Genomic DNA, 72,089 nt, shown 5'->3' with positions numbered 1-72,089 from the left:
CGGTCATTAGTGGCACACCGATGGGCATGGTATGGAAACCATGGGATAGAGCATGAAGTGTGGAGTCACGCAATCACGCACACAACCCTCATCATGCAGCTGCAGACAATTAAACATAGTGCATCGTGCATCGTCAGCTGACATGCACTCATTGACGCCGCCATGGCGGTGCACTGCTTCCTCTGTTGACGTCTGGCCATACGCGACCCGCGTTCAACATTCCAATTGTCTGCACGTGCTAGACACCGGGACGGATGCATCATTTGCAACAAAGTTGTAAGAGTGGCGCCACCATGGCGGGGCACGTATTCGGCGGGGGAGGTGGAGGCCAATACAGCCATAAGCTGATGTCCATGCACATGCCAGTTCATGACCCCCTTACAGTGACATTGCATCAGGCAGCCTACACCGGCCGGCCCAGCTCTACCCACTACCGCCGTGCCAGGCCCAGCCCTTGACCGCCGTTGTGGCCGTGCCAACTACCGCCGCTTCAGGCCCCCTCCACTACCGCCGTGCCAGACCTAGCCCTTGACCGCCGTTGCGGCCGTGCCAACTACCGCCGCTTCAGGCCCCCTCCACTACCGCCGTGCCAGACCTAGCCCTTGACCGCCGTTGCGGCCGTGCCAACTACCGCCGCTTCAGGCCCCCTCCACTACCGCCGTGCCAGACCTAGCCCCATGACCGCCGTGCCAGGGCCGCCAGGGCACGGCGGTAGTGGAGGGGGCCTGAAGCGGCGGTAGTTGGCACGGCCGCAACGGCGGTCAAGGGCTAGGTCTGGCACGGCGGTAGTGGAGGGGGCCTGAAGCGGCGGTAGTTGGCACGGCCGCAACGGCGGTCAAGGGCTAGGTCTGGCACGGTGGTAGTGGAGGGGGCCTGAAGCGGGGGTAGTTGGCACGGCCGCAACGGCGGTCAAGGGCTAGGTCTGGCACGGCGGTAGTGGAGGGGGCCTGAAGCGGCGGTAGTTGGCACGGCCGCAACGGCGGTCAAGGGCTAGGTCTGGCACGGCGGTAGTGGAGGGGGCCTGAAGCGGCGGTAGTTGGCACGGCCGCAACGGCGGTCAAGGGCTAGGTCTGGCACGGCGGTAGTGGAGGGGGCCTGAAGCGGCGGTAGTTGGTACGGCCGCAACGGCGGTCAAGGGCTGGGCCTGGCACGGCGGTAGTGGAGGGGGCCTGAAGCGGCGGTAGTTGGCACGGCCGCAACGGCGGTTAAGGGCTGGGCCTGGCACGGCGGTAGTGGGTAGAGCTGGGCCGGCCGGTGTAGGCTGCCTGATGCAATGTCATTTTAAGGGGGTCATGAACTGGCATGTGCATGGACATCAGCTTATGGCTGTATTGGCCTCCACCTCCCCCGCCGAATACGTGCCCCGCCATGGTGGCGCCACTCTTACAACTTTGTTGCAAATGATGCATCCGTCCCGGTCTCTAGCACGTGCAGTTGCCGGTGTGTGAGCGTGACGGTCTGTGCAAGTGCAGCCAATGGGAGGTGTGGACATGGGCCACGGTTGGCCAATTGCAAGTACCGTATGGTGTTCACCGCAACACCAGGGCCAATCATTGGCCCAATTCCAAACACGCTCTCACGGCGGACCAATGGCTGGCGCCGTATGCCACTGACATGGCCACTGGGCCCTATATATGTGTGATGTGCAAAAGCAAACTTTCTACGATGACCACCGACTGCTGCCTGTGACCATCACCTCCACCTGCTGCTGCGGAGCTGACCACCGACTGCTGCCTGTGACCATCACCTCCACCTGCTGCTGCGGAGCTGACCACCGACTGCTGCCTGTGACCATCACCTCCACCTGCTGCTGCGGAGCTGACCACCGACTGCTGCCTGTGACCATCACCTCCACCTGCTGCTGCGGAGCTGACCACCGACTGCCGCTCTAGTGCCATACTCCATGACCTTGCCATGTCGAGAGTCAAAGAGGTCCGGTCTCGTCCCTTCACCGCCGCGGAGCTGGATGTCCTCGTGGACGCTGTGCTCCGCAACTACGGACGCCTGTACGGCGCACCCGGACAGGCGGTAAGTGCAGTGGGGGATAAGTTGTAGTGCATGAGGTGTCATATGGCACCTGGGCTCTGGAAACTTGGCGGTGTGATGTGTGACCAACTAAAGAATCGATATGTGCATGGCTGCTGAGAGTAATGTGTTGCTCCTATCTGTGTGACTGGCCAACTGTCCACTGACTTCCACCCTTTTGTCTCCCATCATGGTAGGTAAAGCTGCACCTTCGCAAGGACGTGTGGAGGAGCATTGCACGTGAAGTACGAGCAGCGGGGGTGTCCAATAGACGACATACACACTGCCACAAACGCTGGGACGACATTTCCAGACTGAGCAAGAATGTAGTGGAAGTGACACTAGGGCTGATTCCACGGACCGCACGTCTGGCCCGACGCTCAATGACCCCTCTCATGCACCGTATCATAGCTGTGACGCATCCTGACCTGTCCGAGCGGTTGCGTGTGGATGAACAGCAACGTGGCGGCAAGCTTACTGTCAGTGTATGTTGCTTGTGAGTGCAATGCATGTATGGTTGCCCACACACATTAGGGTCTTCCGTCTATCGTGAGTCTATTTCCAATGGCATGTTGGTGACATTGCCACAGTTAACTTTGCACTTGCACATGCGGAATGTTGAGACGCCACCTGCTAAGCTGTTCAGTTGTCATGCACATGCTGTAGTGCTCCGTCACCCCTTGGCAACACTTGTGTGCTGATGTAGTTCCTCATGCCCAGTGTGCATGCTGTACATGTATTACGGCCAACGCCACAGAATTCCTGTGAGGATGACTGCTTGGGGTGGGCTGTGTGCAGGTTGGTGGATCGATGGACAGTGTCATCAGTGGCTTTAGGGATTCCGCAGCAGTACTGTACGTGTGTGTGCCCATTACTTACACCCATTTCCTGTGCTTTTCAGCTTTGGCAGAGGGCACTCAGCCACAGACGGCGGAGATTACAGAAGGCAATGCATCCGGATCAGACGTCGCGCACACGCAGACTGACACCGAAGGGGCCAGCGGCGGAGAGGGGGACAGGACCGTCCCGGAGGACTCGCATGTGGAGACAACATCGTCATCATCTTCCGACAGTGTTGGTGAGTCAGCACTGTTGTCACAGACTGGGAGTGGGCAACCAACACCTTCGGTCGGGACACAGCACACAGGGCCCACCCTGCCGGCAACTGCACCATGTACTGTTCGTGCACGCAGGAGTAGGGGGAGCAGAGTGGCGTTCGGTGTCGGCACCGCTGCCCCAGCCTCGGTGACCCAAAATTCTCTTTGTGCAGAGGCTGTTGATCTGCTGCGACAGCTGTGTGTGGGCCAGACCAATATGATTAATGAATTCCAAGACCACGATAGGAAGTTGGGGCAGGTGGTGGCATTCATGGAAGATATGCATGGTGATCTGGCTGGTGTACACAGGACACTGCAGTCATTGTCTAACAGTGTGTCGTCTGCCATTGCACAGTCGCATGGACTGGGTGGTACTTCTGTTCCACCATCTACAACTCTGGATGTGTCAGGGGGGAGTGAATTTTCTGATCTGGACTCTAATACAGGTTATTGCACTAGAAGCAGCGTCAGCCAGCACGTCAAGGCACGTAGGCCTCAGACCCCATCCCCTAGGTCAGGTAACTCTGTTCACAAGGACAACGTCAGATATAGTGGAGTACACACACGTGAGGCAAAAGAGGGGTTGGGTGTAATGGCTACACATGCTGCACAGCCATCCCACACACAAGGTACTACCAGGCCAAGACTCACTCCCGCTTCCATTGACACTACCCTGTACGAGGACAGTGAGAAGACGAATACATCTCTTGAGGGCTCGCATACTCCCAGTGCCAGGGAAACTAGGAAGGAAGGTGCCACTCCCAAGGGCAGGGAAAGCAGGAAGGAAGTAGGCACTCCCAAGGGCAGGGAGACTACGAAGGAAGGTGCCACTCCCAAGGGCAGGGACAGCAGGAAGGATGTAGGCACTCCCAAGGGCAGGGAAAGCAGGAAGGATGTAGGCACTCCCAAGGGCAGGGAAAGCAGGAAGGATGTAGGCACTCCCAAGGCCAGGGACAGCAGGAAGGATGTAGGCACTCCCAAGGGCAGGGAGACTACGAAGGAAGGTGCCACTCCCAAGGGCAGGGACAGCAGGAAGGATGTAGGCACTCCCAAGGGCAGGGACAGCAGGAAGGATGTAGGCACTCCCAAGGGCAGGGAAAGCAGGAAGGATGTAGGCACTCCCAAGGCCAGGGAGACTACGAAGGAAGGAGCCACTCCCAAGGGCAGGGACCAGAATAGTCACAAGACAAACGCACCTAAGAGGAGCACGGACAGTCCCAGGGGCAGGGACACACACGGGCAGAAGGGGTGTCCAGCTGATATGTACACCACAGACGACAAGTCTGCTGCCTGGAAGAGGGCACCATCCAGGGAACAGGGCAAGTCCGCAGAGTACAGTACTCCTACGGAAATGGAACATCCAAGGCCCAAGGACTCGCCCATGAACAGTGGCGCTGTCAGGGACAGGCATACATCACCCATAGTTGCTCTGAGACAGCTGTTTTCTGGCAAACGGAATACAGAAGACTCAGCAGTGGAGTCACCCCTTACATCCACTCCCATCATGGCCTGTCAGGGACGGATGCAGGTGGACCCTGTCGTGGCATCCCCCATGACACATGTTGCAGAGGCCACAAGGCAGCCACACAGCAAACGACAAGCAGGCTCCAGCACGTCCCCAGAGACCATTCCCCCCCCAGCACATGCACCTCCCATGGTGGGTGAAATTGCTTCTCAGTCCGGTCGACTTGTGAGTCCTGTCCTGTCCAGGGTGCAGGCACATGTCCAAAAGAAGCGTAGACACACAGCATTGACACATGCCCAATCCGATATCGGCCAATTGCAACTATCCCCCGCCCCCAGAGCCACCCTGCCTCCTGGACCATACAGCCCTGTGGCTCATCATTTCAGTGGTCACAGTGGCGCTGGTGCAGTTGACTCGCATGTGTCTGTTAGTGGCAGGGTATCCGTCGAGACATATCCTGTATCAGGTGCTGGCAGTGTATCTGGGTCTATGGGCCATGTGTCAGTAACTCGGGCTGTGTCGGTGTGTCACACTCCTGTATCAGGTGCTGGGAGTGTATTTGGGTCTATGGGCCATGTGTCAGTAACTCGGGCTGTGTCGGTGTGTCACACTCCTGTATCAGGTGCTGGGAGTGTATCTGGGTCTATGGGCCATGTGTCAGTAACTCGGGCTGTGTCGGTGTGTCACACTCCTGTATCAGGTGCTGGCAGTGTATCTGGGTCTGTGGCTCACGTGTCAGTCACTACATCTGTGGCTGTGTGTCACACTCCGGTTTCTGGTGCTGCCAGTGTGTCCGATGCGGGTACTTCACGCAATCCACCTGATAGTGTGCTGTAAGTTGCTGTACTGTGCCCTCTGATGTACCTGCTCTGGTGTCCACACTGCCCTGTTGCTATCCTCATACTGATGTGCTGCATCTGATGTACCTGCTCTGGTGTCCACACTGCCCTGTTGCTGCCCTGTTGCTGTTCTGATACTGATGTACTGCATCTGATGTACCTGCTCTGGTGTCCACACTGCCCTGTTGCTGCCCTGTTGCTGTTCTGATACTGATGTACTGCATCTGATGTACCTGCTCTGGTGTCCACACTGCCCTGTTGCTGTTCTGATACTGCAGTCTGCCCTCTCATGTACTGCCTCTGATGTACCTGCTCTGGTGTCCACACTGCCCTGTTGCTGTTCCGATACTGATGTACTGCCTCTGATGTACCTGCTCTGGTGTCCACACTGCCCTGTTGCTGTTCTGATACTGATGTACTGCATCTGATGTACCTGCTCTGGTGTCCACACTGCCCTGTTGCTGTTCTGATACTGATGTACTGCATCTGATGTACCTGCTCTGGTGTCCACACTGCCCTGTTGCTATCCTGATACTGATGTACTGCATCTGATGTACCTGCTCTGGTGTCCACACTGCCCTGTTGCTATCCTCATACTGATGTATGCCCTCTGATGTACCTGCTCTGGTGTCCACACTGCCCTGTTGCTGCCCTGTTGCTGTTCTGATACTGATGTACTGCCTCTGATGTACCTGCTCTGGTGTCCACACTGCCCTGTTGCTTTTCTGATACTGATGTACTGCCTCTGATGTACCTGCTCTGGTGTCCACACTGCCCTGTTGCTGTTCTGATACTGCATTGTGCCCTCTCATGTGCTGCCTGTGATGGACGTTTTCAGTGCAATGGACTGTTGGTGCCCTTAGCCCCTCTCATGTACTGCCTCTGATGGACGTTTTCAGTGCAATGGACTGTTGGAGCACTTGGCCCCTCTCATGTACTGCCTCTGATGTACCTGCTCTGGTGTCCACACTGCCCTGTTGCTATCCTCATACTGATGTATGCCCTCTGATGTACCTGCTCTGGTGTCCACACTGCCCTGTTGCTGCCCTGTTGCTGTTCTGATACTGATGTACTGCATCTGATGTACCTGCTCTGGTGTCCACACTGCCCTGTTGCTGCCCTGTTGCTATCCTCATACTGATGTACTGCATCTGATGTACCTGCTCTGGTGTCCACTATGGGCATGCTCCATCCTAGACTGTGACTTTGCTCCGAATCTGCGTAAATAAAATTGCGATTCATGTGTCGTGCTTTGTCAGAGTCATTCTTGCGTGTGTGATGCTGGTGTGGATTGGTATTTTCTTGGAGGCGGTGGGTTCTGCTCAGGACCCAAGTCCTGCAACAAGAAGTGGGGTGACGCTGAAATCACGACAGGAAGTGACGACACAAAAGGTGGCTTCCACTCAGTTGCAGTTTATAGTTATCATGCTCCCTGTTAAATTAGTGGGGGGACGCCGTCCACCCGCGTGGTACCCCGACTTGAGCCCTGGTTGTGCTACGTGTCACTCTCCCCTACCTGGGTCACGGCCCTTGGAGGCGTTGCCTGCATTTTGGGACATGTCACTCCCTCCTCCCTACGTCACCGCCCTGGCCGGTACTCCTCTCCAGACAGCGAATGCTTAGGTGCCTACCTGCGTCGTCGTCGATGGTGGGCCAAGACGAGGGCGTACTGGATCGCGTAGAGTATCGGGTAAGCCTGTAGTGCAGGGTCCATGTCGGCGTGCGGCTCGTGGTGGGTATGGTCGCTGTGGAGCATCCGCCGTGTTCAGGCAGGTTGTTTATCCGCCGCGCTTTTATGTGTGTTTTCCGCCATCTTGATTTGGAGGACGGTCCTAGTCGTCAGTCCGTACGGCGGAGTCTCTGGTACGGTTACGTCCGCCGCGTAGTTGGGTGTGGTGGTGCGGCGGACCTTGTTCTACCGCCGCGGACGGATTTTGCCACGTATTTCGTATCCTGATTTGGCGGACGGAGTGTCCGCGACGGGCGCACGGAAAATAGGCCTGTTCCGCATACTCAGGGTATGCGGAGGCACTTCCGTCCGCCATCCTAATGACCCCCTTAATGCCCTAAATGCGATTTGGTGGCAGCAGATCTCATCCATATGATTTACTCATGTCCTATGCTTGCAAAGTATTGGCAAGAGATAGAAAATACTTTACGGCATAAACAACTGATTCATACTACACTCACAGCACCCATGGTATTACTCTCTTTACATACGATGGGGAACAATAATACAAGCTAGCTAAACATAGCTTTGTCCTGTGCTAGACTGGTGGTAGCTAGAGCTTGGATTTCACGAAACCCACCCTGCATGATAGAGTGGTTAAATCTATTACACAAAATATATACTATGGAAAAAGCCCTTGCTAAGGGCAGAAGTCGAAAGTCTGTAGCTAAAATGGAAAAGATATGGATTAATTTTGTATAACTTTTAAGGATACAAACTGTACCTCTTGTCTTTCTAAAATTACAACTTTTGAGGATCAAAGGTAGAATGTTATTCTTTTTTGTTTTTTTTACATAAATTTGGGCCAATGCTTTAGTATTTGTTGTACATTTGGAATTTATGACATATCCCTGCTATCACTCAAAAGTGTACGTTGAAGAATATGTATTGTATATCCCTTTTTTTTCTGACTTGCTTGCCAAATAAAAAAAAAACAGGAATCTCGCTCCGGAAGCGTACGCATGCCAGCGGAGACCCGAGTCTTGGCATCCAAGTCGTTTTTTCCTTTCTTTCTGATCTGACCATCCAGGTGGTGCCAGTCCTCGACTGAGATCTCTTCTGTTGGCTTGCAGTGCAGTGGCCGTTTGTGGTACAAAAGGGGGTGGTGATGGACGGAGTATCTGAATCAATCAAACACTCACACCCAGTCAAAAGATCTGGGTTTAATCCATCACCATTCTTTAGCCCACTCAGCTACCCCAGTTCAGACATGGCTATATTCAAATCAGTCTGACCCTGTGCCTCATGGGAACAGTCCAGCCCGAACTGCCAAGCCATGTCTTCCCTGGACTGGAAACAAGCTTCTGAGGACCTGTTTCTGGCATTCCAGCCATCTTCAGCCCGGCTTGCTTGAATCCAGTGGCAAAGTGAGCAAGGGACTGACGTCTGAGCATACCCTGCCACACTTATGGCAGCCAAAAGCGGTACAAAAGGGGGTGGTGATGGACGGAGCATTTGAATCAATCAAACACTCACACCCAGTCAAAAGATCTGGGTTTAATCCATCACCGTTCTTTAGCCCACTCAGCCATCCCAGTTCAGACATGGCTATATGCAAATCAGTCTGACCCTGTGCCTCATGGGAACAGTCCAGCCTGAACTGCCAAGCCATGTCTTCCCTGGACCGGAAACAAGCTTCCGAGGACCGGTTTCTGGCATTCCAGCCGTGTTCAGCCCGGTTTGCTTGAATCCAGTGGCAAAGTGAACAAGGGACTCACGTCTGAGCATAACCTGCCACACTTATGGCGGCCAAAAGCGGTAAAAAAGGGGGTGGTGATGGACGGAGCATCTGAATCAATCAAACACTCACACCCAGTCAAAAGATCTGGGTTTAATCCATCACCGTTCTTTAGTCCATTCAGCCACCCCAGTTCAGACATGGCTATATGCAAATCAGTCTGACCCTGTGCCTCATGGGAACAGTCCAGCCCGAACTGCCAAGACATGTCTTCCCTGGACTGGATACAAGCTTCCGAGGACCGGTTTCTGGAATTCCAGCCGTCTTCAGCCCGGCTTGCTTGAATCCAGTGGCAAAGTGAGCAAGGGACTCACGTCTGAGCATACCCTGCCACACTTATGGCGGCCAAAAGCGGTACAAAAGGGGGTAGTAATGGACGGAGCATCTGAATCAATCAAACACTCACACCCAGTCAAAAGATCTGGATTTAATCCATCACTATTCTTTAGCCCTCTCAGCCACCCCAGTTCAGACATGGCTATATGCAAATCAGTCTGACCCTGTGCCTCATGGGAACAGCCCAGCCCGAACTGCCAAGCCATGTCTTCCCTGGACCGGAAACAAGCTTCAGAGGACCGGTTTCCGGCATTCCAGCCATCTTCAGGCCGGCTTGCTTGAATCCAGTGGCAAAGTGAGCAAGGGACTCACGTCTGAGCATACCCTGCCACACTTATGGCAGCCAAAAGCGGTACAAAAGGGGGTGGTGATGGACGGAGCATCTGAATCAATCAAACACTCACACCCAGTCAAAAGATCTGGGTTTAATCCATCACCGTTCTTTAGCCCACTCAGCCACCCCAGTTAAGACATGGCTATATGCAAATCAGTCTGACCCTGTGCCTCATGGGAACAGTCCAGCCCCAACTGCCAAGACATGTCTTCCCTGGACCGGAAACAAGCTTCGAGGACCGGTTCTGGAATTCCAGCCATCTTCAGCCCGGCTTGCTTGAATCCAGTGGCAAAGTGAGCAAGGGACTCACGTCTGAGCATACCCTGCCACACTTTTAGCGGCCAAAAGCGGTACAAAAGGGGGTGGTGATGGACGGAGCATCTGAATCAATCATACACTCACACCCAGTCAAAAGATCTGAGTTTAATCCATCACCGTTCTTTAGCCCACTCAGCCACCCCAGTTCAGACATGGCTATATGCAAATCAGTCTGACCCTGTGCCTCATGGGAACAGTCCAGCCCAAACTGCCAAGCCATGTCTTCCCTGGACCGGAAACAAGCTTCCGAGGACTGGTTTCTGGCATTCCAGCCGTCTTCAGGCCGGCTTGCTTGAATCCAGTGGCAAAGTGAGCAAGGGACTCACGTCTGAGCATACCCTGCCACACAGTGGCCATTTGGTCGAATTTAGAACTTGGTAGTTGGAGACTGGACACCCTGTGAGTGGTAAGAACCGTTATACGGTACTTGCTGTGGGTTTTGGAAGCATGTGAGTGGCAACGCAGTTTTAGGATACGCTTGCTGTGGCAATTTTGGAAGGACTAGTCCTGATGTGTGTTTGTATGTGTATGTGTATGTGAAATATATGTGTTGCAATACATAAAGGCAGGTAAGGAGATTTTTCTCCATGGTACGATTTTGATTTGAACAGCACAACGTATTACAGATACTTTGAGTGCTACTTTGATTATAATATTGCATATTCTGCACTATTTTTGGCATCCTTTTTTTAGCGCACTTCGTAGAATGTGCTGCTTTTGTGGGAATAACCGGTTAAAACTTGAGGAGTTGCAACCGGCTCCCCCAGAGGGGACGCCTCATCAAGAAATGTACGTAAAATATGGTCTTTCTTCTATAATGTACAGCACGTTGTGGAGGAAATACACGCAAAAGGATCCTGAGTTGTGTTGGCCGAAGTATGGGTCATTTGATATGCGAAAAATTGAGTATGTGCAACAGTGTATGCGAATGTGGGTGAAAGAAGTACGTGAGCGTGAGAAACGTGAGCAAGCACTGATTGAGAAAGAGCAACGGAAGAATTGTGTATGAAAAAGCGCAAGAATTGAGGAAAAAGGAGGCGAAGGAGTTGGAGGAGTGACAGGAAAAAGAGCGTAGATTACAGATATCTAGCCAATATGCTGCTCGACAACCTCTTTATCCTGTCCTTAATAAACCGCAAGATGATTTTTCTTTGTTAGATCGCCCTCCGCCTCTGTATATCGTTCCGTCCGCCCCATCCGGCGACGATTTGGATTCTGATGCTGATCAAGCGAAACCGAGTACCCGCTCCATGATTTCAGTCGACCGGGCGGCTGAACTTAGGAACCTGGCTCGGAAGTCACTTAAGGATACGGTTACTGTTTTAGAGATTTTAGAAGCTCTTAAGGGGTGGCATGATAAAGAGCAGGCTATTTTACTGAGTATTTTGCAGATGAAGTCGTTGGACTGTTTCAAAAAGTGTCTAATGTTCTTGAACCTGATGATTCTAAGCAATTACGTAGATGTTCTTTCCCTGCTTCCCAGGTAACTGATATCATCAGGCGACTTGTTAAACGCCGAACCGATGCGCTTCGGCTACGAGAGGAGCAACGGAAAGCTAAAACAGATGACCGAACGGGATTGATCGACGGGAAACAATCATCTATTTTCGAAACAGATAAGACCGCAATAGTGCATGCAAAGCCTATGCGTGAGGCCGCGCCTTTATATGTTCCTCCTAAAGGAGAAGGTACCAGTGATAATAAATATTCCGTAGATGCAAAAGGGTATTTTATTTATAATTGGGTGTATACTCCCTGGAATAGAGCAGATGTTATGGCACTTAAAGCTGCATTGCCTGACCCGCGTAAAAACCCTGCTGCCTTTTATGAAGAAGTTGAGGGAGCCATAAATTCCTGTACCATGACGCTGGCTGATATCGATTTATTTTTCGGGCTCATATTGCTGCCCGATATGTGGCGCTCCGTGCGTAAAGTCGATGACCGCGCAGCATATGGGGCGGTATGGAAAGAGATAGAGGGGGAAGATGCGGATAGGGAACCAGTGCAAAAACCATGTCAATTGATTTTAAATCTCCCCGGTGCAATATTAGCTAAATTAAAAACAATTATTACCCCTAAAAAGATTGATTGGACTGTTTTAGCATCCTGCAAACAAAAAACAGATGAATCGGTTTCAGATTTCTTCACACGTTTTGAGGAGGCCTTTCATGATTTTAGTGGCAAGTCGCTAACGGACGATACGGGCCGTCACTTATTTGTAGACAAGTATGTTACAAACTTATTACCAGGAGTGGCTAACCGCATGAAAGCCAGCGAAAGCTCTTGGACAACCTCTTCTCCGGCATCCGTCCTGACAAAGGCTCAATATTACGAGCGTCAGGAACTTGAAGCGAAGGGCAATGAGGAAAAGAAATCTAAAGAATTAAAAACAAAAGTCATGTTATCTCAGGCCTATGGTCCACCTTTTTGAGGTAATGATAGAGGCAGACGAGGATTTTCTAACTCCTCCTCTACTCGTTACTCTTTGACTATTGATCAATGCGTGTATTGTAAGAAATTTGGTCACTGTGCAGATGAGTGCCCATTGTTGCGCTCACAGCGCTATGTCCGTGGCCGTGGATCCATGAGGAACCACTCAGGGAACTCAGGTTTTATAGGCGCTATGAATGATCGCGCTAGGTTCGATTCTAATGTGCGTGTACAAAATGGGTCTAATGCTTTTGATAGGCGTAACCAATATCAAATGTCTGATTATGCGCAGCCTGAGTTGCATGATTCTGCTTTTGCATAGGATTGCTTAGGATGGGGTAAGGAATCAGTTGAAGTTCCAGTAGATCAGAGGGGTCCTTATGTTACAGCACATGTTTTGGGTTCTACTGATCAGTTTCTGGTTGATACAGGAGCTACTCGTAGTGCTTTGTCTAAACAATTGGTTCCAAGGGCTCCCCTGTCCGGCTTAACAATTACATCGATAGAGTTCGATGGAACTCCTTCACTTAGCCCATTGTCACAACCACTTGTGTTTCATGTTGATAAGTTTACTGCCCCATGCCCGTTTTTGCTTTCTCCGAACACGCCAGATAATATTGTGGGTCTTGACATGCTCAAGTATTTCAGAGCCACAATACGATGTTCCCCTGAAGGAGTGCGTGTGATTTTGAATGACAGTCCCCCAATAAAGGACAGAGTTTGCATTGTTCAAGAAGATACTGCCTTAGCTTCTCTAACTAATACCCTGTGGGCCACTTCAGATACGGATGTGGGTCAGATGGTTATTCCATTCCACCAGTGCACATTCATGTAAAGGAGGGAGCTGTGTTGCCACGCCTGCCTCAATATCGAATTTCACAGGAGGGTGAGGAAGCACTTACACAAATTGTTCAAGATCTTATTCAAGTTAGGGCTGTTGAGGAAGTGCCATTTAACATTTGTAACAGTCCGATTCTCCCAATTTTGAAGGAAGACACTGATACCCGGATCTATTGATTCATCATTGATTTACGGGAGGTAAATAAGATAGTGGTACCGCAATATCCTGTGGTTTCTGACATCACGACACTTCTTACTTTAGTTCCACCTACTGCAACTCTGTCATAGACTTGAAGAACGCTTTCTTTTCGATCCCTATTCATCCTGATAGCCGATATTTGTTCGGTTTCCCTTTGAATAATCGATTGTATCGATTTTGTAGATTTCCTCAAGGTTATACTGAGCGTCCCAGTATTTACATCCAAGCTTTATGGTGTGGCGCTCATTCAGTACGTTGATGATATTCTGTTAGCAGCCGATACCCCCGAACAATGTGAGAAATGCACGCTGTCTTTGCTTTCTTTCCTTGCTTCACACCATCACAAAGTCTCCAGAAAGAAACTGCAACATTGTAGACCAAAGGTAACCTACTTAGGTCACCTTTTGTCTAAGGAGGGGCGTGCGCTCACATCAGATCGCATTCAAGCAATTTTAGATACACCAGTACCTTCTGCACAGAAAGGGGTTCGAGCATTTTTGGGTCTTACTTCTTTTTGTAGGCAATAGATATTAGGATTTTTACACATCGCTTAACCTTTGCTAGCACTATTGACAAAATATACTCCAGTACCCCTCCCCTGGACAGACGAATGTGAGAATGCTTTCCAACAGTTACGACAAGCCCTTTGTTCAGCACCAGTGTTAGGTACTCCAGATTACACGAAGCTTTTTACATTGTATGTACACGAAAGGGATGGATGTGCATTGTCAGTTTTAGTACAGACACACGGCAATAAGCAACGCCCTTGTGCATATTTTTCAGCAGTACTTGACCCTGTTGCTTGAGCGTTGCCTGGATGTTTTCGCTCTGTTGCAGCAATACTGTGTCAATACGCAAGAGTGAAGGGATAGTCTTATCACATAAACTTTTGGTGTTGGTACCCCATGCTGTTGATGCCCTTCTGAATCAGACAATGACGCAGCATTTAACTAGTGCTCGTTTGACAGGATAGGAGCTGACGCTGTTAGCTCCTCACATTACACTGAGGAGATGTGCAACACTAAACCCGGCCACGTTGTTGTCATTTCCAACGGCTCAGCCTGAGCCGCAAGAAATACATGATTGTATTTTTCTGACTGAGGAACAGACAAAGGGTCGTATTAATTTGACGGATACGCCCCTTCCAGATGTGGATGGAGAATTGTGGGTGGATGGATCTTGTCTGAAGTTACCGGATGGTATAACTTCAGCTGCATATGCAATCACTACGCTTCACACGATAGTGGAGACAACTTGCATACCATAGAAGTCAGCTCAAGCAGCAGAACTGATAGCTTTGACACGAGCGTGTGAGCTTAGTAAAGGATTGTGTGTGCACATTTATACAGATAGCCCCTATGCTTTTGGAGTGGCACATGATTTTGGCCTGCTCTGAAAGGAAAGAGGCTTTCTGACATCACACGGGATGCAGATAATGCACGGTGAACTAGTGCATAATCTTTTGACTGCATTAACATACCCAAAGAAGATAGCTATAGTGAAGTGTAGTGCGCATAAGAAAGTGACTGACAAGCTGGGACAAGGAAATGCTTTTGTAGATCGAGTGGCACGTGAAACTGTGATGCAGCCTGACACTACTTCCATGTATGTAGTGAAGTCACAAGCTGAGCGGTGGCATGATGCTAGGAAAGAAGTAGTAGAGATACAGAGGACCGCTTCTGACAAAGAATGAGAGCAATGGTCCATAGATGGAGAGTTGGATGATGAAGGTTGTTGGAGAAACAAGCAGATGGACAGATGGAAGTTGCCTATAGCTTTTGTGCAACCTATGGTTCAGATGGCACATGGGCTAGCACATGTTGGAGCTTCAGCAATAGTGAAATTGCTCACACAAGTTTGGGAGCATCCAGAGATTGCTAGCACTGCTAGGAGAGTAGTACAGTCCTGTATGATTTGCTTACAATTTAATCCTGGAAAAGGAACACGAACTCCAGCAGGAGGGTTTGTTACACCGACTGCACCATTTGTAGTTTTGTAGATGGATTATATTCAGCTTGAACGCTGCAATAATTTGAAGTATGTCTTGGTGGTGGTATGTGCCTTCAGTAAATGGATTGAGGCGTACCCCACAAAAGACAACACTGCAATTACTACAGCAAAGGTGCTTTTGAAGGAATTTTTCCCACAATATGGAGTTTGTAGATTTTTGTGGAGTGATAACGGACCTCATTTTGTAGGGGACATTATAAAGTATGTCCTGAAAGGATTGGGGATTAAACAAAAGTTTCATGCAGTATTCTACCCACAATCAGCAGGTCTGATGGAAAGATACAAGGCAACACTGAAACTGAAATTAGCTAAAATACAGGCTTCTACTTCTCTGACTTGGCCAGATGCGTTACCACTGGCATTGTTGTCAATCAGATCGGTACCTCATTCTCAGACGGGCCTTACACCTTATGAGGTTCTTTTTGGCCGTCCCATAAATATCTGGAGAATTCCTAAACCAAGTTCTGTGTATGATGTACGTTGTGTCTTAATGAATGACTATTTGACACAATTAACCAATAACGTGGTTTCTATTCATCAACAGGTTCGAGAAGCACTTCCCGACAGATCCACAGGAGAAGGCCACAACCTCCGACCTGGTGATTTAGTTCTTCTGAAATCCTTTGAGAGGTCGAGCAGTTTGGAACCGAGGTGGCGTGGACCGGAGCAGGTGCTACCTGCTACAAGAACTGCGGTTTGTGTCACAAATCGGAAGAACTGGGTTCATGGGACCCATTGTCGCCGAGTACTTCCGACTTTGGTTGAGCCTGCTCTATTGACCAACCACCGAGATGTTCTGACTGCGGAAAGAGGTTGTGCTGTGACGCCTGACGGATCTGAGGAGTTTAAATAATCAACAGAGACCACCTGAAACAAATATACAATACATATTCCGATGTTGTTGGAATACACTCAGTGTGTTAAAATACCCCTCACACACCAAAAGGGCCCTTGGTGTCATGCTTCATCATCGGGGTCTTCCCGCCCCCGCTGCGGGACGGGGCAGTGCTGCGACAAGCGGCTACGCCGGAGCACCTTTTAATTGTGAGTACTATGTGAGTGATGATGGAGTGAGTGTCAGTGAGGTCAGGAGTGATAGACAGTGAAATTAAAAGATACCTGGCCTGGTGTTTAGAAAAAATTATTTAATAGGCACTGGCTGGTATCGTTAAAAGGGTGAGGCGGAGGGCAAGATCGGGTTACTAGTCTTGCTCTCCTGTGTGGGTCAACATGTTTCGGGCGGCATGCCCCTTCGTCAGGACCGGGTTGTATAGATCCCCCTGTCACTCACTAATGCGCTCCCACAGATAGAGAGTGTTGTGTTTGATCAATGTGTATAAATAATTTAAATACACGTGAAAAAAGCTCGATCAGTAATACTGATGATGTAAGCTTATTCAATGAGGAGACAGTGCCCCATGAGCCAAGCTGGGCGAAGGGTATAGAGGGTCCAATCAACCCCCACACCTCAGTGCTTCCTCCTTCGTCAGTGGCTTCCGTGGTTCTTCCCGGACCAGACAGTCCCTGGAGCAACCGGATATAATTTGAGGCTGAGAGAGAAATCTGCAGCATTGTGAAAGTTGTCGGAGCATTCCCTGGGTCAGTGAAACGGAGAGCCGATGTGGCAAGGGGGGGATCAGCCCTGCATTAATTAGTGACACCCGTCTTGGCCCGTGGTGAAGAAATCAACGGCTACCCAAGGGGTAAGAGCTCTGACAACTACTTTAGTTTCAGGAAGATTTGTTTTGTACTGAGACTGAGAATGTAGAAGAAGAAGAAGATTTTTTGTGTTGTAGGGTTTGTTGTTGCCTTGATGATTGTGGCAGCAATAACATGGTCTGTTGAGGAAACGACTCCTGCTCGTGAGTTGTTTGTTGTTACTACGCCTGCACCAGAGGAGCATTATTTCTTTACGCTCCCATATCAAGAATTGAAACATCGACAATCTTATTTGAATAATACATTTGTTCAAATGTTGCATCACACCCACATCGCTACTAATGGGACAAATTGTTGGATTTGTGGGATGATGCCTGCACTCCAAAAGAAAGGTGGTACACCATTTATACCTCTCCCTTTTTCGCATAATGGCTCTTGTCGAGCCTGGTACACTTTGCTCTTTGCGACTAGGAAGCCTACACTGGGCATACTGTTTTTCCGGTTGAACAAAGAATTGCCATCAGGACAAAGATGGGTATCCTCAAGCGAATGGAACTATATGGGAGTGGGAAGAATATCGACCGGACAATGTTTCAACACCATATATCTTCACCAATACTAGAGACTCATTTGAGGCTGAACGTTTTGTTATTTCTGTTACCCAAACACAAGCAGAACTTTGTGTACAGAGTATTGGGCATATCCCTGTGGGGATAAGTGAATGTATTACTGTGTTAAATATAGATGGTTTAAATAATAGTACTTTTTTAGCTTCGCATAATACTTATTTTGTATGTGGAAATCAAGGATATTATCGATTGCCAGCCGGTTGGACTGGTATTTATTGTGTGTCTTTTCTGTTGCCCCCTGTGTTCTTAGCTCCTCCAATGTACCATCAAAATCTTAAACTGTTAAATAATATTACTGTAAACAGATATAAAAGGACATTGACTACAGATGATGTTGATCAGACTGACACTAGCCTACAGCAGTATGTAGATTTCAATTTAGGATTGTTCTTTTTCGTAGGTGCTGCATTAAATAGCAGGAAAATACGACGATTGACTAGAGTAGTGGAGGCTGTTACTGTTCAAACAGCTGCAGCCTTAGGAAACATTACTGATGAGCTACAAATTGCTAGAATTGTAGTTTTGCAGAACTGAATGGTTCTGGACATAATGTTAGCAGATAGAGGTGGTGCATGCTGTGCCATTGGTAGTAGCTGTTGCATGTTTATTCCTGACCATACCCCACCAGTGTATAAAGCGATTAATAAACTTCATAAAATCGCTGCAGACATCCACACAGAAAATGGTACATGGACTTTTACAGGATGGCTTTGGACTTTGATCTCTGCTTGGGGCTGGAAAGTATTAACAGTCCTATGTATAATTATTGTGATAATCTTTTCCTGTTGTGTCTGTATTCAATGTAGCCCAATGATTTGCTCTATGTGTGTCAATGCTTGTATACCAATGAAAGTAATATTACGGAAGTCAATATGCAGAATGATCTGAAAAAGGAAATAGCTAGTATGATGGCCATTGATATAAGAGATGAATATCTGGCCTTTCCTAGGAAATCGAATGTCTTCAGCTAATGCTGAAAGGGTCATCTGTTGTAAATCAACGGGGATAGGGTTAAGCATTAGCAGAAGACATGCTTTGTTTAACCATTATCGTAACAAATGTGCCGACTCCATCTTGAATTTGTAGCGGACATTTTGTGTGCCATACATTGCCATGTGCTCGCCATGCGCTTGGTCCTACCTCCTTGTTCATCGCGCCTGGAGTCTGCCCGGCAACCGGCTATTTTTTGTAGTCTCCGCTTACAACATGTCCAAACATGCGCAGTAGGATCAGTGACCGTTACTTAATTTGTTCCAGACAGGAATGTAATCGGAGACTGTTAACTCCGCCCACCTATCGATTGTGCCTTCTAAAACGTCCTTGTATGATCATAAATCTGCTCTTGTCTTTTGTACCGCCTTTTCTTGGGCTCCCTCATTGTGTATAAAAGGTGCCATGTGCTTCAGTTCGGTGTGCTACTCAATACAATACCGAAGGGTGTTGTGTGGGCTGTAGTACCCCCTTTAAAGGTTTAATAAACTTTGTTTTTGTATTTCCAGTTTCATTGCCAACCTGTGCAGAGAAGGGCGAACCCTTGCACTAAGTAGACCTGGCTGAAGTTTACTTACAACAGTGTGTGTGTCGTCAGTTGGAGACACCCAGAGCCTACACCTGGCTTGCAATGGACCTCTATACGTCCTTACGCTGGTGGACTTTGAGCTGCAGGAGAAAAGAGGAGGAAATTCAAGTGACTCTGGGTTATGTACCACTGTGACTCAGTACAGAAGCATGCACACACTCAGCACAGCTATTCAGATATGTTTAGCAGAGACAATACAGCATGACATGTAGTACATAAACATGGGATAATCATACCAAAATGCATGCCGGTATGAGGATGGACACAGTACCTGCCCATCTCATACACATGCAGAATGCCAGCACAGAAAGCAATGTGAAGGAGACCCACATCTGCTATCCAGTTTGTGAGTGAGCGAGACATTCATTACATTGGAAATGATGTGTCGGGCAGACTCACTGTGTACAATACTGCACACTCCTCAATGTCCTTGCCCCTGTAAATGGCTCACTGTGTCATGAAGGTCACATTTAGGGACATGATCTTACAATCTCAAACCCTTCAAACAAGATCTGTCTTGTGCAATCCACAGGCCTGAGATAGCTCTTTGATGGATAGGGTAGCAGACAACCCATAAGTCTCACTCTGCCCATTTAGTGATGGGTCCTTGTCAAATTGTGCAGTGACTGTGCAGGCCAGGGTGCTCCTAGTGAGGTTCAACGTGGGACATCAGAAATGGCCTATGCAGGTACGATATGAGAGGGCAAACAGTGCCTAAACATGAGTGTCAGAACTCATAATGAAAGCAATGGAAGGGTGATGTTACCTCAGTACAGCAATCTGATGTGTCATATGTGAATTATTCACCAGGAGTGTCACCCTCAGGCATTTCACTCTTTTGTATAATGCTTACATATCCATGGTGGCAATAGAGAGTCAAACACACTTCCATCAGTAAACTCTGGACGCAAAGTCTGTCTCATTTAACAAATGAGCCTGTGAAAAAGCCTCATGGACTCAAAGATCCATTAGCACTGACAAAGTCTGTCTTGACTCCCACTTTCCATACTTGCAGTGTCACTGTAAGGCTGCAAAAAGACTGCATGTCAATGCCATCCTGAAATGCAGACCAGGGAATGTGTGAAATAGACTACAAACCCCATTTTCCTGAGGTCAGCATGCTAGGCAGTGTATCACATAAACACACACTCTTAGGCATATACTGCAGCAGATCAACTTCATGTGTGCACTCCCTGCATGCTCACTACCACTACGAAGCACTTACCATGACATCTGGAGCACCATATACCCTCCCATACTATTTGAGCACCTCATCCACCAGGACCTCCAGCTCCTCTGTGGTGAAGGGACAGGCCCTGATGTTCCCAGTTCCTGCTATCACTGGGTCCAGGAGACAGGAGCAGCAGCAGTTGAGAGGTGTGGTGCAGCGGCCAGGGCAGCTGACTGCGGAGCACAGGGTTCAAGGTTCGACCCCCGGCTCCGGTGGCAGCTCAGCCCAGCACCATGTGACTCTGGGCAATAGTTCACTTAATTTCCATGACAGCCCCAAGTGCCTTGAGACCCATAAGGGTGACTAGTTTGTGCTTTACAAATACGGATTTATACTTATTTAGAGTTGGTGGTGAGAAGTGTCAGGCAGCAGTGTCTGGGTCCAGGAGACAGGAGCAGCAGCAGTTGATGGTGTGAAGTGTCAGGCAGCAGTGTCTGGGTCCAGGAGACAGGAGCAGTAGCATTTGGTGGTGAAGAGTGTCAGGCAGCAGTGTCTGGGTCCAGGAGACAGGAGCAGTAGCATTTGGTGGTGAAGAGTGTCAGGCAGCAGTGTCTGGAAGCAGAGGAAATGTCAAGCTCTCTCTCTCTCACATATATAGTCCCCTGGGGTAGTTTCAGTGTTTCTAAGCTGCTGTAATTGGAGTTCCAGGTCAGTTTTTTTCAAATGCATCCAATGACCGGCCCAGCGGTACCGGAGCACGCCTACTGGGATTTTCAAAATTGCATCAGGCTACCGTGATTGCGGTTCCCATAGGCTGAAGGGCTTGGGCATTGGCGGTGACACAGCGCAGGGGCCAGGCGGTCACTACCACGATATGGCTGCTATCCATTGGTGCCAAGGACTTCCCTTTAGCTGGAATGGCATGGGCATTGGTGGTGACACACCACAGGGGCCAGGTGGTCTCTACCACGATATGGCTGCTATCCATTGGTGCCAATGACCGTGATTTGTGTGGTGGAGTACGTTAACAGCACCTATGGACACATCATGCTGTGTCAATGGCCAGTTCTCAACAGTGTACAGTAGACACGAGATTAATGCCACAAGATAGTGCACACAATGCCATTGTAACATTTATCCCACTGCTGACTATACATGCCATGTCAGGGCACATGATTGCAAACATTGGCATGCACTCCCTCACGTGTCACTTGTGATATTGTTGTGGATGTACACAGATCAGTGTTGGGATGGACTCTCTAATATGTACACATGTCAATGTGTGATCTGGCTAAGCAACACACAGTGATGAATTTCTGACTACACAATGTGCATATTTCACTGTGTAGTTTGCTTTGCTCATGTACATACTTGATCTTAATGCACAGACTGCTCATTGTGTTGTTGATGTGTGCCCTGTTCGACATACACAAGAACGTGTGGCAGGTGCAGCAGCTAGGTAGGAGCCAGCAGTGTTTGCTGGTTCACACATATGCTGTATGAACTACTCTCAGGGCTGGTTACACAAGATGTGAACATTTACCTTTGGGCATTCACATAGTGAGATTTTGTTTTAGAGGTACTCACTGTGTGAAAAGTGTACAAGTGTACAACTAGTGTAGCTGAAGGTGTCTCTACATGTAAGTTCCGCTGAAAGCGGAACTGTGATGCAAGTCATTGTTGGCATTGAGTCAGTCAAAATGTAAGATGTTGGACACATCTCATTGTGGATTGCAATGACATGAGTCCCCTTTCATCTCACCTAGGAGGCAACCAAATGTGCATCATCCCTTCACAGTGCTAGCGGACATGGAGGATGAGGACGTAATACGGAAATTCCGTCTGGATCGACCCACCACACAAGACCTATGTGCTCTGTTGGAGCCCCACCTGTGACCTCGCAGAACAAGACTGCTTTCACACCAACGTCTAAGGTGATGGCGACCCTGCATTTTTTTGCTACTGGATCATTCTGGTACACAGTGTCCAGCGCAGGTGGGATGTCGCAACCTATTTTCAGTATGGTGCTACGTGATGTCCTATCTGCTATGATGACCTACAAGGACGGATACACCCATTTCCCCAGGAGGCATCAATTGGCGACTGTGATATGTGCTTTTTATGCCCTTGGGTACATCCCTAATGTTGTTGGTGCCCTTGACTGCACACATGTTGGCCTGGTACCACCACAGGCATGTGAGCACATCTACAGGAATAGGAACCATTTCCATTTCATCAATGTGCAAGTGGTGTGCCAAATTTCCTGGCTCTGCTCATGACTCGCACATCCTGGTAACAGCATTGTCCCACAGCTGATGGCAAATCTGCTTCAGGAGCATGCATGGATTGTGGGTTAGTATGCAGAGTCAAGTAGCCTGTCGTATGTGTGACATTCTGTCCTCTACCAAAGTTATACCACAAAATCGGTATGTGTATCTCACACCTAGGTGACTCTGCATATCTCAACAGGCCTTGGTTGCTGAGCCCACTGCGGAATCCCAAGACCCCGGGTGAAGTCCGCTACAATGATGCCTATGGATACGTTGTGTGGTGGAGCGTACTTTTGGTCTCCTAAAGTCACGATTTCGCTGCCTGGACAAGACCAGAGCTGCACTGATGTACTCACCCAAAAAGGTGTGTCATTTGTAGTTGCATGCTGCATGCTCCACAACCTGGCCTTGCGCAAGGAGATCCCCCTCCTCCTGGACGCTGGTGTGCAGCAGAGGGCCCGCCTGCAAATCCACACATGTCTAGTGATGAGGATAGTGGGGAGTAGGAAGGTGTTGACCGGCGTCAACAGCTCATCAAACGCTACTTCCCTCAAAGGTGAGTGAAATCATACAACGGTGCCATTGACTGCTGATGCTGTTGTTGGTGAAAAGGCCTAGGTGAGCTTTGTGACTGCTGCCTGTTGTTGCCTCTGTGCTTGCTGCTAATGTTTCTGGGACAGGATAGTTATGCACAGATACATTATGTTTCTGTCGGTGTGGATAAGGACAGTCAACAAAGTCAATGCAATAGTGAAGAGGGGTGCCATCATGGCTGGCTCCTTGACTTGCATTTGGGTGGTGCGCTGCCACGGGCTCCTCCCTGGGATTTCTTTGGACGTCCCCTTGATCATTTGGTAGGGGGGCCTCTGCTGCAGGCTCATTGGGGTCTGTGGACTCCCCCCTCTCTGTGCCCGCAGGGGAAGTGGAGGATCCGTCATCCTGCAGGCCACTGGCGGGAGGTCGAGCTGGTGTTTGGGCCACAGGCTTGTCTCTCAGAACCACACAAGCAGTCACCAGGGGTCCACGATTTGGCCCATGCGGGTCTCCTAGGACCTTAGCAGCAGGCGCAGCTCACAGGAATCTTCTAGAGCCTGGCCCGTGTGTCCCTGGGCTCGTTCAAATGCCCCAATGACTCTGGCGATGTTGACCAGGGCTTCGGTCCCAGTGTCCGGTTGTGTTTGACTCCCAGTTGCCCTCCCTCCTGCCCTGCTGTCACGGACCTGTGGCGGCACGACTCCACGCAACCGTTTACTCTCCCTGCCCTCCTCAGTTGGTGGGGTGGGGTGGTCATCCTCCAAGGTAGGGAGAGTGTTTCAGGCAGCACTGGTGGTAATTGTGGTGGTGATGGTGGTGGGGGCCGCACAGGTTGTTATAGCAGGGGTCAGTGTAATTGTTGTTGCTGACTTGGTGGCGGGGGACAGTGGGCTCCTGGGATCTGTTGCGCCCTGGCATGCCTGATGGGCCGGCTTCTTGCTCCGCATCCTCAAAATCCAGGGAGTCATCATCAGAGAGTCCATGTTCCGGGAGTGGAGACTGGCTCTGCAGGTTGGTGTCATCATCTTCTGCTGTCAGTTCTTGGTCACGTGTGGGACAGAGGGGACACGGTCATTGAAGCGCACCCCTCAAGCTTGGTTTTAGCTGTATCTTATTTACAGGTTATACATCACACAGTTTGTTAGTTATCACATTGTATGTCTTCACAGTGCTGTGCAGCATGACATGATGTGGAGGTACATATATTACTTATCCATGGTGTGACATGTTAATAGATACCATGCGCCACGTGCAGATTTTGTGATACGAGGACATGTTGTCATCTAACAACTAACGGCACAACAACTTTATTTGAAGCATCTTCTTTGATTACTCTGCCTGGCAGACGTTACATCTGAGAATGAACTAGCCTTTGTTATCTTATGCATACCTTTGTCATGTTATGTGCATTTTTTATGTGTACTACATACCATGCTTGCTTTGTTTTCATATGGTCCTTAAAGCTCTGCCCCCTTGGCACTTCTACATAGCATTCAGGAGAAGTGTGGCTCACTGGTTAGAGGAGGCAGATCTGGAAGCAGAGGTCAGCCCGGGACCAGGGTTCAATTCCCGGCTCGGTGGGGTCTTGAGTCCTAAAATGTCCACGGACTCAACAATTCTCGCTCTGGTGCCTACTCGATTCACGGGTTCACACTCTACGACTCTGGGCAATAGCTTGCTTAATCTCCACAATGGCCCGTCGCGGCGGGATGCCTGGCTTTCACCTTGTGGATACCCTGCCGGTGTTATCTCACAGAGGAATACCAGGACGGGTTCCCTAAGCAAGCGCTTGGAGACCGGTTGGTGATTTGCGCTATATAAATTCCTGTACATTTACATTTACATTTACATTCAGTGCTGTGCATGATTGTGCCCTGAATTTCTTCTACATGTGATTTGGTGAGTCACACTTTGATTGCTGTGACAGTTACATATGCTTAGCTGTCTGCACACTATAAGAAGCTATTGGATCTGTGTCAATTTTGGTGGGATGTGAGGGCTGGTGTTGTCATATGGCCCATGCTTTCTCAGAGGAATGGTGAGGTGCATGCACTGTCTACATACCTGTTCTAGTGTCAGATTTGGTTGGAATTTCTGACACATCTCTCTGGGTGTGTGATGGAGTGCTACATCCTGTTCAGGGTTGGGACAAGGGAGCCTAGTGGGAGTTGTAGTGCAGGCCTCCCACCCACAAACACCCCTCCCTGTGAAGATGCTAACTACCTATACGTTTGGTTGTTGTAATACAATGGCTGCCACATGCTTCTGGGTGGAGGAAGTGCTACATCCTGCTCAGGGATGGTACAAGGGGGCCTGCTAGGAGTTGTAGTGCAGGCCTCCCACCCACAAACACCCCTCCCTGGGAAGATGGCTACATACCTGTTAGGTGAAGGTGAACAATGCAATGACTGCCAAATGCTTCTGGGTGAGGGGAGTGCTACATCCGTGCTCAGGGGTGGTACAGGAGGGCCTGGTGGGAGTTGTAGTACAGGCCTCCCACCCACCCCTCCCTGGGAAGACGGCTACCAACCTGTAAGTTTGGTTGGTGTAATACAATGGCTGCCACATGCTTCTGGTTGGGGGGAGTGCTACATTCTCCTCAGGGGTGAGACAGGGGGACCTAGTGGAAGTTGTAATGCTGGCCGCCTGTACACATGCAACCCCGGTAATATTGCTGGCTGTCTTTGGGGTGATTCAGATGGAATGAATGTTACATATGTGAGACATGTGTTGGGTGTGTGGTGCAGATGAATGGAATTGGGCCTAGGAGGTGTAGCTTTGTAGTTGTGCAAGTCAGTACATAGCTGTGTAATGGTAGACATTTGTTTGTACTTACCAGCCTCCACTCCCCCGGGTACTCCTGGTTGACTCTCTGGATGCAGTTTGGCAAGCACCTTCTCCTCCCATGCAGTGAATGTTCTCGGTGGGATGGGAGGGCCACTGCCAGTCATCTGATGGTTCTCGTAGTTCTTGCGTTTCATCAGCCCCTTCAGGTCATGTCACTGCTTCATGAATCCCTTCTTAGTGCATGGGGTGGTCCCTACTGCATTGACCTTGTCGACTATCCTTCTCTACATTTGTGCTCTGGTGGCTAATGGTGTCTGTTGGACCAGGTGACCAAACATTTGTGGTTCTACTCTGATTATGTCAACTGCCATGATTGACATCTCACTGTCAGAGAATTTGGGCATTTTCTTTTTTGCCATGGTGTATGATGTGCAAATGGTTTGAGGTGCATTCGTGAGGGCGGTAGGGGTGGTGCGTGTGTTGTTGTGTTGGTGAAATGTGTGAAGTTTTGCCTATCCAATGTCCTGCCCTGTTTAGTTCCCTCAGGGCTGGAGTAGTGCAAAGGATTTTGGTCAGGGAAGGTGCTGGTTTTATACTTAGCTATGTGGGTGTGTCAAAATGGAGTATTGCTGTCAGGTGTGTTGTCCTGGAATTTGTATTTTTTAAGTTGCTATGGGGGTGTGTTATTGGGGTGTGTTTTTGGGGGCGAGCTAGTTTGATGTGTGCACTTGGTGGCCTTGTGTGTGTTTTTTTTTGTTGACCGCAATATTTGTCACGGAGCGTCAGGGGTGGTGGGTATGCAACAGCCCTTCCGCCAGCTCTCCCATTCATCTCTGTTTGCGATTGCGGCAGTCGGAAACAGCGGATCGTCCCGATATCACCTCAATGGAATCCTAATTTTGTGTGCAGTCATTCCGCTGGCCTAGTGGCCGTTTTGTGTGTTTCTGCTGCGAATCCCACCGCAGATGGATGTTCACATGCTCCGCCCACTACCAGCGGTCTTTGGTGGCATCGTTCAGCCACGGTCGGAATTTTTCTGCCGCTGATCCTAATTGGACCGCCGGTTTTGCCACGGTTCCAGCGGACGGTTAATTTCCCCTACCATAGCGGTCGGGATGGTTTTCCTACCACCATCCTAATAGACCCCTAAATCGGCTCTTTGTGCTGTCTCTGAGCAATTCTGTGGCATCTTGGATAAAGCCAGTTTATCGGTACTGGTTCTACTTGACATAAGTGCCGCTTTTGACACTGTCTGTCACAAAATATTCCTCCAGTGCCTGCAATTGATTGGGGTTGGTGGCACTTCTTTTACCTGGTTTTCCTCCCTCCTTGCCGACCACTCTTTTCAGGTGGTGACTCCGCCTTTTAGCTCTAACTGGCACTGTTCATACCATGGTCCTAACTGAGCCCCATGCTGGTTAACATCTACATTTAGCCACTGGCTCAGGTTGTGAAAAAGCGCTGGGTTTCGCATTGGTGTCTTATGATGACAACATCCAGCTTGTTTTCTCTTTTTCCGGCACTCCTTCATCAGATCTTGTAAACTTTCAAAAAGGTATGAAGGCTGTTGCAGAATGGATGGTGGCTAATTGCTTGCAGTTGAATCCTAGCAAGTTGGAAATTCTTTTCATAGGCAGGGACATCCATGCCTGGGGAGACCACTGGTGGACCACTTTCCTTCGGACTCCTCCCAGTCCCAAGTCGGTGGTTAAGAATCTAAGGGCCAGATGTAGGTCGCCAATTACCGGTCGGTATCGGACGAATTCGGTCGTTACCGACCGGTAATTGGTTTTTGAGATGTAGGGGCCTGTATTTTACAGAATCAGTAAATTTACCGATTCGGTAAATTTACCGATTCTGTAAAATACCGAATCGGAAATTTTACAGATTCGGAAAATCAAGATGTAGGTGGCACTCCACAGAGTGCCACAGGCCCTTAAGAGTCGGCATTTTACCACTCAATCCTATTGGGTGGTAAAATACCGAATCCAGGTGTGCATGCACATCTGTGCATGCACACCTGTGCCATGTGACACACAGACATGCCCTTAGGGCATGTATGTGTGCCACATGGCACACAAGCCTGCACTTGGGGTGCTAGAGGGTGTCAAAGTGACACCCTCAGCACCCTCGCTGGATTCGGTATTTACCGATTCGGTAACTACCGAATCGGTATTTCCCATTGATTCCTATGGACTCCAAAGCCCATAGGAATCAATGGGGAATACCGATTCGGTATTTACCGAATCGGTAAATACCGAATGTTACAGAATCGGTAATTTAAAATAAAAAATTACCTACATCTCCCTCCTTCTAATTTACCGATTCATAAATACCGAATCGGTATGATTCGGTATTTATGAGTCGGTAAATTAGATTTACCTACATCTTGCCCTAGGTGTTTGGGTCAATAATGCCCTAACCTTTGAACCACAGTTGAAAACGGTGGCAGGCACCTGTTTCAGGCTGCTACATGGGCTCAAATCCATTCTGGGTTTCTACATTCGTCAAGTCATCATCTAGGCTAGTATCTTCTCCTGGCTGGACTGTAATAACATTTTTTTCCTGGGAGTAAATGTAGCTGCAAGGTTGTTGTTTTCCCTTCCTAAATACCGCTCAGCATCGGAATGCCATTTACAACTTACACTGGCTCCTGACTGATTAGCGTGTTCAGTTTAAGGCATTGCGCATGGCCCAAAATATTTTCATTTGTCAGGGGGCCCGATTCTTATACAATTTGCTCACTCCATACTTCCCTCCATAGTCCTTGTGCTCTGCTGATTGGGAGGCTACTGTACATATAGTTGAAAATTGCTCTTCCTGCTTCCCTCTGCTTTGCCCAGCCCTTGGCCAATCTGGATTTGCATTTCAGAGGGAAAACATAAGCCTCTCTCTTTGTCTGTAACCCCTGCTGCATTCACACCACTGGAATCATAACTTTTTGGGAGAAATCAAGTAAGTACAATGCATCACTATGGAATTTTCTTCATGTTGAGGGAAGGCATGTACCTGTATTTTTGTTTCTTATTGTGTTTTTTAAATTTTATTTTGTGTATTTGAGTTAGGGCAGGAGTAGGGGGCAATTGGGATTACATTTTCTTAAGGTGACATGTTTGCACTTTTTGATTGTGAGACCTAAAGTTAAATATGCATTTGAATATATTGGTGGGTTTTTGAATTTTATACAGATTTGTTTACCATTTTAATGTGATGTAGTGTTGTTTGGGCCTAGTCTGCCCCACACTAAGGTTTGGGTGGATTTTGATGTACATTTCACAGTCTCACTGATGCTGTGCTGTATCCATTTAGGGAAGGGGTCTCCAAAGGGGTCCTGGAGGGCCGTATCCATGCCAGATTTTTAAAATTACTACATGTATCTCAAAGGGGATATCCCAAAAATCTGGCATGGATCCGGCCCTCCTGGACCGGTTTGGAGACCCCTGATTTAGGGGATTGTGGATGGCTGTGGATTAAGTGTAAAAAAATAGTTATTATACATTTTGTCTACATGGGCCTGTTGATGGTCATTTTTTGCAACTATTTCCCTGCAATTCTGCAAGATGTGTTTTTTTCTTGGGGAAGGTGCTTCTGGCAGGACAAGGCAAATGTCATATTTGTTCTCTATGCCTCATTCTTTGCTGTTGATGCAGCAGTGGCCATTTCGTGTAGCCGGTGTGTATGTGAGTGGCCATATTGGCCATTTTGTGTTTGTTCTCTGTGCCTCCTTCTTTGCTGGCCATGTGATGACCGTTATTTTGTGGAGCCCATTAGTGTGTGTTTGCTGGGTAGTTTGCCTTTCAATCAGTCAATAAATCAGTGGATTCATATAGCACATCTAATCACCCAAAAGGCCCTTGAGGGCCATGATGGTTCTGGTGACTCAATCGAACAGTTAGGTTTTAAGTGCTCTCCAGATTTTTAGTAGCAAGGAGGAGGTCAGTAGCTGTAGAGGGAGGTTGTTTCAGGCTTTCGATGTAAAGTAGGAGAAGGAGCATCCTCTGCTGTTTCATCGATGGATGCAAGAAATGTGAGTGGGTGAGTGAGAGGAACGTGGAGCTTAGTTGTCTGGTAGGGTTGGGGAAGTTCTTGTGGTGGTTGATGTAGGTTGTTCCTTGGTTGTACCGTGCTGTGAAGGCCTAAATCATCACCTTCAATTGGCATCTCTTTTGTATTGGGAGTCAGTGGAGTTTTTTGAGGTGGGGTGATTTGGGTTTGTCTGGGGTATTGGACGATGAGTCTGGTGGTGGAGTTCTGTATGGTCTGAAGTCTATGCAGAAGGTGTGCGGTATTCCCTATGTAGAGTGTGATGCCATAGTCTAATGGGCTGGTGATCCGGGTCTCTGTGATGGTACGTCTGGTGTTCAGACAGAGCCATTTGAAGACTTATCGTAACATGCAAAGTGTGAGAAAGCAGGCAGAGGAGACTGCATTGATCTGGGATTTCATGTTCAGCTTGCTGTTCAGGTTTCTGGCAAAGTTTCTGGCATGGTCGATCAGTTTGGGTGCTAGTACAAGTTCCGAGGGACACCAGGAATCATTCCAAGGGGTGGGATTGTTGCTGAAGAATGAGCTTCAGGTAGTCGTCTTTCATCCAGTTGGTGACAGTCTTCATGCAACTTTGGAAGTTGGTTCTGGTGCCTGCAGGATCTTCTGAAAGCGAGACTATGAACTGAGTATTGTCTGCACAGGATATGGTATTTAATCCGTGGGATTTGACGATGTTGGTAAAGGGACAATATAGATATTGGAGACGATGGAGCTGAGAGAGGATCCTTGATGGACACTACAGATGATGTCTTTGGGTTCGAAAGTGAATGGAGGTAGGCGGACCTTCTGAGTTCTTACTGTGAGGAAAGAGGCGATCCAAAAAGGACATTACTTTGTATACCAATATGATACATTTTTCTGATCTGAGTGTGATGCGACATAGGGCCATATGTAGGTAAATGGCATTTACCGAATCGTAAATACCGAATTTTACCGATTCGGTATTTACAATTAGGTAAATGCCATGTAGGTAATAATTTATTAAAAATTACCGAATCGGTAATATTCGGTAATTACCGAATCGGTATTTACCGATTCGGTAATTGCCATTGATTCCTATGGGCCGTGAGGCCCAGAGGAATCAATGGCAATTACCGAATCGGTAAATACCGATTCGGTAAACTTACCGATTTGTCAAGGGGGACAGGGTGTCACTTTGACACCCTGTTGCACCCCTGATTCTGGCTTGTGTGCAATGTGACACACATACATGCCCTTAGGGCATGTATTTGTGCCACATGGCACAGGTGTACATGCACAGATGTGCATGTACACAGATGTTCGTTATTTACCATGCCATTGTATTTCATGGTAAATAACGAATTTCTAAGGGCCTGTGGCACTGTTTCCAGTGCCACCTACATCCCAAATTTCCGATTCTGTACATTTACCGATTCGGTAATTTACCGAATCGGTAAAATTACCGATTCGGTAAATATACAGTATCGGTAATTTTCTGGCCCCCTACATCTGGAAGTACAAATACCGGTCGGTAACGGCCGAAATCGGCCGTTACTGACTGGTATTTTGCCACCTACATTTGGCCCATAGTGTTGAAGGCTGATGAGAGGTCAAGTAGAGTCAGCACCACTGTTATCACTGGTCGAGTAGGGTTCTGATGTCATTGTTGGCCACGATCAAGGCAGTCTTGGTGCTGTGGTTGCCACAGAATTTGCATTGGGAGGTGTCTAGGAGAAGGTTCTGCTCCAGATATTTCATAGTTTGTTAGTTGATGGATTTTCCAGGACTTTGGCAGGAAAGGGGAGAAGGTAAATTTGACAGTAGTTCCTAAATTTGCTCAGGTCAGCAGGTGGTTTCTTGAGGACTGGTTTGACTTCTGCATGTTTCCAGTCTTGGGGGAAGGTGTCCGTGGCAATTGAGAAGTTGAAGAGGGCGGTGAGCTCACTGCTGATTCCGCGGATTCTGAGGTAAAAAATTGTGATGCAGGCAGGGTCTGGGGGGCTCCCGAGTGAATGGCGTTGATGATGTTGGTGTCCTGGGGGTGAGCTGATCCCATGTGGTCTGTCATTGGTCCTTGTTGGTTTTGGTGAGTGTGTGCAGTTAAAGAAACTGAGGGCTTGAGCTGGAGTTTGAAGTTCTGATCTTGTCATGGAAAAGATCAGCTAGTCTGTCTCAGGGTTCTTGCTATGGGTGATGCTGTTTCTGTGGCTGCAGGGTTGGCAAACTCTCTGACGATGCTAAAGAGCTCTTTGCTGTGGTTGGAGCTGCACTTGATTTGGTCAGCTGAGGCTTTCCTCGCTGTCTCTCTCAGAAGCTGGTTGTATAGTTTGATGGAGGTCTTGAAGGTGGTTCTGTCTAAGATGTCCTTGTTTGTGTGCCATCTCTTTTCCATTTGCTTGCAGTGGTGTTTTGCTATCCTCCATTTCTTGGTGTACCATCTTGCCTGCTTGGTAGATGTTCTGTGTCTGCTGGGCTTATTGGGAGCGATAATGTCAGCTAAGTTGGTGATCCAGGAGTTAAAGTCTTTGACAGCTTGATCCAGGTGCAATGCAGTGTCGGGGTATGATGTATTGAGGGCATTGTCCTATGGCTCTCTAAAACTTTGCTCTTAGTGTGGTTGGGACCACAGTGTGACTCATTGATGGAGGTGAAGGGGATGGAGATGTTGAAGTGTATGATGTCCTGGTGAGTTTGGTGATATGGCTGTACTTGATCCTTTTTCTGGAGGTGAAGATGGGTTTCTGCATGGGTCCTGCGATGTGGTTGTGGTCGGTGACAAGTTGGGTGACTCTGATGTTATGCATGCTGTCTAGGTGGCTGGTGGTGTAGATGTGGGTAAGGCTGTTGAGGTGGAAATTCAGAACTCAGAGGAAGATGTAGCCTTTGGAATCAATGGCAAGAGGGGCGATGAAGTCAGGGATGCCAGTGCAGGACCTGGGGCATGGTCTAAGTGGTCTGTGGGCAAGGGTGCTTCTGATGGTGGTTTTTGTGTCTGTTTGAGTATGAAGTTGAGATGTTCCATGGTCTGGATTGAGTCTTCTGTCTCAGTGGTGTCGTGGATGTTTTCTTTGTGGATGATAGTGAACCCTCCTCCGGGTTTGTTCGTGATGTCTCGGTGTGAGAGCTTGTATCTGTCAGGTGTTGCTGTGGCAATTTCAGGAGCGAACATGGGGGTCAGGTTTTCGTGAGGAAGATGATGTCAGGGGTGAAAGTGGTGATGACGTCCCAGATCTCAGTAGCATGTTTGCAAAGCAAGCGTGTGTTGAGGAGGTAGCCGGCAAGTTTCTGTGAAGAAGGTATGTTGTGTTGGCTTGTTTGTGTGGAGGTGGAGGGCATGTTGGTGGCCAATTTGATGGTGCAGGAGCAGTGGATGCTGGAGAACTGACTTATAGTAGGCCATGGGGAGGTGCAGCAGCATCAGTTGTTGTGATGTCTGTGGTCTTTGATTTCTGTGCCTCCTTCTTTAGTGGCCATGCGATGGATAAGCTAGCATCCATCAGTTTGTGCAGTCAGTGTGTGTGCTTCAATACTTTATTCTACTTTTAAAAGCCAATTCCTAGGAACGGTGACAGAAGAGGCTATGAATTAGTTTTTTCTTTTTTTCTGATATATTTCTTAATGCTTGTGGCTGTTTTCAGTGCAGTGTTGTTGTTTTTATTTTATTTTTTTAAGTTTTTGCCTGCCTTACAAAGTGCCCCAAGGGATCCTGGTGGGGCACCAGCAATTATTTGATGTATTTTTTTCAATTTTTGACAGTGTGTGTTTGTGAAAGCAATAAGTGGCAGTTTTTCCTTTGTTCGCTAAGCCTCTTCTTTGCTGGCTATGAGGAAATGGGATGTTGGCTAAAGGGAGGGGGGTGAGCCCTTATTAAATAACAGCTACAATCCTTGTGAAGGCTAACCACAAAAAGTCACTAAATTAACCTCAGCTTAACCCTTTGGTAGCTTGGCAGTCAGGTGAAAATAGGAGGCAATGTGTGACGTCTTTATGGAACACTTAAACAGAAGAAAAATTCCATGCTAATTTAGAAAAATAAAGTAAAATGTAATAAATATTTGACACCAAATTAACACATATCCAATCAGTAGAACAGAAGATATGAAATTTCAAACTTTTGAGGAGTATAGCTCCTGATAGCACAAAAGCCACTTGTGGTTATTTGGTTGTGCTACACCGGGAGAAAGTCCCAAGTTGAGGCTGACTGCCATGTAGTGTGGACTGGATACAGGGATGAGGTTAGTCCAGCTGAAAAAATTTACTTTTTCAGAGTCTGAGGCAAAGAATCCTGTTTGCAAAGGAGGAGGTGCAGGGAACTGGGAGAGCATCACAGATTGCCATTGCTGTAGTGCAAAGAAGAAGAAGGGCATGATAGGCAGTGGTCACTGTAATACCAAGATCCTGTCTGGGGTTGTGAACAGTTGGTGCTTGAGCTTCGCGTTGGTGGCATCGCAGACTGTGGAAGCTGTAGCGTGAAGTGCAAACCTAGTGTTGCTGATCGATCGTCTCTGGTTGTCACTGTAGAACAAAGGGGTCCACCAGAGCTTCGAATTGGCAGTCCTCAGTGGGCAAGATCTCGGGGCAAACTGGCATATCTGTGGTCACAAAGAGCAAGGACTTCTTCTTCAGACGTGAAGGGCAGTCTGATGCTAACAAAAGGCCAGGACCTGGAGAAGCATCTCTTGGGGATTTGGAACTCACTCTTACTGCAGTCAGCAGGGTTCATGCGGATCAAATTGCAGGTCTAAGCAGGTCCTGAAGCAGCAGTTCAGCTGGGCAGAGAGGCCACTGGAGCTTAGGTCCCTATAGCTCTTAACAGGGTGTCAATCATCTAACCCTCAGAGTCACGTCAGGAACGCTGGGGTGAAGGGAGCAGGTCCAGTCTTCCCTCTTAGACAGCAGGGTAGCCCTCACACAGCAGGGCAGTCTTCTGGCAACAGAGTAGTCCTTCTTCTGTTCCATACATGGGTCTATGAATGTACTAAAGAATAGGCCCGAGGGCCTTAAATGTATACCTGGTGCCAGCTTTGAAGTCAAAGACGCTTCTAAAGTTTTCCCCCCACAAATGGTGTTGGAATTTCCTTCTTCCTTGCCCTGGTCCCAAGATATTTAAGGGCAAAAAAGGCTACTGTGAAGTTATTTGTTTGTGGGCTGAGGCAGCATTTGTGAAGTACAAGTAGGGCTGTGGACAGCTCTACCCCCCCATATTGCCTTGGGTGACCCATCCTGTCAACTCCTAGTCCCCTTTTGTGTCACTGTCTAGGAGGTATATACAAAGGACAACTGCCAACTACACCTAGTCATGTGACCCAGGAAAAAGGTTGCAACCACCAAATGGTTAGGACAAGAAACTGCCAACTTTCTAAAAGTGTCATTTTAAGATTGTGACTTAAAATATGACTTTAACATTAAAGAGGATTTCAAAATTGTGATTCCATAGCCACCAAAGATGATATTTCTACCTGTTCCCAAACAAAAGTTATCACATATTAAATGCAATGAGGCAGGGAAACTCACAATCATTTGCCCGGGGGCCACAAAGAACTGTCTGTGGCATGCCTAATGGCTGCTCTGATGCAAAATAATGCAAAGATTGGGGTGGTGAAAGGTGGGTGTAGGTGGAAATGAAGCAGGTGCCTGTGTGGACAACAAACTGAGTCCTCATGTGACTTCTGTCTGTGACCAACGCCCTATTATCATGCACCAAGTATTAAAGTCAAACCATAAACTTCTAATATAAAATGTGGAATCTAGTGGCTTCTAGACTTGAAGAAATTGTGTTATCCCAGGCAATTGGTTAATTTTACTTTACCTTCTATTTCTTCATTACGACATATGAGAGTCCCATAACATTCACAAGTTCAGGTTGTGTGCCGCACAAAACCTTCTATTGTGTTTTATTTAATAAATTATAATGTTGTTCCAATTATATAATAACAAGGGTACACACACGGTGCATCAGATAAATGACTTGCCTCTTGGTTCACTAATGGCATTTTTTTCAGAATGGGGGCAGCTTGAATGTTTCTAAGATTATGTTTGAAAACTAACACTGCTAATAATCGCCTCACAATGTACTGATACAATCGAATCTACTAGGTAAAAGACTCACATATTTTATTAAAATACCCTTTTTTGAAGTTTGCAGATAGTTTATTATGTTTTACATGTTTAGTGCAAGATGTCTTTAAAACTGAAGGTGCTCCTAAAGATAAGTTGTCTAGGACATATTCTGTTCTTCTATACTTTACACAGTATTACAATTTTTTCTCATCTTTCTGAATGTTCCACTCTGTCAAGGCAACAGCAGCTGAGTGCTGCTGGTCCCCAGGGGGGCCACAATTAAAGGTCACAGCACCCAGGCCATACAAATTTGTGAGTTTTACAAGACTAGGTCATGTAAAACTTAAAAGTACATGCCCAGCTTTTTAAATACAATGCAACCTGCCCTATGCCTGTTTAGGGCCTAACTAGAGGTGTTGCATATGTATTACAAAGGGAGTTTTAGTCCTGGCAAGGGTTTTATTTTTCCAAGTCAAACTTGCAGTTTAAAATTGCTCACAGGGTGCAATGGTAGGCCTGGATCAAGCTTTAATGGGCTACTTAAGTCGGTGGCACAATAAGTGCTTCAGTCCCACTAGTAGCATTTAATTTACAGGCCCTGGGTATATGGTATGCCACTTTAATAAGGACGTATAGGTAGACTAAATATGCCACTCAGATGCAAACAAATGTTACCAGGTTTTTGGGAAGTGAGAACACACACCTTGGTACTGTTTACAAATGGTAAATTACACAGAGTACTAAGGCCAACAAATAACGAATTCAGAGTAGCAGCAGGGGAGAAGGCAACATGTTTAGGGGAAGACCACACTAAGACTGACAGGCCTAACACTGGCCATGCAGCAGTGGCCATTTATTCTTTGTTCTCTATGCCTTCTTCTTTGCACGCCATGCTGCGACCACCATTTTGTGGAGCCAGTTAATCTGTATGTGCTTAGTGGCAATTTTTCTTGTGTCTTCCACTCCTCCATCTTCAGTGGCCATGTGGTGGATGAGCTAGCTTCCGTTATTTGGTGCAGCCAATGCGTGCTTCAATTCCTTTATTCCACTTTCAAAAACCATTTCCTAGGAACATTGATTGAAGAGGACTCTGACATTTTTGTTTATTTTGTACGCTTTTTCTGATATATTTATTCATGCTTGTGGCTAATTGTAGTATAGTGTTGTTGTTATTTTCTTTCATAAAATTCCAATTGACCCTTGTGGGCCACCATCACTTATCTAATTTACAATTTTCTTATTTTTGCCTTTCTCCCCCGCCTCCCATAGAGTTGCCATAGGCCCAAGTTGGGCACCAGCAATTATTTAATATATTTATTTTCAATTTTTGTCTGTCTAACTCTGCCTCTCATAGAGTCCGCATGGACACCATTGAGGCACCAGCAAATATTTAATGTATTTAATATATTTTTCCATCATCCCCCTATTATGGTCCCACCATGGCTCTATCTGGACAAAACCAAACCTTTTCTGTGTAATGTTGTCATGCGAAAAAAAAGTTTTAATTTACACACACACATGTCCTTGGGTCATGTGTGTGTGTAAATTGCACTTACAGTTCAATTTCAGGGGTGCACTGAGGGGTTCTTTGAACCCCCCCTGCACCCTTGAAATTGCATTCACATTTTGCGAATCGCAAATTGAAATTCGCAAAATGTGAATGCCTTCCCATTGATTCCTATGGGCCTTTTGGCCCCTAGGAATCAATGGGAAGGGTTTTCCTTAATTGCGATTCGCAAATTGTGAATCGCAATTAAGGAAAATTACCGAATCGCAAAATAATTTGCGTTTTTTTGATGCATAGCATTTTGCAATTTCTTAATTGCGATTCCTTAATTTTCGCAATTAAGAAATCGCAAAATGTTACAATGATGCATCTAGGGGTATGTGTTGAAGTGACCCAGCTCTGTTGTTATTTAGGTAAGATGATACACAATGCCTTTACAACCGGGGTCGTGTACTATTACTGGAGAAAGATCCCACAATGCCCCGTCATGTATGGAGTTTGATATATTTTTTAATGAAATGGAAGTATTCCTTGATGACTGTATTCGATAAATGAAGAGAGGGACCAGAGTTTTGAAAAAAAAAATCAGAACACTTGCTTTATAAGAAAACCAGGAACAAAAAATAAAACCCAAACCTCTGACACAAGTAACGAAGTCTTCACTTTTTGTCAGTTCCAGAAAGGATTAAAAAGGTATCTCTGCGACATGCAATGTCAATAGAGGGAACAAGCGGCGTATATACTCTCTTCAAAGCTGACGTGGCTTTGTTATGTCCACTAGTGATCATTTATAAGGGCATCAGGTGTTTGTGAGAGACATGTTCCTTATGGCCCTCACACAAAGTGCACCACTCTCACTCCTATCGTGATGTACATTTTGCAAGCTGTCCATAAATAAACACATGTTTTTTTCTCAACATTACCATTAACAAGTACAATATTGTTTCAACCAAGGAATGAAGAATGGTATTGCCAATACCAGAGGATGGTCAATGTGTCTATTAATACAAATGCATGATGCACACAGTTAATAACATGATCAATGCAGAATATTGGTTGCCCACACTTTGAAAAGGCAGCAATATCATTACAATCGGGAGAAGTAGAAAAATACCCAGAGGTCACATGAGTTTTAATTTTGTTTTCTTATTCATACATCTAGTAGTAGACTGTATAGTGTAACTGATGACGTATTGTTTTATAATCCTTACAGGGATGGAGAGGTACATGTTGAGGACCTCAAGTGGAATGTCTTTTATTATGATGTTTTACTGCTACATTCAGAGGTAGAAAAATGGTGATGCAACTCCCATTCTCAAGAATCCACTTATACAAGTGAGTTAATGATTGGAGCACCGAATCCTGCACACTTCACAACTTAAGAAATGATGGTGATCCTACTACAGACAGGCTAGGGAGTACTTTGGAAGGCAGACTATTAAATGTACATTGAACAAACATGACAAGGATCCGGTGGGAGAAAGTAGGAGGGCAACGAGTGCCCTAGTACACTACTGAATGATTATTACTCTAATCATAACTTCAAAAAAGCAATAAATCCATCATGCAGCAAAGAAATGTGTTTAATTAGACCCACATTTATTTTTTATTGTTTACTTTAAGCATAGTCCTTCAGACAAGAGTGCTAGCACGGGAATCGTAGAAAGAAAATCCACAAATGAAGTCACCTTAAATCTTACTCAGAAAACCTAGAAGTTCGGTGCTTTTCTAGGTCGATTAATCTTTGTCATCATTTTACAACAGAGCTTTACATAACAATGAAATTAATAATTGCATTTGACTTTAAGTTGATAAAGAGAGGATTGGTGAAGTTTTAAAAGTTTAGTTACTCATTTCTGTAGATTAGTAAGTATATTTTGTCCTTTTTATTCAAATGAGTGTCAAATGGATTACAGAAATAATAAGAAATAAGATTGGTTAGAACAAGCATAGAGGAAAAAAAAGTGTGTTTCATTCAAAGTATAGTCCCTATTCTAAACTAAAGGACCTATTGTATCTTAAAAAGATCACATAAAGAGCTCCTCCTAGAAAAGAGCAAGTAGATTTTTGAGAAAAGTCAGATAATTAATGGAAAGATCAAACTCTCCATAAAGGGTAGTTTTGAAGACTCAGCTGAGTTCTACGGACAATTGCAGTAGTAACAGTGTATGCAGGTGGAAAGGAGAGAATCACAGCTGTAGCTATGATCAGCATTAAACAGAAAATCTGCTCCCAAACCATAAGGAAAACAAAGAAATCACTGCAAACAGTAGGTTATGGCAAGTCGGGCTAGCACAGCAATTTGCCAAGGGGCATGGCAGGGTAGGGATGCACCGAATGAAAGCCCCCCTAGTTAGGTACGCATATGTTTTGTTAGGAATGCTTGTATAGTGCATTGCTGCCCCAGCAACGGGGCGTCCCAGCGAGCACGGACGGGTGACCAGGGAAAGTGATGCTAGCCAGATAGAATGACAGCCAGGTTTGGCCTGTTTGCTAAAGAGCCCAGAGTACAGGAGCGTAGCATGCACACATCATGTGCTAGATGGATGAAAACAGCCAGGTTTTAATCTGTTTTCTGAATGCCCAGTGATCCTGTGTGCTGTGCGCCGTGAGTGGGATAGAGTTCCATAGGGCTGGGGCGAGGGACCTGAACGAGTGTCCACCGGCTTTTCTCCTGTGTAACTTAGGAGTGCAGGCCAGATGAAGGTCTGCGGAGCGCAGTGCTCGCGGTGGAACATATGGCATGCAGAGTCCCTGCAGTATCTGGGGTCCCTGTGTATGGTGTTGTGAGTTTTCAGCTGAATTCTCTGTTTGATAAGCAGCCAGTGAATCAGTGCAGGAGATGAGATGTATGACAGTGTTTATGGAGGGCAAAGAGAATGCGGGTGGCCGCATTTTGTGCCCTTTGAGGACAGTTTTATTTACGCTGAGTTGCAGTCCGTTGCGATAGTCATGACATGACAGTACGAACGATTGAATGACAACTTGTCAGGTGGAAGCATCAAAAAACCCCAGGATGGGTTCAGACCGCGTAGGTGGCCTAAGCATGTGCCTGCCACTTCTTTGGCAAGAAGCTCGAAAGAGAGGGAGTTGACCAGCAGGATCCCCAGATTCTTAACTGTACTTTTCGGTTAGGGAGAAGAGCCCAGTGCAGCAGGCCACCACTGGTGGTCCCATTAATAGTGATCCCGGCCTACCAGAGCATCTCCATTTTAGAAGAATTAAGTTGAAGATAGTTATCAACCATCCAGTCTGAAATGGCCAGGATGTCTTCATGGAATTTCAGTTAGTCTTGGGCTGGGTTATTGGTGAGAGTGAATATCAATTGTTTGTCGTCTGCGTATAATATCATCTTCCAGGCTTTAGCCAAGAGGGCTAGAGGACGGATGTACACGTTAAACAACATGGAGGTCAGAGCAGAGCCTTGGGGGACACCACTACTGAGGGGATAGGTACTGGACCAATAGGAAGGGGCGTGGAACTGGAAGGAGCGATTGGATAGAAAAGATGCAAACCAGGCCAGGGCCTTACCACTGACCCCGATCTCCCAGAGTCGTTGGAGCAAAATCTTATGGGAGACCGTGTGGAAGGCCCCACTTAGATCGAGTAAAATCAGTGCCGAGGTGTTGCCCCCATCCAGTGAGGCCCTCAGCTGCTCTATAATTGCCAACAGGCCAGATTCCGTGCTACGCTTAGATCGTAACCCGTTTTGTGACTTGTCTAGGATCTCATTTGATTCCAAATACTCAGTCAGGATGGTATTGACATGGGATTCCATAACCTTGGCCATGTAAGGAAGTAGAGAAATTGGCCGGAAGTTCTCAGGTAGAGATGCATCCAGTGATGGCTTTTTCAGTTAGAGAACAACCTTGGCATGTTTTTAAGATTTGGGAATAACTGACGACTGGAGTGATCTATTGATCAATTCCCTGCCCTCAATCATGATACAATCCTGGAATTTCCTTAAGGTGTCCGGTTTTATTGGATCATCGGGAGAGCCTGCTTTCACCTTTGCTGCCAGAGTTTCCAGGTCTTTAAAGTACATAGATGAAAAATCTTGAAGAGAAGAGGGAAGATCAGGTGAACAGTTAGATGGCCACGATTTAGAGGTGACTCTTCTGGAATCTAGTGTATTGTAAATGCACTTTACTTTATTGATAAAGACGCGTGCCAGAGATGGAAGCTATGATATTGTTAGTTCCTACCGGGGGGTTTGTCATATCATTTATAAGAGACAAGATGATTTTGGAGGGGTTAGGACTAGTTGTAATCAGGTTAGTGTAAAATGCTGCTTTAGACTTTTGTACCAGTTTGTGGTAGGATTTAATAGCCTGCTTGTAGGTCTTTTTAGCTGTGGGGTTGTAAGTGCGCCTCCAGGAGCATTTCAGAGTTTTGCAGTGGTATTTTTCCATCACCAAGGTCTCATTATACCAGGCGAAGCTATTGCGCACGATTGGAGCAGGTCAGTTTCTTAGGGATACAGTGGTCGAGTGAGTTGTTACGTACTATATAGAAAGCAGCTAAACATGTTGCAAAAACAAATAAATGTTATCCGCATCCAATGGGGAGAAACTTTTGAGTGTCCGTCATCTTTGTCCTCGATTCCGACGGTGAACTTTCATGTCCGCATGAAGTCAGTTAGAGATGGCTACAATGTATTACACAAAGTTACATTTATGAAGGTTGTCATGAGAATATTTTGCAAGCCTACTTTGCTAGCTGCCTGATGTCCCATCGTATAACAATGAGCTACTCTATGAAATGAAACATTTAAATTCTGGTATACCTGGTTAGATCAAAAACGTAAGGTGTTGTAACTTTTCCTTTTCATTAATATGCGCTTTCATGGAGTATATGTGGCAAAGAATACAATCTAAATACAGTGAAGTCATATGGTGTGAGGAAAGAAGGAATACATGTGTCAGGAACATCACATTTAAAAGAAAGTGAAGGCTTAGAGTTCAATTGTCTTGTTAAATTACCATTTTTGAAAGGCATTTGTTTTCTTAATGGGATAGAGTAGAAAAAATTAATAGTGTGGCCTTGTAACAAACCTTGTATTGAAGTGAATTGTCAGGCCCAGATTCCAGAAGAGTAGCATGAGAATCAGGTCTGAGGCATGTGTCAGCTTCAGCCTGAGAAGTCATCATGATGGCTACTGTGCTGTGGCCAATTCTGAGCTAGAATAGTCTTACCCCTTTGCCTTATAGTGACGTTTCTTGAGCCTCACATAAGTGGCTGCAGTCACACCAAGGTCATTGTTATCTGTAGGTTCGTTTTCCCTTCATGTCAAACCAAGACCGCAAAAAACATTTTCTACCTTGTCAAAGCATGACATCACTTCTTATACACATGATCAACAGGAGCTGCTTCAGTTCTTCCAGCTGCCAAGTCGTACACACACTAGGGGGCCCATTAGGATCGCGGACGGACTTTCGTCCGTCCGCGACCCCAGAGTAGGAGGGAACCTCCGCATGGCCTGCGGAGTTCCCTCCTGTGAAATTAGGATGTGACCGCCACCCTGGCAGGCACATCCTCTATTTTTACCATTGCGGCGGGTGCGGCTTCAAGCTGCACCCGCCGCAATGGTAAAAATGCATACATTGCATTTGTATGCAGAAAGAGGCAGGCACCGTGTGGTGCCTGCCGATTTCTGCATACAAATGCAGGGGGGTACCATAGGTACCCCCATGTGCACCCCCCACCTCCCCTTCACCCTGGGGGCCCGCAACGGGCCCCTGCAGTGAAGTTCCACATGCTTTTCCGCCGCAGTTGTAAGCCACCCGCAGCGGAAAAGCAGCGGACTGAAACCAGGACCCACCAGCCATCCTAAGGTGGCAGTGGTTCTTTGGTGGGTCTGCAGCGGATTTTCCGCATCCTTCGGGCCGGCGGTGGCTTCCTAATGAGCCCCTAGGACAGCCTCCACCAACCTCCACCAGCCATATCCTAAGTTTTTAAATCTGCTCTGTAGATTTTCCTTTTTTTCATACATTCATAATTTTAAAACCAAAATGGATCTTACCCTTTCCTCCTCAAACCCTTAACCAACAACAGAAAGTGTATATCTTCAATTAAGAATCAGAATAATTGGGTAAAGTGGTAGATTTACAGGCACTCTGTCATTACAGAAGTCAGTAGATAACAAGCAAAATTTGCACAGACAGCAAAAATTCGTAAAGTAGAATGTGAGATTGTGAGTTGTATTCACAATGCTGCATATTTTCTTCCTTTTCTTCCCTTGATCTGGAGAATAACAATGAGAATATGGGGTCCTTGAAAGAGTCAGGGAGAGGCGAGAGACGGTAAGGAGTGGTAAAAAGGAATTCATAACGAAAAATTAAAAGGGTAGATGACAAATCGAGGGAGATACAGAGCATAAAAATAAGAATAAAAATGATATGAGCAGAAGCAAAGGTAAGCAAAGCACATGTCAAAAAGTTGAGTCTACTTACAGAGAAGGGGGAAATATGAGAAAGTGGAGAAGCAGAGAGTGCAACAAAGATTCAACAGAGAGGATGAAGAATGCTGATGGAAATAAAACAGTGCCGGTTTCTTGAAAGCTAAATACAAAAAAACAAGAAGATTTCAGCTGTAATAATTTACTGAAATTGCTCAGAAACCTTTTTTCTAGACTCATTAAGTGCAACACATAAGGTATTACACACAACACAACAAATGAAGCAAGCAGCCACTTGAATTTAACTTTTTCTTTTCATTTCTTTTTTCTTTATATTTTACCAACCTAACCAATAAAAACACTGTTCATATGCCTGCCAGCCAATCCTATTAATATTTAGTAATTTGGATATTCATGAAATGATGCTGCCAATATTTTCTTAATAACTTAATGTTACCAACATGAACATTATATTTCCTTGACCTCTTTCTTGGTAGATCCCTTTTTCATTCCTCCACTAGATCAGTTACTTACACTTTTTCACCAATCTACATTCTATATGTGGGTATGTTATACAGCACTGCATATTGTAAGCATAAGACATGCTAGGTGATTCTGGCTTTGTGTATTCTGTCAAACACAATAAGCTGATGGACGGAGGGCTGAAGGTTTTCAGAAACTCACCCCCAGTCACTATTAGATCTGTGTTAAATCCATCATTGTTCTTTGGCTCACTCAAAGACGTTACTATTTAAGAGGAAGAACAAGGAATAAAGAATATTTGAAATGAAACACTGTTGTTGGATGTAGTGATTACATATAGTGCGGCCGATTCCGATGTCGGATGGACTCAGGTCCCTCCGACATCGGTCAGGAGCTGTAGCCGACTGACCTGCAGCTGTCGGTTACGGCCCTGCAAGTACGTTGCGACCGAACCCGTATATTTCAAAATGGGAGCATGCATTCCGAGCGGAATGCATGCCTGCATTGTGAAAGCAGGGGTTCAGTTCATCCCTGCACCCTGTGGCCGGCACCCCAAGATGCCTGCCACCAGGTGCAAGGATCAACAGAGGGTGCCCCCAGGCGGCGCACCCATGGTGGCCCTACTGGGGCCCCCAAAGACATTTTCCTACTGCCTCTGGCACTAAAAAGCAGTGAAAAACTGCCATTGTACTCCCTCGGTCGTGAAGAGGCGGCCGGGTGAGTACTGAAGGATTTCCGGATGGCGTACGGACTCTCCAAGCCTGTCTTACACCATCCAGAAATCCGAGTTGGATTCCTTTCCCATCGGAATAGCTCGGTCGGAGAGTAATTCGGCCGGCACATTACGAGTCGGTCGGAAGGGCTCCGACCATTGCTCAGAGCCCTTCAGGCCAAAATCGGAATCGGTCCCTATGTATCACTTTTACTTGAGATGTTTGCAATCCAAATTGGATATGAATTAATGTTGTACAGTAAATTGGGGGCATTGTTTTCAGTTTCTGTGTGTGCTGGACCACCAGATTTTTAGGTTGTTTTTGAAAACCTGTTTACACAATTGGAGTAGAGGAGGGTTGTACTCCAGGTTTGTTGTATCACATGTGTTTTTATGACTTGCCCAACTGATTTGTATGTTATGTGTGGTATGTGCTTTACCTTAACCCCTCTTGTTTGTTTCTTTATTTGATAAAATAATGTGTACTTACTTGTGAGTCCAAGATAGAGATAACAAAGCAATATGGAAGAATACTTTGAGATCAGTAAGTCTTTGCATGAATGTCACTGAAGTTCACCAGTGACAGCTGCTTCTCATCATCAAAATACTTTATTTTCTATCACAAGGATCTTATAAAGTGAAAGGTGCCATACAATATAAACATACTACAAGCTTAGAAACAATATGCAAAATACAAAATATGGCCGTTAATTAAAATGGTTCATAGTAAAAATTCAATAAAAGTAGCCCCATACAAAAATGTAGGAATCTATATAACACATTTGGATCGTTTAATCCATAATGCATGACAGAATCTGGCCAAACCAAATACCACCACCTTGCGCGTGTCGGTTGCAAGGATTCTAATTACCTCCAAGTAATGCCCAGGTCCTACCAATCTACACAATGGCACAATCTACTTAACCCGCACATTTCTATAGTAAGGGCAGAAGAATAGCAAGTGGAATATTGACTCTGGGCAAATATTCCTTGCAGGACACTCATCGTCTGCGGAGGCATTACTAAATGACTTTTTACTGAAGGCTTTAGTTGGCAAATTTTTAAAACGGTATTGAATGAATAATTTCCGTGCCAGCGGTGGTACAATTTCATCAATGGTTTCCTCATAAAAAGGGGCAAATTTAAAATTAGTAAAATCTTGGGTCAGGGTACCCACCCTTTTGGCCCAATCAATAACAGTATCCTAGTATATCTTTTTGATTTTACATTTTGGAATAAGGCCCAATTTTTCTGGGGTGGACCAGTATTCCTCCAATCCAAGATTTTTCCAAAAAAAAACATGGGATAGAGTTGACCTGGGATCACTTTAGGAGATCTATTGTCTCTGCTGTATATGGAGTAAGCTCATTTACCTACCACAGGTGTGCCAAAACATTAACTGCTTATAACCCATTTTATGCAGTAACGTTTTTTGACCCAGGTCTAAAAACATAGGGGCCAGGGGAGTAGTAAAAGGGAGTTTTAACATCGATCAAATAAACCTGTTTTCTACTGAGGAGAGGGAGTTTGTATTCCCAGTGCCCCATAATTTGGACCCATAGAAAACGCCTGCCAATATTTTGGTGTTATACATTTCTAAAGCTGGGGGAACTCTCCAGGAGACAGTTTTTTTGTGAATCCTACCTAGATGAACAGGTTGTTTGATTAATTATATTTGGGCTTTTTCAATTTGTGGTGCCCAACTTAGGTTTGAGGTTAGATGTAAATCCAAGTTGTCAAATGCAAAAACTTGTTTAAGGGGGGTTATCTCCTACATATATTTGCCTTTTGGCTTGCTGAGGTTTCCCCTTCAAGAAGATCATATCTTTAGTTTCTGCCTCATTTAGTACCAGGCCATGCACCATACAGAATTTGGTAAAATTATACAGCATTTTTTTCAGACCAAAGAGGGATTTAGAGATCAATAAAGTATTGCCCACGAAGAGTAGGGATGGTACTTTTCGTTCCCTCACGTTTGGGGCGTCACATCTATCCTTATCTAGGTAATCAATCACGCCATCTATAAAAAGAGAAAATAACATGGGCGCTAAAGCGCACCCTTGTTTCACTCCATGGGAATTGCTCAGTGAGATGGTTGTTATCCCCCCTCCTAACTTGCCCTGTGTTTGAAGAGTGCAGCTGGATTAAAATTTATAATAAATTGTGTGGAAACTCTATTTCGGCCAAAGCCCAACCTTGTCCCTTGCGAACCTTGGCACTTACCTTGTAACTCCTGAGATTTTAAAGCAATGGGAGGAACAAAAAGAAAACGGAGCTCTAATGAGCCCTATTTACTATTGACTGCCCCACCGAAACTGGAGCATTTTAATTTATTAGACTGTGCAACAAACTTCTAAATGTATTTTTTTGCAAAAAAAATCTGAAAATCAATACAATAACAAATGAATGATATTGACTCTACCATGCAGAGGTGTAATAAACATCTGCCCCCAATGTACTGGTTATTACTGTTTAGAGCTGGCCTTTTGATTCAAAAGAAAAGAACAATATGAAGAGCATGAGATAGGGAGGGGTGGATAGACCGCCATGCTCAGCATGGCCTTACAGAGAAGGTACAGAGTCATTCCAAAGTGTGGCCAATAACCCACCTACACGGGCAGTGTATTTTCAGTTTCTCTGCTGCCTGGAGATAAAAGAAATTCCAGAAAAGCATATTTATAGGGTCCTCATTGCAACCTCCACAGTAATCCTAATTACACCAGTAACAGTCGTTACCAACCTTATTGGGGTTGCAAGATTCATGGTAATTCCACAGTGTCAGTACAGTTGGTCCAGAAATTTCAGCCACTGATAACAGCTGAAATGACTGTATGAAACGTCATATAGAAATGTTGAAATAGCAGGGGAATATTGTGCGATATTCCTTATTTCCTGCATAATTCCTCATTTCTGAAGGTACCAGCGGTCTACTCCTCATAATGGCCAGTAAATATACCTAACCCAAGGAGTTACCCATGCCTCTGTAATTCTAAGGTGCAGGGATCCGTCGAGATAATGCTATGAGTCTATCACGTGCCTTGGATGTGTGGGGGTGCATTGAACCCAATAAACCGTCATCATTCAGCAGGGTGTCCCTGAGATTATGAGGCATCCTGGCTGACATCTTTTTTCAGACCACAGGGCCTTTTGCTGATGTCAAACTTTTATTTTCTTATAGTTGTAAGAGATGAAACAATAGCAAGAGTGAACAGAGATGAAAACTAGGGAAGGTGGAGGTAAGAGGGGAGTAATTAAATCCCTGTGCACAGTTTATAAAGTTTTGCAGGATCAAGGACCTCGCTTTCTCAAAGACCAGCTAATTCCTTATAACCCGGTCAGACAGCTCCGATCTACATCCCTTAATCAATTAGTGGTCCCACGTGCCAGAACAGTCTCCTGGGGCGACCGCCGCTTTTTAGTTGCGGCTCCTAAAATCTGGAATACTCTGCCACACCACATAAAAACCAGTCCTTCACTCCTGCAGTTTCGAAAAAGACTGAAGACGTGGTTATTCAACCAATAACACAGCACACCATTCCGCATGAGCTTCAACCACTGGGGAGGGACATTACTGTAGTCTAGTGCCGAGACGCCTACGGGTATTCGTTCGCACTCTATAAATGTCAGTAAATAAATAAATAAATAAATAAATAATTGAAGATACAGCATAACAAAGAAAGATGTAATCTGCAAGATTATTGTGAGAGAATGTTTGAGGCAAATGGGCTGGTGGTAGAGGTTTAGCGAATGTTTAGAGAGCGTGAACCAAGAAATAGCTTTATTTGGTTGTCAAATATAAAGTTTAAGATTGTATGGGCGCAAGCAGAGAACTCAAGACCTGCTGGTCTAACAGGGATGGCGGTGATAATGAGAGAAGTAGACACGGAGGAGAAACTGGGAAAGACGTAGGTTCAAAAAAGATAGGGAGAGAGAAATGTGAGCGAATTAGAGCAATGAAATTGTAAGTAAGAGGCAAATTCTGGATCTAAATGAGAGCAAAGGCCGTGCAGAGAAAGGAAACATAAGAGATAGTACACAACTGATATTGATATCAGAGAATGAGAGGGAGATAGGACGGGAATCACGTGAACAATAATAATGGGAAGAAGTAGTGGGAGGGAACAGATAATGGAACTGTGAGAATAAGAGAGAGAGTTGGTTATAACAAAGGTGTGGTTAAGAGGTGAACTGGGAGAAGAGAGCGCAACACAGGGTAATGTAGAAAAACAGTTTAAGTGATGAGAATGACATGGCAAGTTGGAGGTTAGAGAAAGATGGGGACGAAAGGCAATAAACAGATAGCAGCAATGTAGTTGAAAGGGATTGAAAAGCAGAGTTGTGAGAGATAGAGATGGTTAGTGAAAGAGATATGGAGTGATATGGTAAAAGTATGAAAGATATCTCTATTGTATCAACTGTGCGTTAATTGTAGAGTGTGTACCTTTAGTGATTTACATTCTGTGACATCACCAAGGTCCGGGGTCATATATCATCACTGCAGAGAAAATATTAAGGGCCATATGATGTCACTTCCTGTGATGTCACTGGGGTCATAGGGCATGGGATGTCACTTCCACTACACCTAGCATTCTGGTGAATTGACTTCCATGTTACCAGGTTGAAGCTCCGGCAGTTCAACTTTCGTTGCTTAAAGATTTCTTTTAAGTAGAATCACCTGGGAGATAAAAAACAGGATCCAAATTACGTAGAACTAAGACATTAACCTTAGGTGTTGTCTCAGTGTTTTTATGCAATTTGCATACATGTACTTCCCTGAACACTGCGACATCTGCACTAATTTCCTGCACCTGCGCATTTTCTACATGAATAACAACCCCATGTACAACAGAAGAGGATTTACATATTTATTGGCTCGTTTACTGTACGATTGTCATTGTATTAACTCTGAGAAATTCCCCAATCGTCTCTGTTACTTATGATACGCTACAAAATGGTAATGTTATAAATGAGTCCCATAGGATTTATCATTAGCTTAACATGTTATACGCATCAATGTTTAGGTGTTTATAATTAGCCTTTGAGAAGATGCCTAAGAAAAGGTGTTGAATTAACCATAAGAGCTTGTCACTTTAATTTCTCTGATGTAAGCAGTATATATCTTCACCTCTTTTTCTCTGTCATTTCAATGCAATCAAGGGAAATGGTCAAAGTGATTACAGATAAAATTGAATTTTAAAGCCAAGCAGCTGGAATACTTTTATTGAGTTTTTTCGTAATATTTATGAATTGCGTTTATGATGTCTAGTTTTTACTGGATGGCCCTTCTATGTTTAAATGTAAAACTTATCGGTTATTCCGCTAATATTCTTAACAGTGGCGAAATATGCAGAAAGATTCCGTGCTTGATTTCTGTGAATAACTTTATTCAGTACATTTTATTAAATACTTCGTTAAAGTTTTCTGTCGCAAATGTGTTAAGAAATTGTTTTTTTAAACTGTAAGACATGCCCCAGGTCTTCAAACTGAGATGAATGTAAATGTGTCATGAGCTGGGTTTCTAATCTCAGCATTCCTGCCCTTTCGCCTTCTGGTAGCTTGTTATTGAAAAACTAGCAATTTAATCTTCAGTAAAGACAGACTCGTTTGAAAGCACTTAAATATAATTAATTTCTGAATGATTTTTGCTTTGAACCAAAGCAGTACAGAAAGAAGTGGTGTGAATATATATGCTAGTCAAACATATTTTTGGACTAACTCTGAAAACAATGTAACATCTCAGAGTTCTTCTTGGAGTACAGTTCTCAATTCGCAAATAACATATAAGATGGGCTAAAACTATTTGTAAAAGTTAATTTCACATGTGGGCAAACATGTAAATATTATTTACCATGAATTTCATTAGTCTTACTCTATTTTGTTTCAGCACATGTTCTTGTTATTTCCCTTAGTTGCACATAATGTGCGTTTTTGTGTAGTGCAGCATACATCATTTCCATGGCTATTTGGTGCTGTTCTTTGTCTAAGAGTACATGGTCATAGCTTACTCTACAAGAAGTTGATCTAACTAGAGGCCCTGTCTTATGCTGATGCACCAATCCGAAGTGGTTGTGTTCTCCTACTCAATACTAGGAAGGTCCTTGCCCATGTGTGCGGTTCTCAATTTCTCTTTGCCATTGTAGTTTAGTACACATTTTCTATATGTTGATTGCCAAGGAGACAACTCTTCTCATCACCATTGCCCACATGCTTACTCTTTCTGTACACAATGTACATTTGTGAGTTATCCCAGAGCATGCCTGAATAGGGTGGTGAGGACTTGCCACCTTCCACCACTCAATGTGAGTTTGACCAGTAGTGGATCTAGCCAGTAAGTAAGCACAGGTATCTTGGGCCGTGATATCCTGACAAAAACTAAGGCGTCTTCCCAGGGCCAGAGTCAGAATGTTAATTTTCCTGTAGGTTCACAAACACTTTCAGGCTTATATACAAGAATCTAAATGTGCCGTTGTGTCAATGTTTTGACGTTATGGCGATTTTTGTTATCGCTGTATTTACAAGTTGCCAGAAACCGGTCCTAGGAAGCTTGTTTCCGGTCCAGGGAAGGCATGGCTTCGCAGTTAGGGCAGGACTGTTCCCATGAGGCACAGGGTCAGACTGATTTGCATATGGCCATGTCTGAACTGGGGTGGCAGAGTGGACTAAAGAACGGTGATGGATTAAACCCAGATCTGTTGACTGGGTGTGAGTGTTTGATTTGTTCAGATGCTCTGTCCATCACCACCCCCTTTTGCAGTTTTTCGGCATAAACGTACATTTTTCAGTTCGCCAGTTCTATTAGCGGGTTTTAACAAAAATGAGATGCAAGGTAGGCTCTCCCGTGCACAAACGGCCATTAACCCTACTTCGCGATATTTACAAGGAATTCGTTGTGTGCTGCAAAACCAAAAAAACTGTCTCTAACTCGTAGTTAGATGCAGATTTTTAAGACCAGAAAATAACTGGTTTTGAAAATGGTGCAAACACTCGGGCTCTCATTTCAGAAGGTCGTGGTGCTGGACAGCACTGCAAGGAATGTTGCTGCGCTGCCCTGCGACAGAACTAGGGGGCAGGAATGCGCAACATCAATAAGATAGGGCGCATTCCTGGGCCTCATTCATGATAAGTGCTGCATTGCTGCGACAAAACAGCGTTGCAACACTTTTCGCTATGCCCTTCTTGCAACACCATGGATGTGCTGTATTTACTCTACAGCGCTCCATGTCACAATTAATTACTGGAATCCTGACGTATCTGGCAGCACAAAAGTAGCGCATTGCAGCAGTTGTGTCCCAAGCCTGACACAACTCCAGCAATGCATGGGGCCAGCCTATTCCTGTGGCACTGCATCAGACTAACGCTGCCATGAGGCAGGCGTAAGGTACTGACATAGTGGCGTCCTACAATTTTTGTAGTGAAATCTGATGGATTTCACTGCACCACTCCTATGAGACTTTGTTGCTTGGGATGCCCACCCTGCATAAGTCATACCTGATCCAGGTATAGTGTGGCACGGGTCTTCACAAGGTCACGCATATGCCTAGATGTGTCACTTTGCAAATACGGTACAACATGGTGCAAGTATCACGCTGTATGTACTTCAAGATAATGAAACACTGAAGGGGCTCATGAATAGGTCCCCTGTCTTTTTCCCTAAGTTGGCGCACAATGGCTGCCATGAGCCAATGCCGGACCCTGGTGCCATGGTGCAAGGGTGACTATGTTGCAGAGTTGATTGATGTTGTGGCTCCATCTTTTCTCAAGACGTCTGCAGGTGGGGCTGGACTAGTGGAGGGCTGGAGTGAACCAGTTGGCCTACTTGGAGTGTTGTTTGCATGGTATTTCTTTAGGGGTGCTAGGGTGTTGGCGCAGTTGGAGATCCATCGGTAGAGGTTGCGCACTAAAGTGTTGGTGTCTGTTAGCATTGGCAGAGTGGTGGTGCTGAGGGAGTTGACTGGAAGTTCTTTGGTGGCCTTGATTGACACGCAACGAGGGGGCAATGAGGGCAATGATGTACGGTGGGCATGGTGAAGGCGTGATGTAAACAATGATGGTCAGTGAAGGAGAGTCCTGCGGTGTGGCTGTAGTCGAAGTTCCTGCTGGTGGAAGAGACGGGCATAAGCATGTGTCAGGCTATGTGGGTTGGTGTGGTGACTAGCTGATTGAGTCCGATGTTAGCGAGGTTCCCCAGAAAGGGGGTGGTGTTCTGATCACTGGGGTTGTCCTGGTGGAACTTGAGGTCTCCGATTAGGATGTAGTCGGTGGATAGTAGAGCCTGGGGTGCAATGAGGTCTATAATTGCATCACTGAATGGGGGTTCATGGCCTTGGGGGCCTGTAGATGAGGGTGCCATAGAGGGTGGTGTTGGGGTTGGTACGAATCTGGAAGTGGAGGTGTTCAATGGGCACCATCTGGTCACTAGAGTGCTCGGTCAGTCGGAACATGCCTTTTCCAGTCAATGGCAATTACTCCTCCTGGCCGCTCAGGGTGGCTCGTGCAAGTGAATTTGTAGTCGTGAATGGTGAAGACGATGTCTGGTCCGGAGCTGAGGTTGGTCCAGGTTTCCGGGAAGAAGGCGATGGCTGAAGAGGTTGCTTAGAGGAGGTCCCAGATTTCTGTTGTGTGTTTGTGGAGGAACCACACATTGAGGAGGATGCGGTTGAGCCAGTTGGCTGGGCTGTTGTTCAGCTGGGCAGCAGGAGGCGCTGGTGTACTGATGTCACAGAAGGTGCGTTTGCAGTTTCGACCGGTGGAGGGTGCAAGACAATTCCACAGAGCTGCCAGATGGCAGGCGGTTTGGCATCCAGGCTTGATGGTGAGGAGGGTGCTGTCGTTGTAGTGGTGAGTGTCCAAGAGAAAGGGTCCTTGGAGCTGGGTGTGTCCAGGGGTAGACAGACGGGCTTGTCTTTGGCGCACCAGTGGTACGCCTGCTGCGCATGGTTGCACAGCGGCTACCATTATGTAGTGCTGCATGGGGGACTGGACAGCTGGGAGGCTGAAAATGCAGTAAAGGACCCTGGATGGGGCAGGGACGCAGGGGGAGTGGGGATTGTAAATATGTATTTTTTTAATTCTTACCTCGAGGCAGTGTCCTGCGTCTTCTCTGCTACTGTTCACCTGAGTCTGCTTCCAGGAACAGGAATCAGGCAGCCAGGCTCTCTCCCCTAAGCCAATAAAAATACTGCAATGCGGCGCTGTGATTGTGCTTGAGCACCGTGCCAAGGCATTCAGCCAGTGGCTGGTGGGGTGGGCATGTTCTCCATGCAGGCTGTAATGCAGCCTTCTTTGCGAACAGGGATGTACGCATTACTGCTTTGGGCGACCTGGGAGGGCCGACCAGTCATTGCACACTTGAGTGGACATACCACTCTGCCCTGCTCCATGGGTAGTGCAGTAGCCTGCAAAGGAAGCATAGCATAAGTACATCAGTAAGCTATCATCATATTATGCTTCCTCTTCTTGCACTGCTTGAAAGCAGTGGGGTGACACTCTTCTGCCACAGCGGATGTGCTGCCACTGGGGGTGCATCACCCACACGTGCTATGCCTGGGCCCGACTCAACCCCCGGGCCTCCTCCACTACATATCCCACCTTCTCCTCACCTGGACATTGACACTGTGGCGCAATCCTCGGCACTCTCTCCAAATCTGTGGCTCAGCCAGCAGGAGCCTCAACCAGGTGGGATTTCACAAGACAGGGTACAGCAGTTGACGTCAAGTCTGCAGGTGATGCAACAGGACCCCCTTAGGCGTGAAGTTCCAACGCTCCCACCACACAGGTCCGGTGCAGCTCAGGGGCCTCACCCTCCACAGCGTCCATCCAGCACAACATCCTCCGGCCTATGATGCAGAGAGGCATAGCCCACCATTGATTATCTCTTCCGTGCACCCCGGTGTAGTGGTGGCATGGGGTTTGCAATGCAGACCTCCCAACATTGGTGCACAGGAGCGCCTCTACTGTTTAAGCACCAAGGGGCACCAGGTAGTCTTCTCACACAGGTCAGCAACGTGTTTCCCTGAAAACTGGCAGATTTCACTACCAAGTAAGGGTGATCACCAATACCTCAATGTATACCACCACGTGCCAGCAACCACACAGCAGCCCCACATCTCACTTTGGGGCCCAGACGCATTCCCAGTGAGGCCTTTCGGCCCCCGGGACTGTCTGCGCTTTTAAGGTTTTGGATTCAATGGTGTTGCAAGGAGTGCGCAATGATAAGTGATTGCTCAGTTTGCCACTGGATTCAAGCTAGCCTGGCTGATGAGGCTGTTAGCCTGAAACTGGTCCGAGGATTCTTGTTTCCCATCCAGGGAAGAGATAGCTTGGCAGTTCGGGCTGGACTGTTCCCATGAGGCACAGGGTCAAGACTGATTTGCATACAGCTGTGTCTAAACTGGGGTGGCAAAGTGAGCTAAAGAACGATGATGTATTCAACCCAGATCTATGACTGGGTGTGAGTGTCATTTAAAGACAAATGATCTCTGTTGAGGAAACAATAAACAACGAATATGCCATCCCATCCCCTCTGCAACAACAGGATATGGCCAGCATATTGACCTGCGATGCAAGTTGGGTAGTGGTGGGAAGGAAAAAGACACTTGATAATGCTATTTGTAGACAACTAAATATTGGGTGTGTTCAGGAAATCTCTGAGGATATTTTAAATGACTCTGCAGAAAGCAACCAACTACCACCTAAGAAAAATTTTTGTAACTCGCCCAAACCATTGGTAGCTAACAATACCACTGGAGATGCAGTGGTAATCCATCCGGTCCCTGCCCATACCCCTAGATCCCCTAAGATCCAATCAAAAAGGCCATATGGGAAAACACAGGGGGGTAGGAACAAAACACAATGGGACCTGGCCACCATGATGGGGGAAAAAACGGCCACTATAACTCCAAGCGAAGTAGCGGAGCTATGTGTAGCCATAAAACATCTAAAAGAATTTGTGCCGTGATCAATTAATACCCTTGGATCAAGGTTGGAAAAAACGGAAATTAGTCTAGCTAAATTCTTAGTGGTCCACCAGAACAGCACACTGTGTAATGACGTAGCAAACCAAAAATCTTTAGGCAGAACTGTGCAACCAGATAAATCTAACATAGTAACAATTTCATTGACAAATAAGAAAAAACTAGAAGTTAGCAAGCAGGGTGACTACCAGGACCAGCGACCCAACGCTCCAACACTCTCTGACAAAAGTCACGCATAAAAACAAGGGAGAATTAGACCTAAAGTCTTGGGCGGAGAAGGTAGTAAACTAAGGACTGAATGAAGGGCTGAAGTAAATACCAGTAAGGGGATCAACAAAGCTTCTGGGGAGAAATGTAATGGACAAATACTTAACCTCCTCCCAGCGGCAACGCCATTTACTATTAACTTAGTTGACGTTTCCCAACTTTCACCAGCAACAATAGAAAATTGGCCTGCCTTAAGAAATAAGACTATTAATTGGTTGGGTAATAGGACAGGTCTAACAAATGCTCTTTTTAAGGAATGTAAGATGGTGAGGAGGGTGTGTTGGGTAGTCCAATGTAATAAACTCTTCGAAGGAGATTGCATAGTGCTTTTGTTAGGCTCACCGGCCCTAGTTAGGAAAGTCCTAGCAACAATGTATAAATCAAACACATCTAATACCGTCATTCAAGTGCATTCCCTGGGGTTCGTTTATCCACCACATATCATTAATAACCCAGTTAACCATGGTAAGCAAGGCTGGAGACAAGAGGGACCAGGTTTCAATGTGGCCTTGTCAAACAGATTCGGTCCCCTTACTTCCTTAGATGAAAATGATTGAAATTCAATTGATAGGGGTCACCTTGTACATAGGCATACTCCAAATAATGATAACAGGTTATTATGTCTCCTCAGAACCCAGCCATAGAAATACGGGAGGTTGAAATGTAAAGTACCTTAGGTAGTGCCAATGTCCCAGGAGATGAATACATGAACCAAATTGATAATCAATTTGGCTATGTAGAATCCTGTTCTGGAATGAGGCAGGCCTAAGGAATTAGGTGAATGATCCAGCCTGGTCAACTTTTAATAATACTTTTGATGTTCTCTGTTTGCAAGAGACTTGGTCTATCAACAGTGTACATATATATGGGTATAAGACATACCACACTCCTGCAGGCCAATCACCTAGTGGTAGGCCAAAAGGTGGATTATGTGTTTATATTTCGAATCTGTTGGCCACACATAAGAGCTTGATGGTCAGTTCTGAAATGTATTACCAAACGGTTTTAATACAGACAGATCGCAATAGTGCACTGCTCCTTCTAAATTTCTATAATAACATCGAAATAGCCCACCTGGGATCCATATTAGAGAAGCTCAGTGGAGATATTGCCAATTCAAAATCAAAGGCCAACACTGAAACTATACCTATTTGGGGCGGGGATTTTAATACTAGTCTGTGTCCAGTGGCGGGCTCTGGGAAGTGTGGTTTAACTTTGGCTAACAATGATCCATCATTCCACTTCCAACACACCACAAAAGGCGAGCAGTTCAATTAAATCATTTTTAAACACGATCGGGGATTTTCAAACCGTCTGTGCACGCCTATAGTGGAGTTTGGTTATACATTTATAGGGTGAGGTGCCAAATCAACTATAGATTTCATCATCATCATCCCAAACCGTTAGGCTAGCCACATGAAAACCTATGATATTCATCACAATGCTATGAGCGATCACCTGGCTATTAGTGTGACCATAAAAGTTCCAAGTCGGGTGCCAAAAAGAACTTGTAATAAAATAGCATGGATGCAGGACATAGAACTGGGGAGAAAAAATGGATATGCTATCTGTTGGGAAAGCAGGGACCCAACAAAATTAAGTACAGAGATAGTAGTAAAGGCACTAGTCCCAATCTTAAAATCTCTAAGTGACAGTCCGACACATGATGATGGTTTAACTTCTTTTTCTAATCTTACTGGGATTGTCAGATACACTCTATTTAAAGAACATAAAGGCACCTGTAACACAAAGTAAGGCTGGTTTGATAAAAATTGTACCAAAAGCTATTCAAACCTAAAGAAGGCCTTAACAGCGAGGAGAGAGATATGACCAAGATAATAGTATGCAGAAAACTGTATCATGAAACAAGGAAAATTAGGATATCGAAGCTGAAAGATAAGGCCTGGAAGGACCCCAGTGAGGCTGCTGAGTCTAAAGATAGCTCGAAATTCTGGGCAGCAGTAAACTCATCCTTCCTTGTTAATAAAATAGATGTACCAGCCATTGAGTTGGCCATAGCAGAACAGACCTGAATTGACTTCTTTTCCAAAGTATACGCTAGGCAGAAGTCTAACGAGGAAGTTTTCAAGAGGCCCAAAATAGGGAGTGTAAATCAGCCCTTCTTACCTATCAAACTTGATATCTCGCTTCAGGATGTAAATGCCGCAGTCAAAGCAAATTTGAGTGGTAAAGCCGCTGGCCCTGACGGGATACCAATTGACCTTTATAAGTAAAATCTGGAGGTTTGGGGCCCCATTTTAGACAGGGTTTTACAAGCATGATGTGAAAGAGGATGTATTAGCACATGGTCCGAATCCATCATAGTCCCTATTTTTAAAAAGGGCGATCGAGAGAACCCTGCCAGCTACCGCCCGATATCTTTGTTGGATTCTCTGATGAAGGTAGCAGGCAGGATTGTCCTAGATCGACTACAGGGATGGACCGAAGAAAAAGGCATTTTAAGGGATGTCCAATATGGTTTTAGAGCTGGTTTAGGAACTAACAAGCACATTTTGAATTTAAGTATTTTAATTGGCAAATATTCTAAGGTTGAAGTAGAGAAATTCTATTTGGCCTTTGTAGACCTCTCAGCGGCTTTCAATTGTGTGGTTCATAAAAAGTTGTGGGGTGTTCTTAATGAATTGAAAATTGACCCTATTTTAATCCAGTTTTTAAGACAGTTATATACCGGAGCCACTGCAAAGGTCTGCTACGGTACCAAGGGCGAGTGTACCGCCTCATTTAAAATAGAACAAGATGTAAGGCAGGGATGGGTATTGGCACTACTCCTGTTCTCTTTATACACCAATGCCTTGGAACAGGAGTTGGTGTCACATACCAGGGATCCGCCACTTGTAAATTCCCGCTCAAGCGCATCACTCCTTTATGCCGATGACGCTGTCCTCATGGCCCGCACCCAAGTAGGTTTACAAAAGGCTCTTTCTTTTTACATTACTTTTATGGATAGGCTTGACCTAAAACTGAATGCCAAGAAATGTTTTGTGATGTCATGCGGGACTACGAAAAGTAAGAATAGAACTTTTCAGGCTGGGGGGAGCGATGTGGAAACCATCCCTTCATTTAGCTACCTGGGCGTGCTTTTTGACAGATCCAGATCTTGGGCACCAGCAGTTAAGGCTAGGTCCTTACTTTTCATGAAGTCCATTGCAGCCCTTTTTAACTTTTGTAAAAAATTAGGGAAAAGCCACCAGAAATGTTATTAAAGATATTCCAGGCAAAGTGCGTGAGTATAGCAGTTTACAGGGCAGGAATCTGGGGATTCCAAGACTGCACTATAAATCAACGCACGGAAAATGTCTTCTTGAGGTCCCTTTTAAGTGCTCCATCCAGTGCACCAGTTTTTAATTGTCATTCTGGGAGTCACATAAATTTCTGATCTAATTAAAGCCCAGTCAGTTTTGCTATGGCATAGAATTTGGACCACAGAGAGTGCTGGACTTAACAGGGAAATAATAAGGGACGCAATGAGACTAGACAACGTCCGTAAAATCTTATGGTTGAAATACGTTGAACATTTTAAGCAGGACATTGGCCATCCAGAATATTTTACCTCGCCCAATAGTATGAATTTTATTAACCGAAAAGAGCTTAAAAAAGTTGTTATGACTCACCTAGAAGAAAATAGGTTAACACTTGAGATGAATAAACCCACGGTGATCTATAATCAACTGATCAATACCACACCTAGTATTCAACCATATCTGCAATATGTTTTGGGCAGATACAACAGATATCTCTTGACCAGATTTAGGTTTGGGACTTTTCACCAACTAATTACGTACCCTACCATTAATGACTGGTCAAGGGAACTCTGCCGATGTCCGTGCGAAAAAGTTTTACGACAAAGCACTATACATGAGGTTTTATTCTGTAAGTTGTATATTAGCGAGAAGCTAACATGGTTAAAACCACTAATAAAAAAGGGAGGATGGAGGCAAGGTCGCCCTGCTTTTACATATTTACAGATGCTCTATAATTGGATGCTTGTTTCCGGTCCAGGGAAGACATGGCTTCGCAGTTCGGGCTGGACTGTTCCCACGAGGCACAGGGTCAAGACTGATTTGCTTATAGCTGTGTCTGAATTGGGGTGGCGAAGTGAGCTAAAGAACAATGATGGATTCAACCCATATCTGTGACCTGGGATGAGGGTCTGAACAGTTTCAGTGCTCTGTTTATCATCTCCTTCTGTTACATTTATATGTTTGTGTGTTTATATTTTTAAATTAAGTTTACTTGTTATATTTAGTTAAAATGCATTTTAACTTTAATTTATTTTGTTAACAATATTATTAATATTTAATATATTTACTATATATTTTTTATTTTATACATATTTTAAATCGATCTTTTTTACCTCAATATTTTTTATTTTTCCTGTCAAGGTATTGGAGTCGATATTTTTCGCAGTTGATTTTTCTTTCTCGATATGTAGACCATCGATGTCTGTTGCGTGGATATTCTATCAGTGAACCTTGGAAAATATATTAAATATGTTTCAATGGGCATAATTAGGATGATGTGGACTGAGTGTTGCTGTATTGATTTGAATGTTCACTGCTGTGGAATGTATTTCCTTTATGGCTATTTGTTAGACCCATTTTGGTGGATTTCTATCCTAACTCTCTGTTTATTGGCATTGTGCCTTTGATTTCACTAGACAAATACTGGAGATTCTGCTCTGTTCAAGCTTTAGTGTTCGTGAGTTTATGGATCCATTATCTGAATGCCGCTCCTTTTTTTCAAAGTGTCCCCTTATTCTCAGTCTGGTGAACATGTTACAGTTGAGTGCTTCAGTGTTTTCACAGGTCCCATGTTAATGAGTTACGGCATCAAATACTGACAAGCTCCGGGGATTGGTGTAGTGAGATCCCCCTACCTCAGAGAAGTACAATACTCTTTCTTGAGGTGTGTTCTCTGTCCCAGTGTATGTGAATCCCTGTTCTAATATTTTGTTCTGATGCCAAAGTCAGTATCAGTTTGCTGTGTGCCCACATTGATTGTAAGCAGTGTATGTAAGTGATGTCTCCAGTGTAGGAGAAGGAAACAGATGAACGAAGAATAGGTACCTGCTCTCCCTGAGTTCAAATCATCTCATGCTCCTGGTTCATATTACCCAAAGGTCTTTCTGGGGGCAATTTATTAATATTAGTGATTGATATGATGAACTGGAAGGACCCCAATCCTACTACGGGTAGTCCACAAGTATTCCCATTTCAAAGGATACCATATCTCAGTATTCACACCTCAGTAATAACAACTTGATTCCTTCAGTCTTTAGGGTATTAAACATCTTCTTCTAATCAATGGGGTTGAGCAACTTTAATTTAACCAGAATAAACCCAGTTTGATCAACTCGCCACTTGTAAGATCACTGCAGCAAGACGGTTAGCTAGGATTTTCTTGCATATCTTGTAATCATTATTTAGAACACTGACTAATGAGCTAATATGATATGCACTTCCTCTGAGTTTTGAAGTTTTTAAAAAAGTACACATTTTTCTCCATGAAGTGAATACTTTGAAATATAATACATTTAAATAGTCTTACTAGACGTAGAACAAAAAAGTCTTGAATCAATTGCATAGCTCTAAACTAAAACCATCTGGACTGAGAGATTACATTTTATGTAGCCTTATCTACCTTAAATAAATAAAGCAGAGCTGAACAAATACATCTTTGATGATGGTAGGCATATCTTATTGGAAGGCAGTTCAAAACATGCATTCTTGAGTGAACTATGACCTTCGATATATAACTTGCAGCACATTCACTTCCAAGTCAGTCTTGATGTTTTCTATTACCATGACTTCATTTTGAGTGGCCTTGCTACTAGCCTCCCAGGCAGAGAGTTTAGGTTGCTGTTTCCTTCATATATTTTTAATTTTCAAGAGCGGTACCCCTTCTTCTTTTAGGGAAGTAACAGCTTTCAATTTGGTAGTCAGATGTTTAGTCTTTGATGTTATTTTTATCTCAGCATACAGGGCATTAAACATCCACTAACTACTGCTTTAAAGTAGTCCCAAATATTGTAAAAATAAGTTGATTGAGATTTTAGTTCAAAATAAACTTAATCACAACTGATTAGCTAGGTACTTAAACAGGATTCCTTCGCTCAACTTTATTCACTAGAAGGATTAAGGACTGAGAAAATGGCTTTTAATCGCCTTTTTAACTTTTAAGTCCATGAAGACTGAATAGAAATCCAGTTTGGCTAACTAGGAGTTTTTTTTGTTCCCATGTTCATCCTGATACTGGCCCAAAGAAGCATAAACCGATTATCATTTAGCCAACCATTCTGTGAAAATCTAAGAAGTGGGAATCAATCTTTTTTCTCATGGTGTTTCGCTCATGGTCGCACTTCTGGCAAGCCAAGCAAGCATGTTGTGAAATTGCAGTCAGTGCCACTGGAATTATACAAAGAAGAAGAATGAAATTATGGGCATCATTATGATGGCCCACAGTCTGACAGCCCTATTACAATATGACAGCTGGGATGGCGATTGAAAAGTGCACTTTAACATTTGGTTGTGGCCCAGGAAAGGGGCCACAGAACAAGCTGCAGTGTTAAGGTGCCCTTTCTGCACATCCATGTACCATGTGACAATCACATCCATGCATTGCCTAGCATAGTATGCTTGGACTGGATTGTGGGCACTACATGTGCCCCCGGGGCCACTTTGCTGTGTTTTGGTCACCCAAAGTCCGATTGTAACAACCTTATCATGGCAGTCGGCCACAATGTAAAGGTTGTGGGAAAGGGACATCGAACCCCAACAGCACCAACCCATTCAAGGGATTTGATTATGACAGCCGACCGCCCGGATCTCAGATCCTGTCGGAGGCAGCAGTGTGTCCCTTGACAGCTGACGGTCTGACCGCATGCATCATAATGCAGAAGTCGGACTGGTGACTGGTGGTGGTGGGGCTGCCTCTGACGTCCTGCCGGTGGTGGTTCCACCCCCATCATAATGACTCCCAATGTGATGAGTTGATTAAATTATGCACCAAGGAAAGGCAAACTCCTTGGTGTAATGCAGCACATTGTATTACAGAATTACCTCACCTTTGCCAATTCAACATGCAGTATATTTTGCATGAGCAAACATTTCACAACATCAATACTGGTTAACTTGGGGGGAGGAGCTACGCTAGTGAACAAGATGGCTGCTTAGGCTCCCTGCTCCGCTGACCTCCGTCTCCTGCCGGACAATCCTGTCATTAATCCTGAGTTTACGCCCGACCTCCGTGTGTTTGAACCTGCGTACAGTCTGATGGTGCAATCCCGAGAATTTTACCGGCTGGATTGACGGAGTTACGTCGTGTTTCAGTTTGCGGCCTAGCCCAGCTTATAGGCCGGGGCCTGGAGTACTGGCCCATCCGGGTCATAGTTGAACAACATCGGCCGTGGGAGCTAAGCAGGGCCTGGTCTATCGCTGTGGAAGTTATCTTTGCCCGATTTTGATGGCGATAATTTGAGCTGGTTAACATCGAAGGAGGAGTGACGAGGCACAACAGAGGCTGTGGGCGGTTGTTCCATGACCCGGAGACCTGGTTTGCCACCCGCCGGTGTTCTTTGGGCCGGGGTCTTCGCCTGCGGTAGCGGAGTGCAGATTGCTGCCGTGGTGAATGATAAGTCGCCCTCTGCTGCTGTCCGTTCCGCTTTTGCCTGCTTCCCCGGAGTGACCGGGCCCTCTTGGGGGACGACTATGATCGATACCGAGCGAGACGTGGTGGGACGGGCGGAGCATGAACCGTCACTGAGGATGGTGCTGGCAGCCATTGAAGCATTTCATTCGTATGTGGCAGCCCGTGTCCACAAAAGGCTTGCGAGTATGTTTGTGACAGGGCGTATAAGACCGGACTCTGCTCCATTGCAAGGACTAAAGCGAGCACAGAGGCCCACAACAGCCATTTTAACGGAGGATGTGGGCCCCGTGCAGTGAGAGGTGTTGAAGCCTCTGGTCAAAGTGCTGATTCATAACCATGAGCTTGGTGTTTCGAACGGATCGTTGAGCCTAACATCGCTGCTGACTATGGAAGGACTAATCGATGTTCCCTTTCCGGTGACTCCTATTGGGAACTGTTCTAGGATCGATACTGCGTCTTTCCCCTATCCGGAAGTTTCACTACGATTGCGGAGGAAACAACGTTGGGAGTTAATGTCGGTGAGGAGGATCTTCAGAGCTGCTGGGGTTCTCAATGACTTAACATCTTTGATTCGTCACAGGATGAACTTTGCTGAACTTTTCTTGCACTACGACTCTCCTGCAGAAGCGGCGGTTCGACCGTAAGGGGCTCGCACAACTGATTGGATGGGCCAAGGATGAGACTGATTGACTGGGTTTGATATTGTGGCCCCAATAGATGTGGGATTTGCTACCATTGTGCTTACGGAAGGTTGGGCGGTGTTTACAGCTTCCCCTGTTTTGCTCTGTATGGGTTTTCCTACAGATTTGTGGTTCCATTACAAGGGACGCTTGGTTCTGGCGGGGGAGGGGGGACCGGGGGCCCATACGAATGAGCCCTCCTCCATTTTCTCCTTTTAGTGTTTAGTTAGATGGGGCGACAGGCACGCTGCTAGTTGGGGTTAGGCGGAAGCCATATGCAGGGGTGCAGGGTGGGGGGAAGGGTTTTTTTGTGTTCCATATTCCATTTCTTTTATTTCCTTCTATTAGTCTTTCTCTTCTGAGTAAATATTTGTTATTATCCTGATTTTGATCATATTCCAATATCTGGGGGCCTGACTTCATTTACTATCCTGATTCTACGGGGTGACGGACTCTGAGGGCTTGCGCTTAAGTTATGTTGTTGAGTGTACTGTTTCTAATGCTGCATTATCATCGCTAGCGTAGGTGCCTCAGCTATCTCTTTTCTCGATCCACATCTATCCTGTAATTCTTATCTGTTCACCTTATTATTATGATTGAATGCATGGCTCCCGATATGTCCTCTTCTTTTTTTTTGTTTGAAAATAATAAAAAAGATTTACAAAAATAAATATTGGTTAACTTTTGCAATTTTTTTGACTAAATATGCAAACTATGCAGCATATGCTGGATTACATGTCAAGTGCTGTAAATCCATAATTGGGTTGTGAATGAAGCGACCACAGAATTGCATAATTCCAGTGGCCTAATCATAGTCATCTCTGCTAATAAGCATTCTCTGAGCTGCAAGATAAAGGCACGTTATTTTCCTTATAAGGCCTTTATCGGGGCCACCTTAGGAGGCACCTGCCCCAGTTTTCTCTGCCTTTGTTGCCCCTTCAATATGTCACCTCCGAGGCATGTCTGCATTCACTGAGGCTTGCCACACCTAAGGTCATGCCCCCTATGCTGGCCCTTTTAGACGACTGACTAGCTTGTCCGCGCCACTGGCACACCTTGGGCAAGTCAACCTGTGCCCGTCCGTGGCAGGACTGTGCCAAGCGCCAGAACCTCCGCTCATTTATTGACCTAGGCAAGGTAGGAGTTGCTAAACATTGGGCGTGGAGGTGAGTTAACTGGCTACGAAGTTTTAAATTGTAACGCAACCTCAAGCTTAATGCCAGAAATGCAACTATGCCTTCAATCTCTGTCCTTAAGATGGCACTAACTGTGAAGCTTTGACTAATTCTACAAGAAGCTCTCAAATATCAAGGCGCTCAGTGGAATCTCTCACCTGTGTGCTATTAAAAGTGAGATCCCTAGTAAAGAACAAATGACAATTTGCAGATTTTATGGAGTCTTTTCATCCTGATTTAGTATTCCTTACGGAAACCTGGACTAATTCTTCATCAGATCCTGACCTTAAAACTGCTATTCCGTGTATAGAGTAGATAGGCAATATTAACGGGTGGGGAAGGTGGTGGTCTGACAAAATCATAGTAAGTCAGTACTAACTTCGGCTCCACATTTGGATAGTGAAGCCTTGTTGTTCGCCTTAAAACTTAATGATGCTAAGAACTTTTAACGGTCCTCTACTATCTTATCCACCTGGCCCCAAAGGCAGCTTTGTGTCCTTCATGGAGTCTAGCATTGCATTTTCAAAATGTACCCTCTTAATGGATTTTTAACTTTTACTTGGAATTTAGTGAAAACTCAGACACAGAACACTTATTATACTGTTTTTATAGTTTTCATTTGCATCAAATAGTCAATCAATTGATTCACAATGCCAAGCTTATCCTGGATCGTATTTTTACAAATAACCCTGTGCTCAGCTTTGACAAAGTCATTCCACCAATTTGGACAGATCACAAAGCAGTATTTTTTTTTATCTTGCATTTATGGATAAGAATTGGGGTCAAAAAACACAAGAGGGAGGTAGAGCAAAGGGTTGGATTCTTGCTCCACAATGATACTTAAATAAACATAGAGAATCCAACTCAGAGGAAGGGAGGGGGAGGAGTGATCAACGAATGTTGAAGCACTCAGTGTTCTGTAAAATACCCCTCACACACCAAAAGGCCCCTTGGTGTCATGCTTCATCATCGGGGTCCTCGCACCCCTCTATCGGGATGCGGCGTGCTGCAACCTGCGGCTACGCGGGAGCACTTATAGAATTGACTATGTGTGGTGTGCGGTGTGCGGTGTGTGGGGTATGTGGTTATAAGTGAGTGGTGGGATGTGATGAAAGATTAAAAAGTACCTGGCACATGAGTGTAAAAGAAAAAATGTATTCCGAACTCTGGCTGGTACTGTTAAAAGAAGTGCAGTGTGAGGTCGAACCTGTTGATTTATGGAACAGGACCTCTGGTGTGCGTTGTCGACATGTTTCGGAGACAAGCTCCTTCTTCAGGACGGGGGCACAACCTCCCCACCTTACTCACGTCTAGTTATAAAGAAATGTGTATTTACAAAAAAGTGAAAATAATAGGCTAAGTGTGCCTACAGCGGTCTGCTACAAGTACAATGACCTGTAGAAAGACAAAAAAGAACAACTAATGGTTACCCATGTAGCGGGTAGTTCAAGCAGGTGCAGTCACCTGGAACCTCACCATATGCTTGTATTAAGCCTGTAAAAGGAAAAGTACTCACAACACAAACAACATAAAACACAAAAGATACTAGGAGTTACACTTAGTTGTGGTCATACTTGTGAAGCTTGCTTGCGGGCTTCATGAGCAGAAATAGGACGTCAGGGGTGTTGCTTGATGTGCAATCTGTAGCGAGGAATGATGCAGGTTTTAGTAAATCATTCTCACTTACTTAGGCGGGAGAAATCAGATGGTCGTTTTTCTGTGTTTTTTTGCATGATACTCACATTATCAGGACGCAATGATCACCGTCTTACCCCTAGCGCTGCTCCGCTGGTGTGAGGAGGTAGTATGGTTTATGCTATTTATACCCTGTGTGACAATTGGGCGGAAGCATCCATATGACCTTGTAGGGGTGTTCCGGCGTTAAGTATGTGCCCATGTATGGAGCATCCTCTCATTAGCCATACATAATCCTCGTATGTCAGAAGCGGGTTTACACGGGATTAGCGTAGGTTTTAGACGAGTGTTGCGCATGCGTGTAGATATCTGTCCTTCTTTCGCGCATGCATATTAGTCACAGGTCCATATCGTGTGACGCTAGTGTGTGGCGCACGCTTGTTAGTAACCTGGGGATGGAATGCTTCATACTGAGAAGGAATTATTTGCACCAACCACAGATGTATTACAACAGAGGATGGTTTTTAGAGTGCAAGCAGTCAACGAATCAGATGTTCTTGTGATGGGCTTCAGTGCAATGTGTCCTGAGTATGTAATGGTCCCCTTTCAGTTAGACAGTTGGCTCCAGGGTACATCATCATTAAGCCCTGTTAGGTGGGTCCCAAGTCTGAACACCCATCTTTGTTCCTTTTGAAAAAGGCCGGCATCTGAAGGTAGTTGCTCTATAATGGTCCACTTGAGATCATTCACGCAATGTTGTGCAGTCAGAAAATGTGTGGCCATTTTAGTTGTGCTTTTTTTACAGCGCACATTGCTCTTGTGTTCATTCATTCTCGTTTTCATTGCTCTTGTCGTCATACCTACATACTCAAGGTTGCAGGGGCATTTTATAAGGTAAACCACGTTTTTAGAGTTGCAATTAGTAAATCTCCTTTGATCCCAGGTGGTTCCATTGCGCAAGGTAAGTTGTGTGCTTTTTTCTGTCAAGTGGCAGCTGCTGCAATTTCCGCAAGGGAAGTGACCCTGGATGCCTATAGATGGTTGTGAGGCAATGGTGGTCGCTTTTGGTCTGGTGTGTACCAGCATGTCTCTGAGGTTCCGTCCCCTGCGGTGAGCAAACAATGGTTTCTCAAAGTTCAGTTTGCCACATGTTAGTATCCTCCAATGTTTGTTAACGATTTTGGATACCTCGTTGGACATGGTGTTAAATGTCGTCACACATATTGGTCGTTGGTTCTCTATGTTTATTTAAGTATCATTGTGGAGCAAGAATCCAACCCTTTGCTCTACCTCCCTCTTGTGTTTTTTGATATAATCTAGGCAGCGTGCAGCTGCGGGAGTTTATACTCTCACCACAACACATATCCACTAACACTAGGTAGTTATAGACCTCAGCGGTCTCAAGAAAATGGAGGACGAACATGGCCTTACGTTTGGTGAGGATGAAATCGACAAAATTCTTACTGCAGTCAACCCTTTTGAAGGTCTTAGCAACCCAGAGACTGGTCCAAACATTAATGATTGGAACGAATTAGTCAATCTGAGACGCAACCAAATAAAAGCAGCACTACATGGCCTGATAATGACGGAATACCTTAGGAACAAAATGGGACCACAAGGTTTGATCGTCAAAAACGAACCATTTATTTTCCAGTCAGACACACATTTCAAAAAAGAGTGGTCGCTGATATCTTGGCATTGTACCAGGGACTGGCTAGTCCTGATTGTAAAAACAGCAACCAGAATCACACAAGAACTGAAAGTTGAAATTCAAAAGATCGAGGTACAATTGAGTAGCTACATTTCTACAGCCGACCTTAAGATCAAACTAGATGAGCTCAACCAACAGATGACCGAGTTTGAATTTAGCCTCAAACAAAGTAAACTAAATAAATTGAGCAAGGATAAAGACAAATTCACACCGGAAGGAGCATACCCATATACAAAAGCGGATTATGTGCCCCCGAACCGGAACAGTGATATGGACAGTGATGGGTCAGATAACAGTTCATCTAGCTCAAACTCTAGCAATAGTCGAAGGTATCGCCCAAATAGAGGCGGATGGCGACAAAGGAAACAACAATTTCCGAGACAACGTGGGTGGAGAGGGTACCCACCCCAATTTCCACAGTACAAGGGACCAACACCATTCCCACCGTTCCAGTTTAACCATCCGACAAATGCTCAGGGATACACACAATGGAACCAGGACTTTGACGGTGGTTTCTATGGTCCACAGCCTTTTTTAGGTACACGCCCTGGGACACAGGGAAAGAACCGGAAGGGCAACAACGTCACGTGGGAGGAGAAAGACCAAGGGAACCCACGACAAACCAGGAGCATGACAGGTTCCCTGCCCAACCAACCATCAACCAGCAACCAGAGAGGGACCTAGTGGTGAATCTAACTCACAAACCACTGATGAAGATACAACAACAAGTGCTAAATAAAGGCCTGGGCTTTGTGCCCACACAGAGACCAGACATCTTTAAGGTGAACGTTGAAATGCAAGAATTCATACGCAAATTGAAACTACAGGCCTACTTCTTGGACAAACCATCCACGACACCAACAACAGACACAGGCCTTAGACCAAAGTCTACCTTCACCCCACCAGACGCCTTGCTCCCAATAGAGCTACTAGCTTTTGAAAAAGCCCTCATGACAGAAGTTAACAAACTGGATGTGTCCTCCACATGAGTATTTCATAATACGACAAGGGAAGAACAACAAGCCTTGAAAGCCCTATCCGAAGATACCAACACCATTATAAAACCGGCAGATAAGGGGGGAGCAATCGTCTTGCAAACGATTGATGCTTACGACAACGAATGTATGAGACTATTGTCGGATAGACGCAACTACATGATCCTACAACAGGACCCTACAGAAAGCCTCAGGATAAAAATCGGGGGTTTGATCGAAGAAGGCCTGGCACATGATTGGTTGAGCAAGAAGGAAGGGGAATTTTTAGAACAGAAAAACCTCGCATCCCCTACTTCTATTGCATCCCGAAGATCCATAAAAACCTCACCAACCCACCAGGGAGACCGATAGTATCAGGTATCGGCTCAATTTTAGAACCCTTGTCTAAATTCGCAGACGCCTTCCTGTGACCATTGGTACAGTCAACAAACACGTACCTAAAAGACACAAAAGCTGTCTTACAACTCCTGCAAGAAACAACTTTTGACCCTAAAACCCAGCTTCTCATCAGTCTAGACGTAGAAAGTCTTTATACCAGCCTCCTGCACGACGAAACACTCGTGATCATCGAAGAAGTCCTATTTTCCACACAATGGAAATATCAGACACCACGAGGGCTAGTTCTGGAATGCATCTCTCTGGCTTTACAAAAAAACTTTTTTCAGTACAAAACCACAATTTACCAACAGTGCCATGGGACCAGCATGGGCAGTACTTTTGCTCCAAGCCCGGCTGGGCTCTATGTACACCATCTCGAGACTACAAAGATTCTCCATGAGCAAAATCCATACAGATCAAATATAAAATGCTGGAGGAGGTACATAGATGACGTCCTGGTCATTTGGGAAGGTGACCGACAATCCGCTGAGAACTTCCAAACATGGTTGAATAACCAAAACGCCTTTTTGAACTTCACAAGTACAATTTCTGACAACACATTGGTGTTTTTGGATTTAAATATCTATGCTGATGAAGGAGTTTTGAAAACCACTACCCATTTTAAACCAACCTCCAGAAACTGCTTGTTAAGATACAACAGTTTTCACCCCAGGCACCTTCGAGAAAACCTGCCGTATGGACAATTTCTACGTCTCAGGCGCAATTGCACAAATGTGTCCAATTTCAAACAGCAGGCAAATGACCTGAGAGAAAAATTGAAACAGCGAGAATACCCCATCAGAATCATTGATAAAGCAAGGAAGAGGGCTAAGAACAATAACAGAGAGGCATTACTGGAGGAGCGAAGTAAAGAACCAAAGGAGAACCAATGACCAATATGTGTGACGACATTTAACACCATGTCCAACGAGGTATCCAAAATCGTTAACAAACATTGGAGGATACTAACATGTGGCAAACTGAACTTTGAAAAACCATTGTTTGCTCACCGCAGGGGACGGAACCTCAGAGACATGCTGGTACACACCAGACCGAAAGCGACCACCATTGCCTCACAACCATCTATAGGCATCCAGGGTCACTTCCCTTGCGGAAATTGCAGCAGCTGCCACCTGACAGAAAAAAGCACACAACTTACCTTCCGCAATGGAACCACCTGGGATCAAAGGAGATTTACTAATTGCAACTCTAAAAACGTGGTCTACCTTATAAAATGCCCCTGCAACCTTGAGTATGTAGGTATGACCACAAGAGCAATGAAAACGAGAATGAATGAACACAAGAGCAATGTGCGCTGTAAAAAAAGCACAACTAAAATTGCCACACATTTTCTGACTGCACAACATTGCGTGAATGATCTCAAGTGGACCATTATAGAGCAACTACCTTCAGATGCCGGCCTTTTTCAAAAGAAACAAAGATGGGTGTTC

The sequence above is a fragment of the Lissotriton vulgaris genome, chromosome 5, assembly GCF_964263255.1.
Source record: "Lissotriton vulgaris chromosome 5, aLisVul1.2, whole genome shotgun sequence".
Classification (NCBI taxonomy): Eukaryota; Metazoa; Chordata; class Amphibia; order Caudata; family Salamandridae; genus Lissotriton; species Lissotriton vulgaris.
The sequence above is the reverse complement of the archived record's forward strand: the minus strand, read 5'-3'. Positions refer to the sequence as shown.